Source organism: Oncorhynchus keta, unplaced genomic scaffold (genome assembly GCF_023373465.1).
Source record: "Oncorhynchus keta strain PuntledgeMale-10-30-2019 unplaced genomic scaffold, Oket_V2 Un_contig_6237_pilon_pilon, whole genome shotgun sequence".
In the NCBI taxonomy this organism is placed as follows: Eukaryota; Metazoa; Chordata; class Actinopteri; order Salmoniformes; family Salmonidae; genus Oncorhynchus; species Oncorhynchus keta.
In genome coordinates, this window is record NW_026288746.1 from 1 (window position 1) to 67,500 (window position 67,500).

A 67,500-nucleotide genomic window follows, 5' to 3' on the forward strand; every position below is an offset into this window, starting at 1 on the left:
TACCTGAACATAGTACTACATCCATAACATCTATAACACAACTACCTGAACATAGAGACTACATCCATAAGCATCCATAACTACCTGGACATAGTACTACATCCATAACATAACTACCTGGACATAGTACTACATCCATAACATAACTACCTGAACATAGAACTACATCCATAACATCCATAACACAACTACCTGAACATATTACTACATCCATAACATAACTACCTGAACATGGTACTACATCCATAACATAACTACCTGAACATAGTACTACATCCATAACATCCATAACATAACTACCTGAACATAGTACTACATCCATAACATAACTACCTGAACATAGTACTACATCCATAACATAACTACCTGGACATTTACTTACGTACAGTGCCTGGACATAGTGACACATACAAAAACATATACTAACTTATTGCATAACATAACATAGTAGCTAACATATATTAAGATGTTATCTTATCTTAACATGGTGCTGCATCCATAAAATAAAACTACATACCAAAGCCTATAACATAACACAAGCTGACATCTGACTACTGCCAAACTGTCTACACACACTAAACCTGTTTATACACTAAAACTGTCTATACACACTAAAAACTGTCTATACACACTAAAACTGTCTATACACACTAAACCTGTCTATACACTATAAAACTGTCTATACACACTAAACCCTGTCTATACACACTAAAACTGTCTATACACACTAAAACTGTCTATACACTACTAAACCTGTCTATACACACTAAGGCTGTCTATACACACTAAGACTGTCTATACACACTAAAACTGTCTATAACACACTAAACCTGTATAAACACTAAAACTGTCTATAAACACTAAAACTGTCTATACACACTAACACTGTCTATACACACTAAAACTGTCTATACACACTAAACTTGTCAATACACAATAAAACTGTCTATACACTCTAAACCTGTCTATACACACTAAACCTGTCTATACACACTAAACCTGTCTACACACTAAAACTGTCTATACACACTAAACCTGTCTATAAACACTAAAACTGTCTATACACACTAAAACTGTCTATACACACTAAACCTGTCTATACACACTAAAACTGTCTATACACACTAAACTTGTCAATACACAATAAAACTGTCTATAAACACTAAAACTGTCTATACACACTAAAACTGTCTATACACACTATAACTGTCTATACACAATAAACCTGTCTATAAACACTAAACCTGTCTATAAACACTAAAACTGTCTATACACACTAAAACTGTCTATAAACACTAAAACTGTCTATACACACTAAAAACTGTCTATAAACACTAAACCTGTCTATAAACAATAAAACTATCTATACACACTAAAACTGTCTACACACTAAAACTGTCTATGCACTAATCCTGTCTATAAACACTAAACCTGTCTGTACACACTAAACCTGTCTATAAACACTAAACCTGTCTATACACACCCAAACTGTCTATAAAACACTCAAACTATCATACACACTAAACCTGTCTATAAACACTAGGAGCTGTCTATACGCACTAAGGCTGTCTATAGAGCACTAGGCCTGTCTATAGGCACTAAGACTGTCTGTACGCACTAAGCCTCGATGTGCACTAAGACTGATCTATGCACTAGGCCTGATCGATGCACTAAGACTGATCTATAAGCACTAAGCCTGTCTATAAGCACTAAGACTGTCTATGCACGCTAGACCTGTAGTACGCACTAAGACTGTCTGTACACACTAAGACCTGTCTATAAGGCACTAAGACTGATCTATAGACACTAAGACTGTCTATAAGCACTAAAGCCTGTCTATAAAGCACGAGAGACTGTCTATACACTCTAAAGACTGTCTGCACACACCTAAACCTGTCTATACGCACTAAGACTAATCTATGCACACTAGGCCTGTCTATAGACACTAAGACTGTCTATGCACACTAAGACTGATCTATAAGCACTAAGGCTGTCTATGCACCTAGGCCTGTCTATAAAGCACTAAGACTGTCTATACACACTAAAACTGTCTATAAACACTAAACCTGTCTATAAACACTAAAACTGTCTATACACACTAAACCTGTCTATAAACACTAAAACTGTCTATAAGCACTAAAACTGTCTATACACACTAAAACTGTCTATAAACACTAAAACTGTCTATACACAATAAACCTGTATATAAACACGAAACTGTCTATACACACTAAACCTGTCTATACACACGAAAACTGTCTATACACAATAAACCTGTCTATAAACACGAAAACTGTCTATACACATTAAAACTGTCTATACACACTGAAACTGTCTATACACACTAAAACTGTCTATACACACTAAAACTGTCTATACACAATAACACTGTCTATACACACTAAACCTGTCTATAAACACGAAAACCTGTCTATACACACTAAAACTGTCTATACACACTAAACCTGTCTATAAACACGAAAACCTGTCTATACACTAAACCTGTCTATACACACTAAACCTGTCTATACACACTAAACCTGTCTATACACACTAAACCTGTCTATAAACACTAAAACTGTCTATACACACTAACACTGTCTATAAACACTAAACCTGTCTATACACACTAACACTGTCTATAAACACTAAACCTGTCTATAAACACTAAACCTGTCTATACACGTTACGGATACAAGTATCCTGTGTGTGTTTCTTTTCTCTCCTTCTCCTCACAGGTGAAAATCATCACTCCCCAATCAGTCAACAATCATCAATCAGAAGACACACCTCCTCCTGTTTCCTACCCCTCCTGTTTCCTACCCCTCCTGTTTCCTACCCCTCCTGTTTCCTACCCTACCTAGTCTAGCTTAGGGGTGTTTTTGGTTAGTTAGTTAGCTGTTGTAAAAGTAGGCTAGTCTAGCTTAGGGGTGTTTTTGGTTAGTTAGTTAGCTGTTGTTAAAGTAGGCTAGTCTAGCTTAGGGGTGTTTTTTTGGTTAGTTAGTTAGCTGTTGTTAAAGTAGGCTAGTCTAGCTTAGGGGTGTTTTTGGTTAGTTAGTTAGCTGTTGTTAAAGTAGGCTAGTCTAGCTTAGGGTGTTTTTGGTTAGTTAGTTAGTTAGTTAGCTGTTGTTAAAGTAGGCTAGTCTAGCTTAGGGGTGTTTTTGGTTAGTTAGTTAGCTGTTGTTAAAGTAGGCTAGTCTAGCTTAGGGGTGTTTTTGGTTAGTTAGTTAGCTGTTGTTAAAGTAGGCTAGTCTAGCTTAGGGGTGTTTTTGGTTAGTTAGTTAGCTGTTGTTAAAGTAGGCTAGTCTAGCTTAGGAGTGTTTTTGGTTAGTTAGTTAGCTGTTGTTAAAGTAGGCTAGTCTAGCTTAGGGGTGTTTTTGGTTAGTTAGTTAGTTAGCTGTTGTTAAAGTAGGCTAGTCTAGCTTAGGGGTGTTTTGGTTAGTTAGTTAGCTGTTGTTAAAGTAGGCTAGTCTACCTTAGGGGTGTTTTTGGTTAGTTAGTTAGCTGTTGTTAAAGTAGGCTAGTCTAGCTTAGGGGTGTTTTTGGTTAGTTAGTTAGCTGTTGTTAAAGTAGGCTAGTCTAGCTTAGGGGTGTTTTGGTTAGTTAGTTAGCTGTTGTTAAAGTAGGCTAGTCTAGCTTAGGGGTGTTTTTGGTTAGTTAGTTAGCTGTTGTTAAAGTAGGCTAGTCTAGCTTAGGGGTGTTTTTGGTTAGTTAGTTAGCTGTTGTTAAAGTAGGCTAGTCTAGCTTAGGGGTGTTTTTGGTTAGTTAGTTAGCTGTTGTTAAAGTAGGCTAGTCTAGCTTAGGGGTGTTTTTGGTTAGTTAGTTAGCTGTTGTTAAAGTAGGCTAGTCTAGCTTAGGGGTGTTTTTGGTTAGTTAGTTAGCTGTTGTTAAAGTAGGCTAGTCTAGCTTAGGGGTGTTTTTGGTTAGTTAGTTAGCTGTTGTTAAAGTAGGCTAGTCTAGCTTAGGGGTGTTTTTGGTTAGTTAGTTAGTTAGTTAGCTGTTGTTAAAGTAGGCTAGTCTAGCTTAGGGGTGTTTTTGGTTAGTTAGTTAGCTGTTGTTAAAGTAGGCTAGTCTAGCTTAGGGGTGTTTTGGTTAGTTAGTTAGCTGTTGTTAAAGTAGGCTAGTCTAGCTTAGGGGTGTTTTTGGTTAGTTAGTTAGCTGTTGTTAAAGTAGGCTAGTCTAGCTTAGGAGTGTTTTTGGTTAGTTAGTTAGCTGTTGTTAAAGTAGGCTAGTCTAGCTTAGGGGTGTTTTGGTTAGTTAGTTAGTTAGCTGTTGTTAAAGTAGGCTAGTCTAGCTTAGGGGTGTTTTTGGTTAGTTAGTTAGCTGTTGTTAAAGTAGGCTAGTCTACCTTAGGGGTGTTTTGGTTAGTTAGTTAGCTGTTGTTAAAGTAGGCTAGTCTAGCTTAGGGGTGTTTTTGGTTAGTTAGTTAGCTGTTGTTAAAGTAGGCTAGTCTAGCTTAGGGGTGTTTTTGGTTAGTTAGTTAGCTGTTGTTAAAGTAGGCTAGTCTAGCTTAGGGGTGTTTTTGGTTAGTTAGTTAGCTGTTGTTAAAGTAGGCTAGTCTAGCTTAGGGGTGTTTTTGGTTAGTTAGTTAGCTGTTGTTAAAGTAGGCTAGTCTAGCTTAGGGGTGTTTTGGTTAGTTAGTTAGCTGTTGTTAAAGTAGGCTAGTCTAGCTTAGGGGTGTTTTTGGTTAGTTAGTTAGCTGTTGTTAAAGTAGGCTAGTCTAGCTTAGGGGTGTTTTTTTATACTTATAGTTTCTTTCCTTGGGTCCAGCTCAGCCTCTTTTCCTGCTCCCTCCATTATGGGTCCTACTGTAGCTCAGTTGGTAGAGCATGGCGCTTGTAACGCCAGGGTAGTGGGTTCGATTCCCGGGACCACCCATACGTAAAATGTATGCACACATGACTGTAAGTCGCTTTGGATAAAAGCGTCTGCTAAATGGCATATATATTACCGTGTGTTTATTAATAAACCTAGAGTTTGCCGGTAGATTTCAGTTGTCGTGGTTATTTCGTTCACACTTTTACTTTGTCACTATTATAAATTGCATGAGTCTCATTACCATCCCCCCTAGACTGTCGGGCCAAAGGGATTCGTAACACACACTAAACCTGTCTATACACACTAAAACTGTCTGTACACACTAAAACTGTCTGTACACACTAAACCTGTCGATACACACTAAACCTGTCTATACACACTAAAACTGTCTGTACACACTAAAACTGTCTGTACACACTAAACCTGTCTATACACACTAAACCTGTCTATACACACAAACTGTCTATACACACTAAACCTGTCTATACACACTAAACCTGTCTATACACACTAAAACTGTCTGTACACACTAAAACTGTCTATACACACAAACTGTCTATACACACTAAAACTGTCTGTACACACTAAAACTGTCTGTACACACAAACTGTCTATACACACTTAACCTGTCTATACACACTAAAACTGTCTATACACACTTAACCTGTCTATAAACACTAAACCTGTCTATACACACTAAGCCTGTCTATAAACACTAAAACTGTCTGTACACACTAAAACTGTCTATACACACTAAAACTGTCTATACACACTTAACCTGTCTATAAACACTAAACCTGTCTATACACACTAAGCCTGTCTATACACACTAAAACTGTCTATACACACTAAACCTGTCTATAAACACTAAACCTGTCTATACACACTAAGCCTGTCTATACACACTAAACCTGTCTATACACACTAAAACTGTCTATACACACTAAAACTGTCTGTACACACAAGCTGTCTATACACACTAAACCTGTCTATACACACTAAACCTGTCTATACACTAAAACTGTCTGTACACACTAAAACTGTCTGTACACACAAACTGTCTATACACACTAAACCTGTCTATACACACTAAACCTGTCTATACACACTAAACCTGTCTATACACACTAAAACTGTCTATACACACTAAACCTGTCTATACACACTAAACCTGTCTATACACACTAAACCTGTCTATACACACTAAAACTGTCTATACACACTAAAACTGTCTATACACACTAAACCTGTCTATACACACTAAACCTGTCGATACACACTAAACCTGTCGATACACACTAAACCTGTCTATACACACTAAAACTGTCTATACACACTAAACCTGTCTATACACACTAAAACTGTCTATACACTAAAACTGTCTGTACACACTAAAACTGTCTATACACACAAACTGTCTATACACACTAAAACTGTCTGTACACACTAAAACTGTCTGTACACACAAACTGTCTATACACACTAAACCTGTCTATACACACTAAAACTGTCTGTACACACTAAAACTGTCTATACACACAAACTGTCTATACACACTAAAACTGTCTGTACACACTAAAACTGTCTGTACACACAAACTGTCTATACACACTAAACCTGTCTATACACACTAAAACTGTCTGTACACACTAAAACTGTCTGTACACACAAACTGTCTATACACACTAAACCTGTCTATACACACTAAAACTGTCTATACACACTAAACCTGTCTATACACACTAAAACTGTCTGTACACACTAAAACTGTCTATACACACAAACTGTCTATACACTAAAACTGTCTGTACACACTAAAACTGTCTGTACACACAAACTGTCTATACACACTAAACCTGTCTATACACACTAAACCTGTCTATACACACTAAACCTGTCTATACACACTAAACCTGTCTATACACACTAAACCTGTCTATACACACTAAACCTGTCTATACACTAAAACTGTCTATACACACTAAAACTGTCTATACACACTAAAACTGTCTATACACACTAAACCTGTCTATACACACTAAACCTGTCGATACACACTAAACCTGTCTATACACACTAAAACTGTCTATACACACTAAACCTGTCTATACACACTAAACCTGTCTATACCCACTAAAACTGTCTATACACACTAAACCTGTCTATACACACTAAACCTGTCTATACACACTAAAACTGTCTGTACACACAAACTGTCTATACACACTAAACCTGTCTATACACACTAAACCTGTCTATACACACTAAAACTGTCTGTACACACTAAAACTGTCTGTACACAAAACTGTCTATACACACTAAACCTGTCTATACACACTAAACCTGTCTATACACACTAAACCTGTCTATACACACTAAAACTGTCTATACACACTAAACCTGTCTATACACACTAAACCTGTCTATAAACACTAAACCTGTCTATACACACTAAAACTGTCTATACACACTAAAACTGTCTATACACACTTAACCTGTCTATAAACACTAAACCTGTCTATACACACTAAACCTGTCTATAAACACTAAACCTGTCTATACACACTAAAACTGTCTATAAACACTAAAACTGTCTATACACACTAAACCTGTCTATACACACTAAAACTGTCTATAAACAATTAACCTGTCTATACACACTAAAACTGTCTATACACACTTAACCTGTCTATAAACACTAAACCTGTCTATACACACTAAGCCTGTCTATAAACACTAAAACTGTCTATACACACTAAACCTGTCTATACACACTAAACCTGTCTATACACACTAAAACTGTCTGTACACACAAACTGTCTATACACACTAAACCTGTCTATACACACTAAACCTGTCTATACACACTAAAACTGTCTGTACACACTAAAACTGTCTGTACACACAAACTGTCTATACACACTAAAACTGTCTGTACACACTAAACCTGTCTATACACACTAAACCTGTCTATACACACTAAACCTGTCTATACACACTAAAACTGTCTATACACACTAAACCTGTCTATACACACTAAACCTGTCTATACACACTAAAACTGTCTGTACACACAAACTGTCTATACACACTAAACCTGTCTATACACACTAAACCTGTCTATACACACTAAAACTGTCTGTACACACTAAAACTGTCTGTACACACAAACTGTCTATACACACTAAAACTGTCTGTACACACTAAAACTGTCTGTACACACAACCTGTCTATACACACTAAACCTGTCTATACACACTAAAACTGTCTATACACACTAAAACTGTCTATACACACTAAACCTGTCTATACACACTAAACCTGTCGATACACACTAAACCTGTCTATACACACTAAAACTGTCTATACACACTAAACCTGTCTATACACACTAAACCTGTCTATACACACTAAAACTGTCTATACACACTAAACCTGTCTATACACACTAAACCTGTCTATACACACTAAACCTGTCTATACACACTAAGCCTGTCTATACACACTAAACCTGTCTATACACACTAAAACTGTCTATACACACTAAACCTGTCTATACACACTAAAACTGTCTATACACACTAAAACTGTCTATACACACTATAACTGTCTATACACAATAAACCTGTCTATAAACACTAAACCTGTCTATAAACACTAAAACTGTCTATACACACTAAAACTGTCTATAAACACTAAAACTGTCTATACACACTAAAACTGTCTATAAACACTAAACCTGTCTATACACACTAAAACTGTCTATACACACTAAACCTGTCTGTACAGTGTATTCGGAAAGTATTCAGACCTCTTGACATTTTCTATATTTTGTTACATTACAGCCTTATTCTACAGTGGATTAAATATATATTTTTCTCATCAATCTACCCACAATACCCCATTATGACAAAGCAAAAAACAGGTCTCTAGAATGTTATAGCATTTATTTACAACAACAAAAATATATCACATTATCATAAGTATTCAGACCCTTTACTCAGTAATGTGTTCAAGAACCTTTGGTAGTGATTACAGCCTTGAGTCTTCTTGGGTATGATGCTACAAACTTGGCACACCTGTATTTGGGGGTTTCTCCCATTCTTCTCTGCAGACTCTCTCAAGATATTTCGGGTTTGATTGGAAGCGTTGCTGCACAGCTGTTTTCAGTTCTCTCCAGAGATGTTCTATCGAGTTTAAGTCCAGGCTCTGACTGGGCCACTCAAGGACATTCAGAGGCTTGTTCGAAGCCACTCCTGCATTGTCTTGGCTGTGTGCTTAGTGTTGTTGTCCTGTTGGAAGGTGAATCTTTTGCCCCAGTCTGAGATTCTATGCACTCTGGAGCAGGTTTTCATCAAGGATCTATCTGTACTTTGCTCCATTCATCTTTTCCTCGATCCTGACTAGTCTCCCAGTCCCTGACGCTGAAAAACATCCCCACAGCATGATGCTGCCCCACCATGCTTCACCTTAGGGATGGTGCCAGGTTTCCTCCGGACGTGATGCTTGGCATTCAGGCCAAAGAGTCCAAGCTTGGTTTCACCAGACCAGAGAATCTTGTTCCTCAATATGGGGCGGCAGGGTAGCCTAGTGGTTAGAGCATTGGACTTGCAACCGGAAGGTTGCAAGTTCAAATCCCGAGCTGACAAGGTACAAGTCTGTCGTTCTGCTCCTGAACAGGAAGGTAACCCACTGTTCCTGGGCTGTCATTGAAAATAAGAATTTGTTTTAACTGACTTGCCTCGTAAAGGTAAGGTAAAAAAAAATATATATATATATCTTAAGAGTCTTAAGGTGCATTTTGGCAAACTCCAATGGGCTGTCATGTGCCTTTTGCTCAGGAGTGGCTTCCATCTGGCCACTCTACCATGAAGTCCCGATTGGTGGAGTGCTGCAGAGATATTTGTCCTTCTGGAAGGTTCTCCCATTTCCACAGAGGAACTCTGGAGCTCTGTCAGAGTGACCATCGTGTTCATGGTCACCTCCCTTACCAAGGCCCTTTTTCCCCGATTGCTCAGTTTGGCAGGGCGCCCAGCTCTAGGAAGAGTCTTGGTGATTCCAAACTTCTTCCATTTAAGAATGATGGAGGCCACTGTGTTCTTGAGGACCTTCAATGCTCCAGACATGCTTTGGTACCCTTCCCCAGATCTGTGCCTTGACACAATCCTGTCTCAGAGCTCTACAGACAATTCCTTCGACCTCATGGCCTGGTTTTTGCTCAGCAGTGGGACCTTATGTAGACAGGTGTGTGCCTTTCAAATCATGTCCAATCAAATGAATTCACCACAGGTGGACTCCAATCAAGTTGTAGAAACACCTCAAGGATGATCAATGGAAACAGGATGCACCTGAGCTCAATTTCGAGTCTCATAGCAAAGGGTCTGAATACTTATTTAAATAAGGTATTTCAGTGTTGCACTTTTAATGCATTTGCAAAACAACAACCTTTTAGACTTGTCGTTATGGGGTATTGTGTGTAGATTGACAAGGGGAAACAAATGATTCATTCCATTTTATAGTTAGGCTGTAATAAAACAAATGATGGAAAAAGTCAAGGGGTCTGAATACTTCCCGAATGCACTACAGTAAAATACACACTACACAATATACACACTACAGTATAAACACAGTCAAGAAACTACACTGAACAAAAAAATAAATGCAACATGTAAAGTGTTGGTCCCAAGATTCATGAAATTAAATAAAATATCAAAGAAATGTCTGTCAAATATTTTTCACAAATTTGTTTACATCCCTGTTAGTGAGCGTTTCTCATTTGCCCTGATAATCTATCTACCTGACAGGTGTGGCATGTTAAGAAGTGAATTAAACAGCATGATAATTACACAGGTGCACCTTGTGCAGGTGACAATAAAAGGCCACCCTAAAATGTTTTGTCACACAACACAATGTCACGGAATTCTCAAGTTGATTGGCATGCTGACTTGAGGAATGTCCACCAGAGCTGTTGCCAGAGAATTAAGAATTGTCACACACACACACACACACACACACACACACACACACACACACACACACACACACACACACACACACACACACACACACACACACACACACACACACACACACACACACACACACACACACACACACACACACACACACACACACACACACACACACAAGATAGTCAAGTTCCAAAGATAGAAGGCTAGACTCACCCAGAACAAGTAGAAGAGTTCTGGACTCCATCTCAGAGACAGACTGGTATTATATCCACACCAGACAACTAGTAGGATCCTAATAAAACTAGTCCCACAAGAAGAATCAGTCTGAGGTTAAATCTGTTTTACAGTTGAGTTCAGATTGAAGAAAATCCCAGTTTAACAAGGTTTTTATTCTGCATGAGCAGTGGTGATAACATGAACAGAAGAAAAAAATAAAAATATTCCCTCTCTTTTGGTGAGACAACTCTCAGTGTGAGCCACACGGAGATAGAAAACAACTATTTTGCTCTCCTCTCCTCTACCTCTTTCTGTTAGAGAACGCCTCTTCTCTCTCTTGTTCACACTCTTCCCCCTTTCTCTCTGTTTCACCCTTATCTCTCCCTCTCTCCCTCTCTATCCTTCCTCTCCCTCTCTCTTTCTTTCTTTCTTTCTTTCTTTCTTTCTTTCTTTCTTTCTTTCTTTCTTTCTTTCTTTCTTTCTTTCTTTCTTTCTTTCTTCTCTCTCTCTCTCTCTCTCTCTCTCTCTCTCTCTCTCTCTCTCTCTATCCTCTCTCTCTCTCTCTCTTCCTTCTTCCTCTCTCTCTCCCTACATTCTTAATAACAGCACTGTCAACATGCAGGTCCTACAGGCCCTAGTTTCTACCTTTAAAAAATATATATATTTTTTGTAATAGTATTTTTATTGGAATATCACAGTTTTCACCCATATTAAGAGATACAACAACAGAGACAAGGCACACAGAACAAAAACAAGAAAAACAGCACCCACTTACACATATCTACGCGCATATATATACACATACAGATACATGGTCCTTCTGTAGCTCAGTTGGTAGAGCATGGCGCTTGTAACGCCAGGGTAGTGGGTTCGATCCCCGGGACCACCCATACGGGACCACCCATACGTAGAATGTATGCACACATGACTGTAAGTCGCTTTGGATAAAAGCGTCTGCTAAATGGCATATATTATTATTATTATACATACATACACAACCATACACATACATACGCGCACGCACACACACACATACATACCCATACATACGTACATCATTTTCCTCTTCCCGCTCGGTGCTTCTCTCACCCCATCACCATCATTGCCTCTCTCAATACATACATTTTAAACAAACTTACAAACAGAAATTAAACAAAAAAGCTCAGTTTAAACCAAGGGGTTAGGTTCCACACTTGGAACGTACAGTGTAGTTCTGAAATACATAGATCCCCGCCATTCTAAGTGAATCCTTGCAGCATAATAGCTGATACATCAGGTTCTAGGTAATTTAGATAGGGTTCCCATACTTTGTAGAAATGGTCTGTTTTAGAATGCAATGTACATGTCAGATATTCCAGAGGCACCCATTCAAATAGTATCTTATGCCAGTCTTTAATAGAAGGAACCTTATCACTAATCCACTGTAAAATGATGTTTTACCTCGCTGCGAAGGTAAGGATGTTGTAAAGCCTCCTTTTACAGACAGAAGTAACATGCCTAGTAGGGAGACCTGACAGTAAAGAAACTGGGTCCAGTTCTAGATCAACCCCTAGGATCTTTTCAATTTCTTGCAGAACACCAGACCAGTATCTTTGTATTTTGGTACATGACCGTAAACAATGTGTTAGGGTGCCTGTATCAGTTTTGCATTTAAGACACTGAGGGGAAGAGGAAGTGGGGCTAAAAGCATGTCTGCGATTTGGGGATATATGCAATCTGAGTATTATTCTTAATTGGATTGCTCTAGTACGGTTACATATAGGTATTGTTTTTGCATATCTCCAAATGTCCTCCCACGTCTCTTCGTCAATAGTAACAGACAATTCTTTCTCCCACTTGTTTCACCCTCTGTGTGTTGACAGCAGAAAATGACCTTAAAGTATCATAAAACAGACTTACAGACATTTTCCTTTGTGGGAGAAAAAGCTTTTTTTCAATGACAGACATATCAGGGTTAGCAATTAAGGTGGTGCTCTTCAGAATATAATGTCTTACTTGTAGGAAGCGGAAAAAGTCCTGCTTTGGGAGTCGATATTTCTCGACCATCTGCTCAAATGACAACCAAATCTTATCAGCAAATAAGTCATTTAGCCTGCGTATGCCCTTATTAAGCCATAAGTTAAAACCAGCATCCAGCAATCCTGGACTGAAATCTGTGTTGTTAAGAATTGGGGTAAGAGCAGAGGTTAGTTTGGACCTTCCCAGGAAGCGTTGAACTGACCTCCATACTTTGAGTGTGTTAAGTGTAATGGGATTATTGCAGTGATCTTTTACAGACTTGAAACTTCTGAAGAATAAAAGATCCTGTAAGGGGTATTTTGACAGAGAAGTCTCAATGTCTAACCAAATAGAGGAGTCATCATTTGTGATCCAGTCAGAAATATAACAAAGGTGGGCACACCATTGATAGAACCTGATATTGGGCAGGTCCAAGCCGCCCATAGAACTTGGCAGCTGCAATATTGCCATCTTATGTCTTGGCTTGCGTTTACTCCATATAAAGGAACTTAGCCATCCATTTACATCCTTTATTACTGTATTGGAGAGTAATACCGGGATCATTTGGATTGGGTAAAGTAGTCTAGGTAAAATGTTAATTTTCAAGAGGGATATTCTACCCAACCAAGAAATCGGGAGAGAATTCCAGCGCTCCAGATCCTGTCTTATTGTATCAAACAAGGGAACAAAATTGGCTTTGTACATTTGCTGGAATTTTGGAGTTACAAATATACCCAGATACATGAAACCTGAGGGAGACCATTTAAAAGAGAAGGGGGGAGAAGTATTAGGTACAGAATGCAGGCTACCAAGTGGCATAGCCTCTGACTTAGTTAGGTTAATATTATAGCCTGAGAATTCGCTGAATAATTCAATAATATTAATAAGAGATGTAATTGAAGTCTCGGGACTAGAGATGAATATCAGGACATCATCAGCATAAAGCTTATTTTATGGTGAACATCACCAATGAGCAGCCCTGTATAGCCCCTGTATAGCCCCTGTATAGCCCCTGTATAGCCCCTGTATAGCCCCTGTATAGCCCCTGTATAGCCCCTGTATAGCCCCTGTATAGGCCCTGTATAGCCCCTGTATAGGCCCTGTATAGCCCCTGTATAGCCCCTGTATAGCCCCTGTATAGCCCTGTATAGCCCCTGTATAGGCCCTGTATAGCCCCTGTATAGGCCCTGTATAGCCCCTGTATAGCCCCTGTATAGGCCCTGTATAGCCCCTGTATAGCCCCTGTATAGCCCCTGTATAGCCCCTGTATAGGCCCTGTATAGCCCCTGTATAGCCCCTGTATAGCAGGCGTTACCCTGATGGCCTCGGCCAGTGGTTCCATAACGATTGCAAAGAGGAGGGGGGATAAAGGACAGCCCTGTCAGGTACCTCTGTGTATAGAGAAGTTATTTGACCTTAGCCCATTAGTAAGGACAGCAGCCTGAGGATCATCATATAAAACTTTCACCAATTTTATAAAGTTGTCCCCCAGACCAAATTTATTTAGAGCAAATAATAGGTAAGACCACTCCACATGATCAAATGCTTTCTCAGCATCTAGGGAGAGCACAAGACCATCCACAGCACTTAGTTGGTAGGCTTGAATTAAATTAAGAAGCCGCCTGACGTTGTTGCATGACTTACGGCCCCTAATGAAGCCAGTTTGGTCTCCTTTCACAATTAGTGGCAGTGAGTCCTCTAATCTTGTGGCTAGAATTTTAGAAAGCAATTTTCTATCCACATTCAGAAGGGAAATTGGTCTGTACGAAGAACAAGACTCTGGACATTTTCCCTTTTTGAGAATAAGTGAAATGTTGGCTTCTCTCAGCGTTTGAGGAAGTTGGTCATTTGAAAATGAGTGGTTAAACATATCACGCAATGGCTCAAGGATCAGGCCATGGAACTCTTTATAGAACTCACTACAAAACCCGTCTGGTCCTGGGGCCTTACCATTTTGCAGATTCTTAATTGCGAACATTATCTCTTCCTTAGTAATAGGGGCATTAAGGAGGGACCTCTGCTCTTCGGAGATAGTAGGGAGCTCAATCTTACAAAAGAAGTTCTCCATTAATTTGGGTGCATCCTTTGGCAGTTCTGAGGCATAAAGGTTTGTATAAAATTTCTTAAATGAGTCACTTATCAATTTATTTTCATATAAATGATTACCATCAGGGTCAGTAATAGTAGCAATTGACTGAGAGTCAGCTCTCTTTCTAGCTAGATATGCCAAGTACTTTCCTGGCTTATCGCCATGTTCATATAGCTTTTGCCTGACAAATCTAATTTTCTTTTCAGCGTCCTGTGTTAGGAGAGAGTCTAACGTTGATCTAATGACTGATATTTCCTTTAATAGGGCAGGAGTGGGCGTTCTAATGTAGTCCTTCTCTTTAGTTCCTAATTCACACTCTAACATGTTTTGCTTTTCCCGCTTTTTCCGTCTCTTAGTAGCTGTGTGACATAATCAGACCCCTGGCATACGCTTTACAGGTCTCTTAGTAGCTGTGTGACATAATCAGACCCCTGGCATACGCTTTACAGGTCTCTTAGTAGCTGTGTATGACATAATCAGACCCCTGGCATACGCTTTACAGGTCTCTTAGTAGCTGTGTATGACATAATCAGACCCCTGGCATACGCTTTACAGGTCTCTTAGTAGCTGTGTATGACATAATCAGACCCCTGGCATACGCTTTACAGGTCTCTTAGTAGCTGTGTATGACATAATCAGACCCCTGGCATACGCTTTACAGGTCTCTTAGTAGCTGTGTATGACATAATCAGACCCCTGGCATACGCTTTACAGGTCTCTTAGTAGCTGTGTGACATAATCAGACCCTGGCATACGCTTTACAGGTCTCTTAGTAGCTGTGTATGACATAATCAGACCCCTGGCATACGCTTTATAGGTCTCTTAGTAGCTGTGTATGACATAATCAGACCCCTGGCATACGCTTTACAGGTCTCTTAGTAGCTGTGTATGACATAATCAGACCCCTGGCATACGCTTTACAGGTCTCTTAGTAGCTGTGTATGACATAATCAGACCCCTGGCATACGCTTTACAGGTCTCTTAGTAGCTGTGTATGACATAATCAGACCCCTGGCATACGCTTTACAGGTCTCTTAGTAGCTGTGTGACATAATCAGACCCCTGGCATACGCTTTACAGGTCTCTTAGTAGCTGTGTGACATAATCAGACCCCTGGCATACGCTTTACAGGTCTCTTAGTAGCTGTGTATGACATAATCAGACCCCTGGCATACGCTTTACAGGTCTCTTAGTAGCTGTGTGACATAATCAGACCCCTGGCATACGCTTTATAGGTCTCTTAGTAGCTGTGTATGACATAATCAGACCCCCCTTTACAGGTCTCATACCTGTGTGACATAATCAGACCCCTGGCATACAGGTCTCTTAGTAGCTGTGTATGACATAATCAGACCCCTGGCATACGCTTTACAGGTCTCTTAGTAGCTGTGTATGACATAATCAGACCCCTGGCATACGCTTTACAGGTCTCTTAGTAGCTGTGTATGACATAATCAGACCCCTGGCATACGCTTTACAGGTCTCTTAGTAGCTGTGTGACATAATCAGACCCCTGGCATACGCTTTACAGGTCTCTTAGTAGCTGTGTGACATAATCAGACCCCTGGCATACGCTTTACAGGTCTCTTAGTAGCTGTGTGACATAATCAGACCCCTGGCATACGCTTTATAGGTCTCTTAGTAGCTGTGTATGACATAATCAGACCCCTGGCATACGCTTTACAGGTCTCTTAGTACCTGTGTGACATAATCAGACCCCTGGCATACGCTTTATAGGTCTCTTAGTAGCTGTGTATGACATAATCAGACCCCTGGCATACGCTTTACAGGTCTCTTAGTAGCTGTGTATGACATAATCAGACCCCTGGCATACGCTTTACAGGTCTCTTAGTAGCTGTGTATGACATAATCAGACCCCTGGCATACGCTTTACAGGTCTCTTAGTAGCTGTGTATGACATAATCAGACCCCTGGCATACGCTTTACAGGTCTCTTAGTAGCTGTGTGACATAATCAGACCCCTGGCATACGCTTTACAGGTCTCTTAGTAGCTGTGTATGACATAATCAGACCCCTGGCATACGCTTTACAGGTCTCTTAGTAGCTGTGTATGACATAATCAGACCCCTGGCATACGCTTTACAGGTCTCTTAGTAGCTGTGTGACATAATCAGACCCCTGGCATACGCTTTACAGGTCTCTTAGTAGCTGTGTGACATAATCAGACCCCTGGCATACGCTTTACAGGTCTCTTAGTAGCTGTGTGACATAATCAGACCCCTGGCATACGCTTTACAGGTCTCTTAGTAGCTGTGTATGACATAATCAGACCCCTGGCATACGCTTTACAGGTCTCTTAGTAGCTGTGTATGACATAATCAGACCCCTGGCATACGCTTTACAGGTCTCTTAGTAGCTGTGTATGACATAATCAGACCCCTGGCATACGCTTTACAGGTCTCTTAGTAGCTGTGTGATATAATCAGACCCCTGGCATACGCTTTACAGGTCTCTTAGTAGCTGTGTATGACATAATCAGACCCCTGGCATACGCTTTACAGGTCTCTTAGTAGCTGTGTATGACATAATCAGACCCCTGGCATACGCTTTACAGGTCTCTTAGTAGCTGTGTATGACATAATCAGACCCCTGGCATACGCTTTACAGGTCTCTTAGTAGCTGTGTATGACATAATCAGACCCCTGGCATACGCTTTACAGGTCTCTTAGTAGCTGTGTATGACATAATCAGACCCCTGGCATACGCTTTACAGGTCTCTTAGTAGCTGTGTATGACATAATCAGACCCCTGGCATACGCTTTACAGGTCTCTTAGTAGCTGTGTATGACATAATCAGACCCCTGGCATACGCTTTACAGGTCTCTTAGTAGCTGTGTATGACATAATCAGACCCCTGGCATACGCTTTACAGGTCTCTTAGTAGCTGTGTGACATAATCAGACCCCTGGCATACGCTTTACAGGTCTCCCAAAGGAGCGAGGGGTTATCTGTTGATTGAGAGTTAATAAAGAAAACGCTTTAAACTCTGTAATAAAATATGATGTGAATGTATGGTCTTTAAGAATGGTTGTGTTCAACCTCCAATGTCTTGACCGATTGAATGCCCGTTGAGTTTTATGTCCAGGATCACCTCAGCATGATCAGACATGACTATGCTTCCTATCCTAGTGGATAAAACAGACTGCAAAGACGTCCTGGGCATAAAAAAATAATCTATTCTAGTCTGACATCCATGAGGTGCAGAGAAAAAAAGTGAACTCTCTATTGGAGGGATGAAAGGCTCTCCAGACATCCGCATACCCCAGATCATCACAAATAGCTTTAAGTGACTTAGCTTGAGGAGAGAGTGAAACTATACCGCTGGGAAACCTATCAATAAGGGGGTTCAGCAAGCAGTTAAAATCTCCTCCAACAACTGCATTGTCCGAGTTTAATTCTGAAAAATCTAGGAACGCCTTAGTGAGGAAATCAGGGGGGTGAGCAGGGGGAAAGTAAATATTAATTATGGAAATGTTCTGCCCTTGTAAAGTACCATTAATTATAACAAAGCGACCAAATGTATCTTTCACACAATTCAAGACCTTAATTGGTAAGTTATTTTTCACCAGAATTGCTACACCTCTACTTCTGGATGTAAATGATGAGAAAAACACTTGACCAAACCCCCCTTGTTGTAATTTCAGGTGCTCCTTATCATCCAAATGAGTTTCTTGCAACAGGGCAATATCAATATTTTCTTTTTTCAAAAAAGACAGAACCTTCTTCCTTTAATGGGGTTATGGCTCCCTCTAATGTTCCATGTACATACACGCAGTCTGTTACCTGCCATTGTGTCTTCCTTTTAATGGGGTTATGGCTCCCTCTAATGTTCCATGTACATACACGCAGTCTGTTACCTGCCATTGTGTCTTCCTTTTAATGGAGTTATGGCTTCCTCTAATGTTCCATGTACATACACACAGTCTGTTACCTGCCATTGTGTCTTCCTTTTAATGGGGTTATGGCTCCCTCTAATGTTCCATGTACATACACACAGTCTGTTACCTGCCATTGTGTCTTCCTTTTAATGGGGTTATGGCTCCCTCTAATGTTCCATGTACATACACACAGTCTGTTACCTGCCATTGTGTCTTCCTTTTAATGGGGTTATGGCTCCCTCTAATGTTCCATGTACATACACACAGTCTGTTATCTGCCATTGTGTCTTCCTTTTAATGGGGTTATGGCTTCCTCTAATGTTCCATGTACATACACACAGTCTGTTACCTGCCATTGTGTCTTCCTTTTAATGGGGTTATGGCTCCCTCTAATGTTCCATGTACATACACACAGTCTGTTACCTGCCATTGTGTCTTCCTTTTAATGGGGTTATGGCTTCCTCTAATGTTCCATGTACATACACACAGTCTGTTACCTGCCATTGTGTCTTGACCATTCAATATCCAGACTGGATCCTCCTGTAAAAGTGGAGTGGTACCTTTTTCCATGTGTTGAACTCTCCTCTATCTCACTGAGCATAAACAAACTATATGAACCCTGAACTCGAACTATACTAAACCTAAAAATTAAACATGTAAAGATCCAAAAGGGGGTTTTCCCACTAGCTAACATGCATTTCAACTCTCCAATGTAGACTCTTAAGTCCGCATTGCCGCTCAATAGCCTCATCCTTTATATGTATGGATAAGAAAATCAATAAAAGAACATTCAGGCTCTTCCACCTAAAACCAAGCCTGGGCACCAATATGGATTCACACATATCTCAGCCTGAGCTATAGCGGCTATCACTTTAGCAAGAAAAATAATAAAGATACGAATATTACTGATCCGGAGTACGTGAGGACTCACACCACTGTTTCATGATCAGATTCAACCAAAAATAAACAAAGTTATTCAATGCTGTGGAGGTGCAGCTTAAAGTTATTTACTCGACAGAGTCAATAAACGCAGCAGCCTCTTCAGGTGAGTAGAGCTTTTTAGGAGATCCGTTGACCATAATCTTCAATGTGGCCGGGTACAACAGTGCGTAGTCCATCTTCATTCTCCTGAGTCGAGCCTTCGCCCCATCAAACGCTTTGCGTCTTCGTACAACCGCTGTGGAGTAATCATTGAAGAATGAGACCTTTGGACCTTCATGTTGACTACCATCAGAGCCGATGTTTCTAGCCGCATCCATGACGCGCTGCTTGTCGGTGAAGTTGTGGAACTTTATAACCACCGGCCGTGGGCGCCGATTGGGACCGGGTATCGGTGCTTGAGAGCGATGGGCTCTGTCCAGCTTCACCTGACCAGCCTGAGTGTCCATTTGTAGGTAGTCAGGGATCCATTCCTCAAAGAATTTTACTGAACGTGTCCCTTCAGATTTTCCCGGGAGTCCCACAACACAAATATTGCATCTGCGTCCTCGATTATCCAAGTCGTCAATGTGCTCCGCAATTTCACGCACCTGTTTCTCAAGTGCTTTTATTTATCTTAGCGTCCATAGATGTAGTTGAATTTTCCACTGCAGCAACTCTTCCCTCCGCCTCAACAACACATTCCACAACCCTCTGTATTTCAGCTGAATGGCCTGCTATTGCTTCCAAAACCGTTCTTATCTTAGCATCGATCACTTTAGTAACGTTATCAGTCATCTTTTGAATAATCAAGTCCATTGTGCCAGGATCCGCAATGGTGTTAGCTTCGCTAACGTTAGCTAGCTCCTCATGCACATCCACAGGGGTGGTGGTTTTGGTCGACTTCTTAGTAGTTCTATTGGGCATGTTGTCGGAGATTTTTGCGAAATAGTCGTCAAGACTCATTATATGGTAACTTATTTAGCCAATTCTACCACTTTTTCAAGCTAGGAGATTAATGTAAGAATATAAATTTACGAATGCCACGAGAGCTCGCTGAAACACCGTGTTCTCTCTACGGCGCCATTTTGTCCCCCAGTTTCTACCTTCTTAACAACACTGTCAACAAGGCAGGTCCTACAGGCCCTAGTTTCTACCTTCTTAACAGCACTGTCAACAAGGCAGGTCCTACAGGCCCTAGTTTCTACCTTCTTAACAACGCTGTCAACAAGGCAGGTCCTACAGGCCCTAGTTTCTACCTTCTTAACAGCACTATCAACAAGGCAGGTCCTACAGGCCCTAGTTTCTACCTTCTTAACAGCACTGTCAACAAGGCAGGTCCTACAGGCCCTAGTTTCTACCTTCTTAACAGCACTGTCAACAAGGCAGGTCCTGCAGGCCCTAGTTTCTACATTCTTAACAGCACTGTCAACAAGGCAGGTTTTACAGGCCCTGGTTTCTACCTTCTTAACAACACTGTCAACAAGGCAAGTCCTGCAGGCCCTAATCTCTACCTTCTTAACAACATTGTCAACAAGCCAGGTCCTACAGGCCCTAGTTTCTACCTTCTTAACAGCACTGTCAACAAGGAAGGTCCTACAGGCCCTAGTTTCTACCTTCTTAACAGCACTGTCAACAAGGCAGGTCCTACAGGCCCTAGTTTCTACCTTCTTAACAGCACTGTCAACAAGGCAGGTCCTACAGGCCCTAGTTTCTACCTTCTTAACAACACTGTCAACAAGGCAGGTCCTACAGGCCCTAGTTTCTACCTTCTTAACAGCACTGTCAACAAGGCAGGTCCTACAGGCCCTAGTTTCTACCTTCTTAACAACACTGTCAACAAGGCAGGTCCTACAGGCCCTAGTTTCTACCTTCTTAACAACACTGTCAACAAGGCAGGTCCTACAGGCCCTAGTTTCTACCTTCTTAACAGCACTGTCAACAAGGCAGGTTTTACAGGCCCTAATTTCTACCTTCTTAACAACACTGTCAACAAGGCAGGTCCTACAGGCCCTAGTTTCTACCTTCTTAACAGCACTGTCAACAAGGCAGGTTTTACAGGCCCTAATTTTGACGCAGCTTGACTACTGTTACGCACAGACATGCATACACACACAATAACATACACACTATACACACACGTACACACACAATAACATACACACTATACACACACGTACACATTCATTTTGTGTTGTAGACATGTGGTAGTGGAGTAGGGGTCTGAGGGGACACACTTAGTGTGTTGTAGACATGTGGTAGTGGAGTAGGGGTCTGAGGGCACACACTTAGTGTGTTGTAGACATGTGGTAGTGGAGTAGGGGTCTGAGGGGACACACTTAGTGTGTTGTAGACATGTGGTAGTGGAGTAGGGGTCTGAGGGGACACACTTAGTGTGTTGTAGACATGTGGTAGTGGAGTAGGGGTCTGAGGGGACACACTTAGTGTGTTGTAGACATGTGGTAGTGGAGTAGGGGTCTGAGGGGACACACTTAGTGTGTTGTAGATATGTGGTAGTGGAGTAGGGGTCTGAGGGGACACACTTAGTGTGTTGTAGACATGTGGTAGTGGAGTAGGGGTCTGAGGGGACACACTTAGTGTGTTGTAGACATGTGGTAGTGGAGTAGGGGTCTGAGGGGACACACTTAGTGTGTTGTGAAATCTGTTGTGAATGTTTTGTAATGTTTTTAAACTTCTTCAATGTTGCTGGACCCCAGGAAGAGTAGCTGCTGCCTTGGCTGGAACTAATGGGCATCCTTAATAAATACAAATACAACAACACACACCACAACACACCACGATACAACAACACTACACACCACACCACACCAACACGCAAATGAAAACTGTCACATCCTTATCATGCTCATAGTAGATCCAAGTTGTTGCCATGGGTAACCAAGTTTACCATCAGATACCAACTAACTAAGTTATAAATGAAGACATGAGACAGAGAGGAAGTCGAGGTGGAGATTAAAACACCCAGAAACCCACAGCACACCAGTGATGAAAATGTTACCATGGTAACCATCCAAGCACGCATCCCAAATGACAACCTATTATACAGTGCACTATGGGCCCTGGTCTAATGTAATGCACTATATAGGGAATATGGCCATGGTCTAATGTAGTGCACTATACAGGGAATAGGGCCCTGGTCTAATGTAATGCACTATACAGGGAATATGGCCATGGTCTAATGTAGTGCACTATACAGGGAATAGGGCCCTGGTCTAATGTAATGCACTATACAGGGAATAGGGCCCTGGTCTAATGTAGTGCACTATATAGGGAATAGGGTGTCATTTGGGCCTCAACACTACAAAGAGGAAGCTGCCAGTGGAATAACGGTATCTACAGCAACAGAGGAAAGTCCCTACTGTAATATAAGCACCACACTCAGATCAGTTTACATAGTCCCTTACTGATCATCATTATCCAGGCTTACACAGTAACTGAACCTAGACCTGTCCTTATGGGGCGGTTTGCAGTGGCACAACAGTAACCTCTGTTTGAGGAAGTAGTATTGGGAACAGTGAGGGTAGTGACCTCTCTAACTGTCTAGTTCAGGGGGGTAACACTCATTTTGCCAAGTGGGCTGCATTTGATCTTCAACCTGGTCCGGAGGACTGCACTTAAAATGTCATATATTTCCTCCGCATCGTTTTTTAGGAGAGATCCATCGCTATTTGACTGTCTAAATATGAGACACCTGTACCATGTCAGATATAGAATTGTATACAATTTTGAGTTTGCATTCCAACATTATATTTATTTACATAACATTAGAGTGTAATATAACAAAAACGTTTAAAATAGAAACACTGGACTTTTTACATTAAAAATTATAAAAATGTGTTTAATTAATTATGAAATTATGAAAAATATTAAGAAACATTCCACTCATGAGGCCGCTACTCTCTCCTTTCTTCTGAAGTGTACACTCGTTCACTACTTCAAATCTAAAAGCATTGGATTGGCGGGGGCATGCTAGTGTGAGATCAGTGAAGGAAAGTGAACAAGTGTACACTTCACGAGAGAGGAGGGATTATTGGGACGCAAACCGAGTCTTAGTTCTGCCTCCTACAAGACGATGTGTTGGGGTCACGTTCCAACTGGTTTAGGGTACGGGGTCACGTTCAGACTGGTTTAGGGTACGGGGTCACGTTCCAACTGGTTTAGGGTACGGGGTCACGTCCCAACTGGTTTAGGGTACGGGGTCACGTTCCAACTGGTTTAGGGTACGGGGTCACGTCCCAACTGGTTTAGGGTATGGGGTCACGTTCCAACTGGTTTAGGGTACGGGGTCACGTCCCAACTGGTGCAGTACGGGTTCACGTTTCAACTGGTTTGTGTGCTACCTAGGGTCACGTTGTATTTATTCTGGTTTAGGTCAAGGCAGGGTCTTCCTCTTCCAGCAAAATTACTGGTTTGAAAAACATTGCAATACGGGTCACAGATTTCCAACATATTAACTGGTTTAGGCCTCTACGGGTTCACGTTTCAACACTGGTTTGTGTACATGGGTATACTGTTCCAGTTATCTGCAATGCAGCTGTTGTATTACTTCAACCAATGGCTGTGTGCTTCCTAGCTGTAGTTTATTTTTTTATTCTGGATCCCCATTAGTTCCTGTCAAGGCTCTATGCAGCTACTCTTCCTCTTCCAGCAAAATTAATGCAGTTTGAAAACATTGCAATACATTGATAACAGATTTCACAACATATTAAGTGTGTTCCCTCAGGCCTCTACTCTTCTAGTCATGGCTTATCTACAACACAAAAGTTCCTTGTGTACATGTGTGTGTATACTGTGTATGTTATCTTGTGTTTATATGCACTTGTCTATGTTTGTGTTGCTTCACAGTCCCCGCTGTTCCATAAGGTGTATTTATTTTTTAATCAAATGTTACTGTTGGCGTGAGTTACTTGATGTGGAATAGAGTTCCATGTAGTCATGGCTCTATGTAGTACTGTGGAATAGAGTTCCATGTAGTCATGGCTCTATGTAGTACTGTGGAATAGAGTTCCATGTAGTCATGGCTCTATGTAGTACTGTGGAATAGAGTTCCATGTAGTCATGGCTCTATGTAGTACTGTGGAATAGAGTTCCATGTAGTCATGGCTCTATGTAGTACTGTGGAATAGAGTTCCATGTAGTCATGGCTCTATGTAGTACTGTGGAATAGAGTTCCATGTAGTCATGGCTCTATGTAGTACTGTGCTCCTCACTCAGTCTGTTCTGGACTTACAGCTCAGTCAGGCATCAGATTGCTGCTATATCACGTGACGGGTACAGCTGTGAGTTCAGGCAGATGTCTGGATTGGAATGTGGCCAAAAGACAGGGGTCGGGGGGTTAGAGGTCGGGGGTCAGAGGTCAGGGCAGGCATCAGGGGTCAGGGCTAGCATGGCCTCAGCCGTCTCATCTGTGCCGGGCGCAGTGTTGTAACTGTTGTTACTAAGCCCTGACAGACAGGTGTATAGACCAGGTGTGTTTGTGCACATGCCCAGAGGGCTGCGCACCGAGGGAACCCACACACACTCATCCTCATCTCTAGTGGACACACACACACAAGCTAAGCTGAGATGCTCGCATCACACACACACACACACACACACACACACACACACACACACACACACACACACACACACACACACACACACACACACACACACACACACACACACACACACACACACACACACACACACACACGGATGCACAAATACACACACACATCCTCATCTGTAGTGGACACACACAAAGCATGTTGAGCCCTTGCCACACACACAGACACACAGACACACAAACACACACACACGGACACACAAACATGCCGTTCTCACCTATCAATCACACTTGCACAAACCAAACAGGGTATCCATTACAACCATCGCCGTGCTGATGTGACAACATAATATTATTTGCGTTGTCGTGGAAATTACCACCAGGGACTCAAAGTCAAACTTAAATGAATCATTCTTTATTATCAGCAAGCTGGAGAGGTTCCAGAGCCTGAAACCAGACAAACTATTTAAATGAAAAACAGCCACATGAAAACAATTCCACTTCCTGGATGGATTTTTCTCAGGTTTTCACCTGGCATATCAGTTCTGTTATACTCACAGGCATATTATTTTAACAGTTTTGGAAACCTTAGAGTGTTTTCTATCCAAATCTACTAATTATATGCATATCCTAAATTCTGGGATTAAGAAACAGGCAATTTACTTTGGGCATGCTTTTCATCAGGAGGTGAAAATACTACCCCTACCCAAGAGAGGAGATTGGTATCCTAGTGGCAGGTAGCCTAGTGGTTAGAGCATTGTGACAATAACCGAATGGTTGCTAGATCGAATCTCTGGAGCTGATAGAAAATATATATGTTGTTCTGCCCCTGAACAGGGCAGTTAACCCACTGTTCCTAGGGCATCATTGTAAGTAACATTTTGTTTTTAACTGACTTGTCTAGTCAAATAAAGGTTCAATTTAAATAAAAATAAACTGAAAAACAGCCGGATCCAGGTATCTTTATACTGTATATTACTACAGTGTCACTAACTGTTAAATGCCTCAGCAAGTCTTTAAAAAGGAAATGTACACAATCTGAAATGGCTCTGTGATGCCAGACGCTGGGAGACGAGAAGTAAGTACAGGGAATGAATATTTAATGGATTAACAGACAGCATCAATGCAGATGTGTAAAATGAACTGGATGGGTGACAGATATAGGATAGATAATCAATGACGTGATGGAGTCCAGGTGAGTCCGATGAAGTGCTGGGGCGCGTAACGATGGGGAGAGGTGTGAGTAATGATGAGTCGCCTGGCAACCTCGAGCGTCAGAGAGGGGGAGGAGGAGCAGACGTGACAAAATCATTGGGAAACTCATCAGATAACTTGATATTGGACTTTCCATCAGTCCTGGAAGAAAGAAAATTAACATGTACTTAGTTTTCACTATGCTATCTTAATCAGTCCTAAAAGTCTTCATCTTAATCGAGCTTATTGCATCTTGGCCAAGAAGTCTTGATAAAACCATGTGTAAACAGAATCATACTTCAGATGATACAGTGTCCCATTAAGCAGAATAGGCAACTTCTAAAGTAAACAATCCCAAAGTCCCTTTCTTGTAATCTAATCATTTTGAACCAGTCCAAAGTTTAGATACCCCTACTCATTCAAGGGTTTCTCTTTATTTTTTACTATTTTCTACATTGTAAAATAATAGTGAAGACATCAAAATAGTATCACTTCCGGGTTGGAGCGAGCGGTCGCATTCGCACTTCGGTCCGCAGGTAGTATTACTTTTCATTACATTTCATTATAGTACAACGGTTTGATTTGTCTAATCTTAGCAATTTCTTCTTAGCTAGCTACATAGCCGTCTTTGTATCAAAGATAATTGCGTAATTATCGTATTTCGTCGTCCTAACGTAGTCTACTGCAGCTAGCCACATAGCTAACGTCCACCGTCTATCGTATAGCAGCACCGTAGAAAATATTTACACTCAACTGAACGACTTGATTAGTGTAGTGTTAGCTAGCTACATAGTTGTCTTTGCTGTCTTCGTATCCAAGATAATTGTGTAGTTTAGAGTGTGTAGTCTTAGAGTGATTATCTTAATTTACCGAGGTTAGCTAGCCAGCTATTTGTCGTCCTTAACGTAGGAGACACTGCTAGCTAGCCAACAGCTAACAGCTAACAACAACCCGGTCGCATTCCGCTTCGCTCCACAGGTAGTATCACATTTTCATTTCATTACAGCACAACGGTTTGATTTGCTTGATCGTAGCTTGCTACATAGCTAGCTACATAGCCGTCCTTGTATCAAAGATAATTGTGTAGTCTAGAGCGATTTTCTAGGTCAGCTAGCCAGCTATTGTCGTTCTTTTAACGCAACATAACGTAATCAACACTGCTAGCTAGCCAGCTAGCCCCCGAATAGTAGCACTGTAGAAACTATTACACTCAACGGAACGACTTGATTAGTGTAGTGTCAACAACGCAGCCACTGCCAGCTAGCCTACTTCAGCAGTACTGTATCATTTTAATCTTTTTAGTCAACAAGATTCTTGCTACGTAAGCTTAACTTTCTGAACATTCGAGACGTGTAGTCCACTTGCCGTACCAATCTCCTTGCATTAGCGTAGCCTCTTCTGTAGCCTGTCAACTATGTGTCTGTCTATCCCTGTTCTCTCCTCTCTGCACAGACCATACAAACGCTCCACACCGCGTGGCCGCGGCCACCCTAATCTGGTGGTCCCAGCGCGCACGACCCACGTGGAGTTCCAGGTCTCCGGTAGCCTCTGGAACTGCCGATCTGCGGCCAACAAGGCAGAGTTCATCTCAGCCTATGGCTCCCTCCAGTCCCTCAACTTCTTGGCACTGACGGAAACATGGATCACCACAGATAACACTGCTACTCCTACTGCTCTCTCCTCGTCCGCCCACGTGTTCTCGCACACCCCGAGAGCTTCTGGTCAGCGGGGTGGTGGCACCGGGATCCTCATCTCTCCCAAGTGGTCATTCTCTCTTTCTCCCCTTACCCATCTGTCTATCGCCTCCTTTGAATTCCATGCTGTCACAGTTACCAGCCCTTTCAAGCTTAACATCCTTATCATTTATCGCCCTCCAGGTTCCCTCGGAGAGTTCATCAATGAGCTTGATGCCTTGATAAGCTCCTTTCCTGAGGACGGCTCACCTCTCACAGTTCTGGGCGACTTTAACCTCCCCACGTCTACCTTTGACTCATTCCTCTCTGCCTCCTTCTTTCCACTCCTCTCCTCTTTTGACCTCACCCTCTCACCTTCCCCCTACTCACAAGGCAGGCAATACGCTCGACCTCATCTTTACTAGATGCTGTTCTTCCACTAACCCCATTGCAACTCCCCTCCAAGTCTCCGACCACTACCTTGTATCCTTTTCCCTCTCGCTCTCATCCAACACTTCCCACACTGCCCCTACTCGGATGGTATCGCGCCGTCCCAACCTTCGCTCTCTCTCCCCCGCTACTCTCTCCTCTTCCATCCTATCATCTCTTCCCTCTGCTCAAACCTTCTCCAACCTATCTCCTGACTCTGCCTCCTCAACCCTCCTCTCCTCCCTTTCTGCATCCTTTGACTCTCTATGTCCCCTATCCTCCAGGCCGGCTCGGTCCTCCCCTCCCGCTCCGTGGCTCGACGACTCATTGCGAGCTCACAGAACAGGGCTCCGGGCAGCCGAGCGGAAATGGAGGAAAACTCGCCTCCCTGCGGACCTGGCATCCTTTCACTCCCTCCTCTCTACATTTTCCTCCTCTGTCTCTGCTGCTAAAGCCACTTTCTACCACTCTAAATTCCAAGCATCTGCCTCTAACCCTAGGAAGCTCTTTGCCACCTTCTCCTCCCTCCTGAATCCTCCTACCCCTCCCCCCCTCATCCCTCTCTGCAGATGACTTCGTCAACCATTTTGAAAAGAAGGTCGACGACATCCGATCCTCGTTTGCTAAGTCAAACGACACCGCTGGTTCTGCTCACACTGCCCTACCCTGTCCTCTGACCTCTTTCTCCCCTCTCTCTCCAGATGAAATCTCGCGTCTTGTGACGGCCGGCCGCCCAACAACCTGCCCGCTTGACCCTATCCCCTCCTCTCTTCTCCAGACCATTTCCGGAGACCTTCTCCCTTACCTCACCTCGCTCATCAACTCATCCCTGACCGCTGGCTACGTCCCTTCCGTCCTCAAGAGAGCGAGAGTTGCACCCCTTCTGAAAAAATCTACACTCGATCCCTCCGATGTCAACAACTACAGACCAGTATCCCTTCTTTCTTTTCTCTCCAAAACTCTTGAACGTGCCGTCCTTGGCCAGCTCTACCGCTATCTCTCTCAGAATGACCTTCTTGATCCAAATCAGTCAGGTTTCAAGACTAGTCATTCAACTGAGACTGCTCTTCTCTGCATCACGGAGGCGCTCTGCACTGCTAAAGCTAACTCTCTCTCCTCTGCTCTCATCCTTCTAGACCTACCGGCTGCCTTCGATACTGTGAACCATCAGATCCTCCTCTCCACCCTCTCCGAGTTGGGCATCTCCGGGGCGGCCCACGCTTGGATTGCGTCCTACCTGACAGGTCGCTCCTACCAGGTGGCGTGGTGAGAATCTGTCTCCTCACCACGCGCTCTCACCACTGGTGTCCCCCAGGGCTCTGTTCTAGGCCCTCTCCTATTCTCGCTATACACCAAGTCACTTGGCTCTGTCATAACCTCACATGGTCTCTCCTATCATTGCTATGCAGACGACACACAATTAATCTTCTCCTTTCCCCTTCTGATGACCAGGTGGCGAATCGCATCTCTGCATGTCTGGCAGACATATCAGTGTGGATGACGGATCACCACCTCAAGCTGAACCTCGGCAAGACGGAGCTGCTCTTCCTCCCGGGAAGGACTGCCCGTTCCATGATCTCGCCATCACGGTTGACAACTCCATTGTGTCCTCCTCCCAGAGCGCTAAGAACCTTGGCGTGATCCTGGACAACACCCTGTCGTTCTCAACTAACATCAAGGCGGTGGCCCGTTCCTGTAGGTTCATGCTCTACAACATCCGCAGAGTACGACCCTGCCTCACACAGGAAGCGGCGCAGGTCCTAATCCAGGCACTTGTCATCTCCCGTCTGGATTACTGCAACTCGCTGTTGGCTGGGCTCCCTGCCTGTGCCATTAAACCCCTACAACTCATCCAGAACGCCGCAGCCCATCTGGTGTTCAACCTTCCCAAGTTATCTCACGTCACCCCGCTCCTCCGCTCTCTCCACTGGCTTCCAGTTGAAGCTTGCATCCGCTACAAGACCATGGTGCTTGCCTACGGAGCTGTGAGGGGAACGGCACCTCAGTACCTCCAGGCTCTGATCAGGCCCTACACCCAAACAAGGGCACTGCGTTCATCCACCTCTGGCCTGCTCGCCTCCCTACCTCTGAGGAAGTACAGTTCCCGCTCAGCCCAGTCAAAACTGTTCGCTGCTCTGGCCCCCCAATGGTGGAACAAACTCCCTCACGACGCCAGGACAGCGGAGTCAATCACCACCTTCCGGAGACACCTGAAACCCCACCTCTTTAAGGAATACCTAGGATAGGATAAGTAATCCTTCTCACCCCCTAAAACCAGATTGGATGGCATATCGCTGCAGAATGCTGTGGTAGCCATGCTGGTTAAGTGTGCCTTGAATTCTAAATAAATCACTGGCCGTGTCACCAGCAAAGCACCCCACACCATTACACCTCCTCCTCCATGCTTCACGGTAGGAACCACACATGCGGAGATCATCCGTTAAACTACTCTGTGTCTCACAACGACACGGCGGTTGGAACCAAAAAAGTCAAATTTGGACTCATCAGGCCAAAGGACACATTTTCATCAGTTTAATGTCTATTTCTTGTGTTTCTTGGTGCAAGCAAATCTCTTCTTATTATTGGAGTCATTTAGTAGTGGTTTCTTTGCAGTAATTTGACCATGAAGGCCTGAATCACGCAGTCTCCTCAGAACAGTTGATGTTGAGATGTGTCTGTTATTTGAACTCTGTGAAGCATTTATTTGGGCTGCAATCGCTGAGGCTGGTAACTATAATACTTATCCTCTGCAGCAGAGTTAACTCTGGGTTTTCCTTTTCCTGTGGCAGTCCTCATGAGAGACACTTTCATCATAGTGCTTGTTGTTTGTTGCGACTGCACTTAATGAAACTTTCAAAGTTCTTGAAATGTTCCACATTGACTGACCTTCACAGCTTAAAGTAATGATGGACTGACGTTTCTCTTTGCTTATATGAGCTGTTCTTGCCATAATGTGGACTTGGTCTTTTACCAAATAGGGCTATATTTTGTATACCACCCCTGCCTCCTCAAATGAACTTTTAACAAAGCAAACCTGTTAATTGAAATGCATTCCAGGTGACTATCTCCTGAACCTGTTTGAGAGAATGTCAAGAGTATGCAAAGCTGTCATCAACGCAAGTGTGGCTAATTAGATTATTTAAAATGTGTTTTACACTTTTTTGTTTACTACATGATTCCATATGTGTTATTTGATAGTAGAACATAGTTCAAATAAAAAAAAATCTGGAATGAGGAGGCGTGGCCTAACTTTTGACTTGTACTGTCTACTCTTTCTGTCCCAAATGTCCCTTACAGCCGGTTTGAGTCCAGTGAGTTCTGTTCATTTTCACTGGCAGCTTATCTATTTGTCCACAGGAAGCTTATCTTTAACCCAAACAACATATTACATTAACAAATCTCCACTAACAACATATTACATTAATTGTTAAAGATAGGGCTGACTACTGCCCCCTTTGGAGGAATTGCGTGCCCATAGTAAACAGAAACAAAATCTGTCAAAAATTGCTAATATATGCATATAATAGAAAACACTCTAAAGCTTCTAAAACCGTTTAAATTATGTCTGTATGTAAAGCAGAACTCTCAGGGCAGCCATTCTCCCAAACTCTCTCTTGTCATCCGAAAAGTTGGCCCAACTTTGACGTCATCGCCCCCACCCTTCCCAAGCAGCTACAGACCCAGGAACAGTTTCTCTGTCTTCAGCGCGATTGTCTGCTTTCAATGGGGCTTCTCATTGTGAGAATCTCACGCTCACGAGACTTGGCGGGCTGAAACCTTCCGGTCACGCGAAAAAACAGGTTACTCTCATGCGCGCCTCGGCTCCAGTGCTCTCTTTCTTCCAGGATTGACTAAACGATGTGTGTGTTTCTGTTCGTGCTTAGGATTGTTATCCACCTTTATAACATGCTAAAGCTTGATTCTGAACTAAGTTTGACCAGTTTAGTCGACATATAATATGTAATTTTGACGTTTTGGTGCGCATCCACTTGAATTTTGGCTGCATTTCAACCGAAATATGTGGCGTTTGATAACCTAAAGACACAGACTTCAAAACGAAACGCTGTTTTTGGTAAGTATAATTCCTTCCAGGTCTTCTGATGGAAGAATATCAAAGGTAAGGGAATATTTATGTGGTAAATTTGGGTTTCTGTGGACTCCAAGATAGAGGAGACATAATGCTAATTTCTGAGGGCCGTCTCATGTTATAGCCTAGTGAACGAATTCTGTAACGTTAAAAATAAATGTAACACAGCGATTGCATTAAGAAGAAGTGTATCTTTCTATATATATGTTGAACATGTATATTTAGTCAAAGTTTATGATGTGTATTGCTTGTTATCTGACGTTATCTGCCGGAGCTATCGTCATTTCTCCGGACATTTGAGTGGCATTTTTTGAACAATGCATCATTGTAAACAGAGATTTATGGATATAAATGGCAGATTATTGAACAAAACATAAATGTACTGTGTAACGTGTTCTATTACTGTCATCTGATGAAGATTTTCAAAATAGATGAACAAGGTGTTTATCTTTCATATGAGCTATTGGACTTGTTAATGTGTGGAGGTTAAATATTTCTAAGAATATTTTTGCGTTCCATGCGCCACCTTCCAGCTGAACGTGGGGGGGGGTCGTTCCCAAATGGGAACCCTAACCCGTCAACAGGTTAATGTAATATGTTGTTAGTAGAGATTTGTTAATGTAATATGTTGTTAGTAGAGATTTGTTAATGTAATATGTTGTTAGTAGAGATTTGTTAATGTAATATGTTGTTAGTAGAGATTTGTTAATGTAATATGTTGTTAGTAGAGATTTGTTAATGTAATATGTTGTTAGTAGAGATTTGTTAATGTAATATGTTGTTAGTAGAGATTTGTTAATGTAATATGTTGTTAGTAGAGATTTGTTAATGTAATATGTATGTAGAGTATAATGTTAATGTAATATGTTGTTAGTAGAGATTTGTTAATGTAATATGTATGTAGAGTATAATGTTAATGTAATATGTTGTTAGTAGAGATTTGTTAATGTAATATGTATGTAGAGTATAATGTTAATGTAATATGTTGTTAGTAGAGATTTGTTAATGTAATATGTATGTAGAGTATAATGTTAATGTAATATGTTGTTAGTAGAGATTTGTTAATGTAATATGTATGTAGAGTATAATGTTAATGTAATATGTTGTTAGTAGAGATTTGTTAATGTAATATGTATGTAGAGTATAATGATAATGTAATGTGTTGTTAGTAGAGATTTGTTAATGTAATATGTATGTAGAGTATAATGTTAATGTAATGTGTTGTTAGTAGAGATTTGTTAATGTAATATGTATATAGAGTATAATGTTAATGTAATGTGTTGTTAGTAGAGAATTGTTAACAAATCTCTAGTAACTCAGTATAATATTCATACATTGTTCCATCATCACATCTCTAGTAACACATTATACTCTACATACATTGTTACATCATCACATCTCTAGTAACACATTATATTCTACATACATTGTTACATCATCACATCTCTAGTAACCCATTATACTCTACATACATTGTTACATCATCACATCTCTAGTAACACATTATATTCTACATACATTGTTACATCATCACATCTCTAGTAACCCATTATACTCTACATACATTGTTACATCATCACATCTCTAGTAACACATTATATTCTACATACATTGTTACATCATCACATCTCTAGTAACCCATTATATTCTACATACATTGTTACATCATCACATCTCTAGTAACCCATTATACTCTACATACATTGTTACATCATCACATCTCTAGTAACACATTATATTCTACATACATTGTTACATCATCACATCTCTAGTAACCCATTATATTCTACATACATTGTTACATCATCACATCTCTAGTAACCCATTATACTCTACATACATTGTTACATCATCACATCTCTAGTAACACATTATATTCTACATACATTGTTACATCATCACATCTCTAGTAACCCATTATACTCTACATACATTGTTACATCATCACATCTCTAGTAACCCATTATATTCTACATACATTGTTACATCATCACATCTCTAGTAACCCATTATATTCTACATACATTGTTACATCATCACATCTCTAGTAACCCATTATACTCTACATACATTGTTACATCATCACATCTCTAGTAACCCATTATATTCTACATACATTGTTACATCATCACATCTCTAGTAACCCATTATATTCTACATACATTGTTACATCATCACATCTCTAGTAACCCATTATACTCTACATACATTGTTACATCATCACATCTCTAGTAACCCATTATACTCTACATACATTGTTCCATCATCACATATCTAGTAACCCATTATATTCTATATACATTGTTACATCATCACATCTCTAGTAACCCATTATACTCTACATACATTGTTACATCATCACATCTCTAGTAACCCATTATATTCTACATACATTGTTACATCATCACATCTCTAGTAACCCATTATATTCTACATACATTGTTCCATCATCACATCTCTAGTAACCCATTATACTCTACATACATTGTTACATCATCACATCTCTAGTAACCCATTATATTCTACATACATTGTTACATCATCACATCTCTAGTAACCCATTATATTCTACATACATTGTTCCATCATCACATCTCTAGTAACCCATTATACTCTACATACATTGTTACATCATCACATCTCTAGTAACCCATTATACTCTACATACATTGTTACATCATCACATCTCTAGTAACACATTATATTCTACATACATTGTTCCATCATCACATCTCTAGTAACCCATTATACTCTACATACATTGTTCCATCATCACATCTCTAGTAACACATTATACTCTACATACATTGTTACATCATCACATCTCTAGTAACACATTATATTCTACATACATTGTTCCATCATCACATCTCTAGTAACACATTATACTCTACATACATTGTTACATCATCACATCTCTAGTAACACATTATACTCTACATACATTGTTACATCATCACATCTCTAGTAACCCATTATACTCTACATACATTGTTACATCATCACATCTCTAGTAACCCATTATATTCTATATACATTGTTACATCATCACATCTCTAGTAACCCATTATACTCTACATACATTGTTACATCATCACATCTCTAGTAACCCATTATATTCTACATACATTGTTCCATCATCACATCTCTAGTAACCCATTATATTCTACATACATTGTTACATCATCACATCTCTAGTAACCCATTATATTCTACATACATTGTTCCATCATCACATCTCTAGTAACACATTATACTCTACATACATTGTTACATCATCACATCTCTAGTAACACATTATACTCTACATACATTGTTACATCATCACATCTCTAGTAACCCATTATATTCTACATACATTGTTACATCATCACATCTCTAGTAACACATTATACTCTACATACATTGTTACATCATCACATCTCTAGTAACACATTATACTCTACATACATTGTTACATCATCACATCTCTAGTAACCCATTATACTCTACATACATTGTTACATCATCACATCTCTAGTAACACATTATACTCTACATACATTGTTACATCACATCTCTAGTAACCCATTATACTCTACATACATTGTTACATCATCACATCTCTAGTAACCCATTATACTCTACATACATTGTTACATCATCACATCTCTAGTAACCCATTATACTCTACATACATTGTTACATCATCACATCTCTAGTAACACATTATACTCTACATACATTGTTACATCACATCTCTAGTAACCCATTATACTCTACATACATTGTTACATCATCACATCTCTAGTAACCCATTATACTCTACATACATTGTTACATCATCACATCTCTAGTACCTCAGTATAATATTCATACAGTATATTTGGTAATAGTACTCTCTCCTTTCATATCTTCACATCACACAGAATCCCTATATAATGTTAAAAACTCAGCTCACAGAATTGGTTGGGGTATTCATTCAGACACACACCTCTTTCAAACCACTGGTTGGGGTATTCATTCATACACACACCTCTTTCAAACCAGTGGACAGAACTGGTTGGGGTATTCATTCAGACACACACCTCTGTCAAACCAGTGGACAGAACTGGTTGGGGTATTCGATCAGACACACACCTCTGTCAAACCAGTGGACAGAACTGGTTGGGGTATTCGATCAGACACACACCTCTTTCAAACCAGTGGACAGAATTGGTTGGGGTATTCATTCATACACACACCTCTTTCAAACCAGTGGACAGAATTGGTTGGGGTATTCATTCATACACACACCTCTTTCAAACCACTGGTTGGGGTATTCATTCAGACACACACCTCTTTCAAACCAGTGGACAGAACAGGTTGGGGTATTCATTCAGACACACACCTCTTTCAAACCAGTGGACAGAACTGGTTGGGGTATTCATTCAGACACACACCTCTTTCAAACCACTGGTTGGGGTATTCATTCAGACACACACCTCTTTCAAACCAGTGGACAGAACTGGTTGGGGTATTCATTCAGACACACACCTCTTTCAAACCACTGGTTGGGGTATTCATTCAGACACACACCTCTTTCAAACCAGTGGACAGAACAGGTTGGGGTATTCATTCAGACACACACCTCTTTCAAACCAGTGGACAGAACAGGTTGGGGTATTCATTCAGACACACACCTCTTTCAAACCAGTGGACAGAACTGGTTGGGGTATTCATTCAGACACACACCTCTTTCAAACCAGTGGACAGAACTGGTTGGGGTATTCATTCAGACACACACCTCTTTCAAACCACTGGTTGGGATATTCATTCAGACACACACCTCTTTCAAACCAGTGGACAGAACTGGTTGGGATATTCATTCAGACACACACCTCTTTCAAACCACTGGTTGGGGTATTCATTCAGACACACACCTCTTTCAAACCAGTGGTTGATACATATGTACAGTATGTAGTGATGTTTCCAACTAAAGCACTGCATACTGTACATATGTATTTATGGGCAGATTTTCTAGAGTCCATAGAGTCTATAGCATTTATGTTTATATAGACTATTGAGAATATGGATTCAAAGGGACTGAAGATGCCTTAGTGACAATAGATACTACAGAGACTATAGGGACAATAGATACTACAGAGACTATATGGACAATAGATACTACAGAGACTATATGGACAATAGATACTACAGAGACTATATGGACAATAGATACTACAGAGACTATATGGACAATAGATACTACAGAGACTATATGGACAATAGATACTACAGAGACTATATGGACAATAGATACTACAGAGACTATATGGACAATAGATACTACAGAGACTATATGGACAATAGATACTACAGAGACTATAGGGACAATAGATACTACAGAGACTATAGGGACAATAGATACTATAGAGACTATAGGGACAATAGATACTATAGAGACTATAGGGACAATAGATACTACAGAGACTATAGGGACAATAGATACTACAGAGACTATAGTGACAATAGATACTACAGAGACTATAGGGACAATAGATACTATAGAGACTATAGGGACAATAGATACTATAGAGACTATAGGGACAATCAATCAATCAAGACAAAACACACACACAATGATGCCATGTTGTGGGACTCACCTTCACAGTGTGATTAGAGAATCTGAACCCAGGTTGACACTGGCAGTGGAAGCTCCCAATGGTGTTGAGGCAACTAGCGTTGCTGCCACAACTGTGTGTTTTCTCCAGGCACTCATCGATGTCTGAAGAGAGAAGGAAACATGTTGACATGGCAGTGACTCCATAACCTCTCCTCCAGTGACTCCCTAACCTCTCCTCCAGTGACTCCCTAACCTCTCCTCCAGTGACTCCATAACCTCTCCTCCAGTGATCCTTTAACCTCTCCTCCAGTGACTCCCGAACCTCTCCTCCAGTGACTCCCTAACCTCTCCTCCAGTGACTCCCTAACCTCTCCTCCAGTGACTCCATAACCTCTCCTCCAGTGATCCTTTAACCTCTCCTCCAGTGACTCCCGAACCTCTCCTCCAGTGACTCCCTAACCTCTCCTCCAGTGACTCCATAACCTCTCCTCCAGTGATCCTTTAACCTCTCCTCCAGTGACTCCCTAACCTCTCCTCCAGTGACTCCCTAACCTCTCCTCCAGTGACTCCCTAACCTCTCCTCCAGTGACTCCCTAACCTCTCCTCCAGTGACTCCATAACCTCTCCTCCAGTGACTCCTCCAGTGACTCCCGAACCTCTCCTCCAGTGACTCCCTAACCTCTCCTCCAGTGACTCCCGAACCTCTCCTCCAGTGATTCCCTAACCTCTCTTCCAGTGATTCCCTAACCTCTCCTCCAGTGATCCTTTAACCTCTCCTCCAGTGACTCCCGAACCTCTCCTCCAGTGACTCCCTAACCTCTCCTCCAGTGACTCCCGAACCTCTCCTCCAGTGACTCCCTAACCTCTCCTCCAGTGACTCCTAACCTCTCCAGTGATTCCCTAACCTCCTTCCAGTGATTCCCTAGTGATCCTTTAACCTCTCCTCCAGTGACTCCCGAACCTCTCCTCCAGTGACTCCCTAACCTCTCCTCCAGTGACTCCCGAACCTCTCCTCCAGTGACTCCCTAACCTCTCCTCCAGTGACTCCCTAACCTCTCCTCCAGTGACTCCATAACCTCTCCTCCAGTGACTCCATAACCTCTCCTCTAGTGATCCTTTAACCTCTCCTCCAGTGACTCCATAACCTCTCCTCCAGTGATTCCCTAAACTCTCCTCCAGTGACTCCATAACCTCTCCTCCAGTGATCCTATAACCTCTCCTCCAGTGACTCCATAACCTCTCCTCCAGTGACTCCCTAACCTCTCCTCCAGTGACTCTCCTAACCTCTCCTCCAGTGATTCCCTAACCTCTCCTCCAGTGACTCCCTAACCTCTCCTCCAGTGACTCCCTAACCTCTCCTCCAGTGATTCCCTAACCTCTCCTCCAGTGACTCCCTAACCTCTTCTCCAGTGATTCCCTAACCTCTCCTCCAGTGACTCCCTAACCTCTCCACAAGTGATTCCCTAACCTCTCCACAAGTGATTCCCTAACCTCTCCACAAGTGATTCCCTAACCTCTGTCTGTGGTTCTAGAGGAGAAGTTGGGTAATCACTGCTCTGCAAATATGGCACAGAACATAGAAGATAATTCAAAGTAATGTTTTGTTTCCTTGACATGTAAGATTCACACATACAGACACGCACACAAACACGCACACTCACACACACACACACATTATTATATTGCACCAATGGCTGTGTACCGTGTCATCAACTGTGCAGTCAGTGGTTCTCAAACCTCTCCTCTGGGACACCCAGACATTTCACCACTTTGTTGTATTCCTGAACTCACCTGATTCACCTCGTCAAGGTCTTTAGGATTAGTTGACAAGTTGAATCAGGTGAACTAGCTGTGGAATAGCTACAATACATGGAAGGCTTTGTGTCCCGGAGGAGAGTTTTGGAATCCCCTGATTTACGTGGTCACATTCCAGCCTGACTCAATTGTAATTATTACATTGCACCAATGGCTGCGTGCCATGTCATCAACTGTGCAGTCGGGCATCAAATTGCTGCTATATCCTGTGACGGGGTTAACTGATGTTTTAAACATGTTTTCCAGGCGTTGTGAGATCTGACAGGTGTCTTCAAAGGGTGAGGGTCACGGGGTCGAAGGTCAGACGTTAGATTTCATGGGTAAGAGGTCAGAGCTAGCGTGACCTCGGCCACTTCACCTGTGCAGGGGTCAGTGTTGTTGCCGTGGTTACTGAGCCCTGGCGGACAGGTGCAGGTGTATCGGCCAGGTGTGTTTGTGCATATCCCCAGAGCGCCACACACCGGGGGAACCCACACACACTCATCCTCATCTGTAGTTGACACACACACACACACAAGCTAAGCTGAGATCCTCACATCACACACACACGCACACACACACACGCACACACACACACACACACACAGAATGATTCTCCCTTGCTGGACTCACCTGTACAGCGTCCAGTGTAAGTAGAGACTCTGAAGCCAGGTTGGCACTGGCAGTTGAAGCTCCCAATGGTGTTGAGGCAAATGGTGTTGCTGCCACAAACCTGTGTTATCAGGCACTCATCAATGTCTGAAGAGAGAAGGAAATATAGGGTGTCAAAGCATTTTGCAACAAAAACACTTTTCTATTGGACAACATCCTGAACAGAGGAAATAAGGAGATAGGAGCCAAAGCAATGTTTAATTCCCTTGACAGGTAGCATTCACACTCACACACACACACACACACACACACACACACATTGAATACTCACCCTTACATTTCCCTGTGAGAGGAGTAAAGTAGTCAGTCGTTGTGGATATGAACCCAGGTAGACAGTGACAGTAGAAGCTCCCTGTGTGTTGAAACATGCAGCTTTACTTCCACAGGGTGGGGTACTGTCCCACTCTTTACACTCATCTATATCATCACATTTTTGACTCCCTTTGGCTATGAAGCCAGGGTCACAACCTTTGGCCACTAGGTTCACCAGTAGAATGAAATCAAGACCTGTGAGGAGAGACAGAGAGACAGAGAGACAGGGAGAGAGACAGAGAGAGAGAGATAGAGAGACAGAGAGAGAGAGACAGAAAGAGGGACAGAGAGGCAGAGAAAGAGACAGAGAGAGAGACAGAGAGAGAGAAGAGAGACAGAGAAAGAGAGAGAGAGAGAGAGACAGAGAGACAGAGAGAGAGAGAGACAGAGAGACAGAGAGAGAGACAGAGAGAGAGAGAAAGAGACAGAGAGACAGAGAAAGAGAGAGAGACAGAGAGAGAGACAGAGAGACAGGGAGACAGAGAAAGAGAGAGAGAGACAGAGAGACAGAGAAAGAGAGAGAGAGACAGAGAGACAGAGAGACAGAGAGACAGAGAGACAGAGAGACAGAGAGACAGATAGAGTTATTCAACCAGTTTCATACTAGCCCAGCCTCGGGCTTCATTCTCATCACTGTCAACACCACAGCACTCTGGACCTCGTTGGGATGCAATTATTATTATTTATTTTTTTACAATTTGTTCATCCCAAATGACACTCTGTGCCAGAGGCTAGTCCATTATAAACACATGGGTGTAATTAGTAGGAAAATACTTATTCTGCACATTGCAACTTTAGCTAGGTTACTAAACTGAAGAATAGTAGAGAAGACAGATATTATAACTAGATTACTAAACTGAAGAATAGTAGAGAAGACAGAGATATTATAACTAGGTTACTAAACTGAAGTATAGTAGAGAAGACAGAGATATTATAACTAGGTTACTAAACTGAAGTATAGTAGAGAAGACAGAGATATTATAACTAGGTTACTAAACTGAAGTATAGTAGAGAAGACAGAGATATTATAACTAGGTTACTAAACTGAAGTATAGTAGAGAAGACAGAGATATTATAACTAGGTTACTAAACTGAAGTATAGTAGAGAAGACAGAGATATTATAACTAGGTTACTAAACTGAAGTATAGTAGAGAAGACAGAGATATTATAACTAGGTTACTAAACTGAAGTATAGTAGAGAAGACATAGAGATATTATAGCTAGGTTACTAAACTGAAGTATAGTAGAGAAGACAGAGATATTATAACTAGGTTACTAAACTGAAGTATAGTAGAGAAGACAGAGATATTATAGCTAGGTTACTAAACTGATGTATAGTAGAGAAGACAGAGATATTATAACTAGGTTACTAAACTGATGTATAGTAGAGAAGACAGAGATATTATAACTAGGTTACTAAACGTAAAGGAGAATATCACTCAAAAACTATCTTTTGGTGTTTGTTTCATTATGTTTTGCATGTCAGCAGTAAAGTTGTCAATATAATGGACTTTTATGAAGAAAATTGTCTCCATCCACATAATCATGATAATGTACAGTTGAAGTCGGAAGTTTACATACACCTTAGCCAAGTACAATTAAACTCAGTTTTTCACAATTCCTAACATGTAATCCTAGTAAAAATTCCTTGTTTTAGGTCAGTTAGGATCACCACTTTATTTTAAGAATGTGAAAATGTCAGAATAATAGTAGAGAGAATGATATATTTCAGCTTTTATTTCTTTCATCACATTCCCAGTGGATCAGAAGTTTACATACACTAAATTAGTATTTGGTAGCATTGCCTTTAAATTGTTTAATTTGGGTCAAACGTTTTGGGTAGCCTTCCACAAGCTTCCCACCATAAGGTGGGTGAATTTTGGCCCATTCTTCCTGACAGAGCTGGTGTAACTGAGTCAGGTTTGTAGGCCTCCTTGCTCGCACACACTTTTTCAGTTCTGCCCACAACTTTTCTGTAGGATTGAGGTCAGGGCTTTGTGATGGCCACTCCAATACCTTGACTTTGTTGTCCTGAAGCCATTTTGCCACAACTTTGGAAGTATGCTTGGGGTCATTGTCCATTTGGAAGACACATTTGCAAACAAGCGTTAACTTCCTGACTGACGTCTTGAGATGTTGCTTCAATATATCTACATAATATTCCTACCTCATGATGCCATCTATTTTGTGAAGTGCACCAGTCCCTCTTGCAGCAAAGCACCCCCACAACATGAAGCTGCCACCCCGTGCTTCACGGTTGGGATGGTGTTCTTCAGGTTTACAAGCTCCCCCTTTTTCCTCCAAACATAACTATGGTCGTTATGGCCAAACAGTTATATTTCTGTTTCATCAGACCAGAGGACATTTCTCCAAAAAGTACCATCTTTGTCCCCATGTGCAGTTGCAAACCGTTGTCTGGCTTTTTTTACAGCGGTTTTGGAGCAGTGGCTTCTGTCTTGCTGAGCGGCCTTTCAGGTTATGTCGATATAGGACTCACTTTACTGTGGATATGGATACTTTTGTACCCGTTTCCTCCAGCATATTCACAATGTCCTTTGCTGTTGTTCTGGGATTGATTTGCACTTTTTGCACCAAAGTACGTTTATCTCTAGGAGACAGAACGCATCTCCTTCCTGAGCAGTATAATAATAAATATATATAATATTTGCCATTTAGCTGACGCTTTTATCCAAAGCGACTTACAGTCATGTGTGCATACATTCTACGTATGGGTGGTCCCGGGAATCGAACCCACTACCCTGGCGTTACAAGCGCCATGCTCTACCAACTGAGCCACAGAAGGCCTATGGTGTTTATATTTGCATACTATTGTTTGTACAGATGAACGTGTTACCTTCAGACGTTTGGAAATTGCACCCAAGGATGAACCAGACTTGTGGAGGTCTACAATTTGTTTTCTGAGGTCTTGGCTGATTTCTTTTCATTTTCTCATGATGTCAAGCAATGAGGCACTGAGTTTGATGGTAAGCCTTGAATTACATCCACATGTACACCTCCAATTGACTCAAAGTACGTCAATTAGCCTATCAGAAGTTTCTAAAGCCATGACATCATTTTCTGGAATTTTCCAAGCTGTTTAAAGGCACAGTCAACTTAGTGTATGTAAATATCTGACCCACTGGAATTGTGATACAGTGAATTAAAAGTGAAATAATCTGTCGGTAAACAATTGTTGGAAAAATAACTTGTGTCAAGCACAAAGTAGATGTTCTAACCAACTTGCCATAACTATAGCTTGTTAACAATACATTTATGGAGTGGTTGAAAAATGAATTTAAATGACTACAACATAAGTGTATGTAAACTTCTGACTTCAACTGTATACATATCACTGAACACAGAGTCCATGATACTTATTATGTGACTTGTTAAACCTCTTTGGTATCAGTGGGACAGTAGCGTCCCACCTCGACAGCAGCAAGTGAAATTGCAGGGCGCCAAATTCAAAACAACAGAAATCCCATTGTCACGTTCGTCGTATTGATGAGACCAAGGCGTGATATGAATACACACTTCCTTTAATAAAGAAAGAACACTAGACAACTAACAGAATAACAAAAATGACCGTGAAGCTATATAAACCGAGTGCTGACAGGCAACTACACCTAGACAATAACCCACAAACCAAAATGGAAGATGGCAACCTAAATAGGATCCCCAATCAGAGACAAAGATAAACAGCTGCCTCTGACTGGGAACCAATTCAGACCACCAAAGACCTACATTTACCTAGACATACCAAAATCCCATAGATATACAAAAACACACACACACCACCCTCGTCACACCCTGACCTAACCAGAATAATAAAGAAAACAAAGATAACTAAGGTCAGGGAGTGACAGTATCCCCCCCCCCCCCCAAAGGTGCGGACTCCCGGCCGCAAACCTAAACCTATATGGGAGGGTCTGGGTGGGAATCTAACTTTGGTGGCGGCTCTGGTTCTGGACGCTGCTCCACTTCTTTACACTGAGTAGCACTGACCCGTGGATCATCGTCGGAGGCTCTGGACTGCGGATCTTTGCCGTAGGCCCCGGGCTGGGGACCCTCCTGGCGTGACCCCTGGCTGGGGACCGTCGCTGGAGACCCTGGGCTGGGGCCCTTCGTTGGTGGACCCGGACTGTGGCCCGTCGTTGGAAGCTCCGGACTGTGGCCCGTCGTTGGAGGTTACGGACTGTGGCCCGTCGTTGGAGGTTACGGACTGTGGCCCGTCGTTGGAGGTTCCGGTCTGTGAACTGTCGCCGGACGCTCTGGACTGGGTACTGTCGCAGGACGCTCTGGACTCGGTACTGTCGCAGGACGCTCTGGACTGGGTACTGTCGCTGGAAGCTCTGGACTGGGTACTATCGCTGGACGCTCTGGACTGCCGAGGCGCACTGTAGGCCTGGTGCGTGGTGCTGGCACTGGTGGTACCGTGCTGGGGACACGCACCTCAGGGCAAGTGTGAGGAGCAGGAACAGGGCATACTAGCCTGCCGAGACGCACTCTAGGCCTGGTGCGTGGTGTCGGTACTGGTGGTACTGGGCTGGTGATACACACCTCAGGGTGAGTGCGAGGATCAGGCACAGGACATACTGGACTGTGGAGGCGCACTGGAGGTCTGGAGTGTAGGGCTGACACAACCTGTCCTGGCTGGATGTTTATTTTCGCCCTGCAAATGCAGGGTGCTGGCACAGGATATCCTGGTCCAAGGAGGTATACTGGAAACACGGAGCGCTGAGAAGGCACCCTCTTTCCTGGCTGGATGCCCATTCTGGATGCCCAGACACCACATAACATGGTGCCTGAACAGTAACACGCTCCCCACAGTAAGCACGAGGAGTAGGCTAAGGTCTCTTGTGACCCCCAAAAAAATGTCTCATCATAAACATTGATGAAAAATACAAGTGTTATACATAGGATTAAAGATAAACTTCTCCTTAATGCAACCGCTGTGTCAGATTTCAAAAAGGCTTTACGGTGAAAGCACACCACACGATTGTGTTAGGTCAGTGCCGAGCCACAGAAAACCATACAGCCATTTTCCAAACAAGGAGAGGTGTCACAAAAGTCAGAAATATCATTAAAATTAATCACTTACCTATGATGATCTTCTTCTGGTGGCACTCCCAGGTCTCCTTGTTAAACAATAAATGTTTGTTTTGTTCGATAATGTCCCTCTTTATGACCAAAAACCTCCTTTTTGTTTGCGCGTTTTGTCCAGTAATCCGAATGCAGAAGGCGTGTGCACTAATTCCAGACGAAAAGTTTTAAAAAGTACAATAAAATTTAGTATAAACACTCCGATTGTTTTTGTCATAAATAATCAATAATATTTCAACTGGACAAAAGCTTTGTCAATAGGAAAGGAGAAACAAGAAAGGCGCATTCTCGGTCAGACGCATGGCTGCTGAATGGAAATTTCCACTGACCACTGAATGAAAGTGCTGTATCTCCTTCATTTTTCAGAGTAAAAGCCTGAAACAATGCCTAAAGACTGATCACATGTTGAGGAAGCCATAGAGCTCATGAACGGGGTCCGAATTCTAATATGGTGTATAGGCTTTCAATGGAAAAACAGCCTTTCAAAATAATAGTACACTAATTATATGCATATCCTGGCTTCTGGGCCTGAATAGCAGGCAGTTTAACATGGTTTTCATCCAAAATTCCGAATGCTGCCCCTTAGTGAAGATAAGCACATTCTTAGTCCTGAACTTATTTAGGCTTGACCTAACAAAGGGGTTGAGTACTTATTGACTCAAGACATTTCAGCTTTTCATGTTTTATTAATTTCGAGAAAAATTTTCACTTTGACATAATGGGGTATTGTTTGTAGATAAGTAACACAAAATCTACATGAATCAATCTTAATTTCAGGCTGAAACACAACAAAATGTGGAAAAAGTCAAGGGTTGTGACTACGTTGTGAAGCCTCTGTATGTCTTTACAAAAAGCAAAAGCAATATTTATCGACGAACTACATTTCCTGTGAAGTATGTGAGTGTCTGTGTTCTTGCGTGCGTGCCTGCGTGCGTGCGTCCGTGTGTGTGTGTGTGTGTGTGTGTGTGTGTGTGTGTGTGTGTGTGTGTGTGTGTGTGTGTGTGTGTGTGTGTGTGTGTGTGTGTGTGTGTGTGTGTGTGTGTGTGTGTGTGTGTGTGTATCATATATACCCTCAGTGTGTGTGAGGCCTGATGTCTAACTGAAAGACGCAATAGCACACACACGCACACACTCCACAGGAGACGAAGTTGGTAGATGACAAAATCAGTTTTTGTAAAGACACACAGAGCCTTCAGTATTCACAACCCTTTACCTTTTCTACATCTTGTTGTGTTACAGCCTGAATTTAAAATGGATTAAAACTAAACCTGTCAATACACCATTGTGTATATAGTCTTGTAGTTTGTACATGTACTAGGGTTGTAATATTCACACGATATCCATGGGTGGTACATGGTTGGTACATGGTTGGTAAATGGTTGGAATATTCTGTCGCCCTTCAACTGTAACTGACTATGAATTATGAAATACCACTTTTCTTTCTATGTTTCACTCTCACACACACACACACACACACACACACACACACACACACACACACACACACACACACACACACACACACACACACACACACACACACACACACACACACACACACACACACACACACACACACACACACACACACACACACACCCAAACACAAGATAGTCAAGTATAGAATATAGAAGGTTGGACTCACCCAGAACAAGTAGAAGAGTTCTGGACTCCATCTCAGAGACAGACTGGTATTATATCCTCACCAGACAACTAGTAGGATCCTAATAAAACTAGTCCCACAAGAAGAATCAGTCTGTGATTATATCTCAGATTGAAGAAAATCCCAGTTTAATAACAAGTATTTTATTCAATATGTTCCACGATGATAAAATGAACAATGGAAAAATAAATAAATAACCCCCTCTCTTTTGATGAGACAACTTTCTGTGAGAGCCACAGACAACCACTATTTTTCTCTCCACTCCCTCTTTCTGTCAGAGCCTCCTACCTCTCTTTTTAACACTCTCCCCCTCTCTGTTTCACCTTATCTCTCTCCTCCCCCTCTCTCGTTCTCTCACAGAGAGAGAGAGAGAGAGAGAGAGAGAGAGAGAGAGAGAGAGAGAGAGACAGAGAGACAGAGAGAGAGAGAGAGAGAGAGAGAGAGAGAGAGAGACAGAGAGAAAGAGAGAGAGACAGAGAGAGACAGAGAGACAGAGAGACAGAGAGAGAGAGAAGAGAGAGAGAGAGAGAGAGAGACAGAGAGAGACAGAGAGAGAGAGAGAGACAGAGAGAGAGAGACAGAGAGAGACAGAGACAGAGAGAGACAGAGAGACAGAGAGAGAGACAGAGAGAAAGAGAGAGAGAGACAGAGAGAGAGAGACAGAGAGAGAGAGAGAGAGAGACAGAGAGAGACAGAGAGAGAGAGACAGAGAGAGAGAGAGAGAGAGAGAGAGAGAGAGACAGAGAGACAGAGAGAGAGAGAGAGAGAGAGAGAAGAATTAACAAAAAAACAGAGCAAACTAGAATGCTATTTGGCCCTACACAGAGAGTAACACAGAGAGTACACAGTGGCAGAATACCTGACCACTGTGACTGACCCAAAATTAAGGAAAGCTTTGACTATGTACAGACTCAGTGAGCATAGCCTTGCTATTGAGAAAGGCCACCGTAGGCAGACATGGCTCTCAATGTGAGAAGACAGGCTAACCTCTTGCCCAATGTATGACCATATTCATATTTCCCTCAGATTACACAGATCCACAAAGAATTCCCATATCTACTGGGTGAAATACCACAGTGTGCCATCACAGCAGCAAGATTTGTGACCTGTTGCCACGAGAAAAGGGCAACCAGTGAAGAACAAACACCATTGTAAATACAACCCATATTTATGCTTATTTTATTTTATCTTGTGTCCTTTAACCATTTGTACATTGTTAAAACACTATATATATATATATATATATATATATGACATTTGTAATGTCTTTATTGTTTTGAAACTTCTGTATGTGTAATGTTTACTGTTAATTTTTATTGTTTATTTCACTTTATATATTCACTTTATATATTATCTACCTCACTTGCTTTGGCAATGTTAACACGTTTCCCATACCAATAAAGCCCTTGAATTTAATTTTATTTAATTTAATTGAATTGAGAGAGAGAGAGAGACAGAGAGAGACAGAGAGACAGAGAGAGACAGAGAGAGAGAGAGAGAGAGAGAGAGAGAGAGAGAGAGAGAGAGAGAGAGAGAGAGACAGAGAGAGAGAGAGAGAGAGAGAGAGAGAGAGAGAGAGAGAGAGAGAGAGAGAGAGAGAGAGAGAGAGAGAGAGAGAGACAGAGACAGAGAGACAGAGAGAGAGAGAGAGAGAGAGAGAGAGAGAGAGAGAGAGAGAGAGAGAGAGATCTACAAAGACATGAGGATGAAATAAACAGAGAATGAGGGGAAGGGAAAGGTAGTACCTTGACTCTTAGAAAAAATGCATCAGAAGGGTTATCTGACTCATAGAATATATTTTTAATTTAATGTAGAACTCTTTGTCTCCGACAATGATCCACGAGTCAGTGCTACAAGAGCGGAATCGGTGTAAAGAAGTGGGGCGGCGTCCAGAACCAGAGCCGCCACCGAGGTTAGTGTAGAACCCTCTGTGGAAAGGGTTCTACATGGAACCCAAAATCTTTCTACCTGGAACCAAAAAGGGTTCTTCAAACTGTTCTCCTATGGGGACAGTTAAGGGAGGCTTTTTGGTTCTAGATTGCACCTTTGTTTCTAAGTGTACAACTGAATGTATTCAACAGAAATGTGTCTTCCGTGTTTAACTCAACCCCTATGAATCAGAGAGGTGCGGGGAGCTGCCTTAATCTACATCCACGTCTCGGGGAGGGACTGAGAGGGGGAGAGAGAGAGGAGGTCAAGAGAGTGTGTGTGTCTGTCTGTGTGTGTGTGTGTGTGTGTGTGTGTGTGTGTGTGTGTGTGTGTGTGTGTGTGTGTGTGTGTGTGTGTGTGTGTGTGTGTGTGTGTGTGTGTGTGTGTGTGTGTGTGTGTGTGTGTGTGCGTGTGTGTGTGTGTGTGTGTGTGTGTGTGTGTGTGTGTGTGTGTGTGTGTGTGTGTGTGTGTGTGTGTGTGTGTGTGTGTGTGTGTGTGTGTGTGTGTGTGTGTGTGTGTGTGTGTGTGTGTGTGTGTGTGGTAAGAAGACATCTACAGTAGGTTATTGTCGCAACGATTTATTGTGTCAAAAAAATGTGAAACACATCCTTCCTCTCTCTCTCTCTCTCTCTCTCTCTCTCTCTCTCTCTCTCTCTCTCTCTCTCTCTCTCTCTCTCTCTCTCTCTCTCTCTCTCTCTCTCTCTCTCACACACACACACACACACTCCAGAGTACACAGTCAAGTACAACACTAAGTGCTTACATTCAGAATGCTTGATAAAATGTCTTGGAAATGGTACATTCTTTAAAAGTATAAAATACACAACTTGTCAAAGTGCAACAGAATAGAATATAAAACACACAACATTGAATGAAGAAGTTGTTTAGATTGTTTTCAGACTGAACTGAATCTCCATGGTTACTCTGAGACCAAGTTCTAGGATGGAACCTTAAAGTGGCAGTCTGGGATTTATAAAGCAACTAACAGGTCATCTTGTTGTGGTTAACAGCTGAGGGACGGGCCTGGATAGATTGAACCACATCACAGATGGATCTCTGGATGTAAGGACTGACCATCCATGAGATCAACATGATACTTTTAACCAGGTTTTAAACCTTTACATCGTGGACAAACAATGGAGTGAAAACAAGCTTATAGTTGGGGTACTGATGGGGAACGACTGCTGACCTGGTCACAAGGCAGTTTTAAGTTATATTCTACAATGTTCTGATGGGGAACGACTGTTGACCTGGTCACAAGGCAGTTTTAAGTTATATTCTACAATGTTCTGATGGGGAACGACTGTTGACCTGGTCACAAGGCAGTTTTAAGTTATATTCTACAATGTTCTGATGGGGAACGACTGTTGACCTGGTCACAAGGCAGTTTTAAGTTATATTCTACAATGTTCTGATGGGGAACGACTGTTGACCTGGTCACAAGGCAGTTTTAAGTTATATTCTACAATGTTCTGATGGGGAACGACTGTTGACCTGGTCACAAGGCCGTTTTAAGTTATATTCTACAATGTTCTGATGGGGAACGACAGCTGACCTGGTCACAAGGCAGTTTTAAGTTATATTCTACAATGTTCTAATGGGGAACGACAGCTGACCTGGTCACAAGGCAGTTTTAAGTTATATTCTACAATGTTCTGATGGGGAACGACAGCTGACCTGGTCACAAGGCAGTTTTAAGTTATATTCTACAATGTTCTGATGGGGAACGACAGCTGACCTGGTCACAAGGCAGTTTTAACTTCTTATGGCTGCAGGGGCAGTATTGAGTAGCTTGTATGAAAGGTGCACAGGTGCCCATATTCAACGGCCTGCTCCTCAGTCATAGTTGCTAATATTTGCATATTATTATTAGTATTGGATAGAAAACACTCTGAAGTTTCTAAAACTGTTTGAATTATGTCTGTGAGTATAACAGAACTCATATAGCAGGCAAAAACCTGAGCAATTCCACATCCTGTTTTTTTTCTGGGGGGGCAGATTTTCAACCAAGCTCTCATTGAAATTACAGCGAGACATGGATGAGTTTTCACTTCCTACGCCTTCCACTAGATGTCAACAGTCAATAGAATTTTGTCTGATGACTCTATTTTGAAGGGGGGGGGGGTCGATTGAGACAGGAAATAGTCACCACTGCCATGAGTTGACCATGCATTCACTATGCGCTTTCACAGGGGAAGGACCTGCGTACCACCGGTCATCTGAAGTCATTCTAATTCTCCGGTTGGAACGTTATTCAAGATATATGTAACAACATTCTAAAGATTGATTCAGTACATCGTTTGACATGTTTCTACTGACTGTTATGGAACTTTTGGACATTTCGTCACGTTATAGTGGACACGCTTTGTGACTTTGGAATTGTTAACCAAACGCGCTAAACCAAAGTAGGTAATTGGACATAAATAAGGGACATTTTCAAACGAATCAAGCATTTATTGTGGACCTGGGATTCCTAGGACTGCATTCTGATGAAGTTCATCAAAGGTAAGGAAACATTTATCATGTATTTTCTGGTTTCTGTTGACTACAACATGGCGGCTAATTTGGCTTCTGTTCTGAGCTCCGTCTCAGATTATTGCATGTTTTGCTTTTTCCCTCAACTTTTTTTAGAAATCTGACACAGCGTTTGCATTAAGGAGAGGTATATCTATAATTCCATGTGTTTAATTTGTATTATCATCTACATTTATGATGAGTATTTCTGTTGAAACGATGTGGCTATGCAAAATCACTTGATGTTTTTGGAACTATTTAATCTAATCTAAGATGATCCTAGATCTGTGACAACCTCTACACTGTCTGAACTGTACAGTAATTTACTGTATTCTGATCCTAGATGTGTTCCTAAGGACCTCTATATTTCGTTGGCCAGTAATAAACTAACCAAGAGTTTTAAGATGGAGCCATGAGTGACAATCTTGTAGGAGAATCCAGATTCCCTGTTGATTCCCTCCTCATTCCGAGAATCTTTCCACAAGGATTTCTAAAAAAAACCTGGTGATAAAGGCTATATTTGGACAAAAGCACTGCAAGTGTTCACAACAAATCTTTAACATTCTTATGATATAAAGTCCTGGCAAAAAAAAACGAGAATGACACAAAAATACATTTTCACAAAATTTCCTGCTTCGGTGTCTTTAGATATTTTTGTCAGATGTTACTATGGAATACTGAAGTATAATTACAAGCATTTCATAAGTGTCAAAGGCTTTTATTGACAATTACATGAAGTTGATGCAAAGTGTCAATATTTGCAGTGTTGACCCTTCTTTTTCAAGACCTTTACAATCCGCCCTGGCATGCTGTCAATTCCCTTCTGGGCCACATCCTGACTGATGGCAGCCCATTCTTGCATAATCAATGCTTGGATTTTGTCAGAATGTGTGGGTTTTTGTTTGTCCACCCACCTCTTGAGGATTGACCACAAGTTCTCAGTGGGATTAAGGTCTGGGGAGTTTCCTGGTCTTGGACCCAAAATATCAATGTTTTTTTCCCCGACCCACTTAGTTATCACTTTTGCCTCATGGCAAGGTGCTCCATCGTACTGGAAAAGGCATTGTTCGTCATCAAACTTTTCCTGGATGGTTGGGAGAAGTTGCTCTCGGAGGATGTGTTGGTACCATTCTTCATTCATGGCTGTGTTCTTTGGCATAATTGTGAGTGAGCCCACTCCCTTGGCTGAGAAGCAACCCCACACATGAATGATCTCAGGATGCTTTACTGTTGGCATGACACAGAACTGATGGATGCCCCAAACAATCGGAAAGGAGATTCATCAGAGAAAATGACTTCACCCCAGTCCTCAGCAGTCCAATCCCTGTACCTTTTGCAGACTATCAGTCTGTCCCTGATGTTTTTCCTGGAGAGAAGTAGCTTCTTTGCTGCCCTTCTTGACACCAGGTCATCCTCCAAAAGACTTGACCTCACTGTGTGCAGTGCTCACACCTGCCTGCTGCCATTCCTGAGCAAGCTCTGTACTGGTGGTGCCCCGATCCTGCAGCTAAATCAACTTGAGGAGACGGTCCGGGCGCTTGCTGGACATTATTGGGCACCCTGAAGCCTTCTTCACAACAATTGAACAGCTCTCCTTGAAGTTCTTGATGATCTGATAAATGGTTGATTTAGGTGCAATCTTACTGGCAGCAATATCCTTTTTTTAACTAGACAGGTCAGTTAAGAAAAATATCTTATTTTCAATGACAGCCTAGGAACAGTGTGTTAACTACCTTGTTCAGGGGCAGAAAATCAGATGAGGGATTTGAACTTGCAACCTTTCGGTTACTAGTCGAACGGTCTAACCACTAGGCTACCCTTCCGCAGTGGGTAGCAGTTGAAATGTTTTTGGGGGATTCCGTTCATTTGCATGGCAAAGAGGGACTTTGCAATTAATGGCAATTCATCTGATCACACTTCATAACATTCCGGAGTATATGCAAATTGCCATCATACAAACTGAGGCAGCAGACTTTGTGAAAATATATATTTGTGTCATTCTCAAAACTTTTGGCCACGACAGTACACTACTGTTCAAAAGTTTGGGGTCACTTAGAAATGTCCTTGTTTTTGAAAGAAAAGCAAATGTTTTGTCCATTAAAGTAACATCAAATTGATCAGAAAGTTCCTCTGCCTGTAATTGTTTACTTTTGTCTATCTTAATAGATTTTATTGGCCAGTCTGAGATATAGGTTTTTCTCAGCAACTCTTCCTAGAAGGAATACATCCGCAGTCACCTCTCCTCTGTTGACGTTGAGACTAGTGTTTTGCGGGTACTATTTAACTAAATCGGAGGTTTGCAGTTTTTGATCTCAGCCGCTATTGAATACACAGTGGGATGTGGGTCATTTTGCACTTCCTAAGGCTTCCACTAGATGTCAACCGTCTTTAGAACGTTGTTTCAGGCTTCTACTATAAAGGAGGGAGGAATGGGAGCTCTTTGAGTCAGTGGTCTGCCACAGTGTCACAGGCTTGTGGCGCGCTGTCACGAGAGAGTTAGCTCCTCTCTTTGGCTGGAAAAATGGCTGAGTTTTTCTGTGACTAGGTGGTGACCTAACATAATCGTTTGGGGAGCTTTCGCTGTAAAGCATTTTTGAAATCAGACACTGTGGCTGGATTAACAAGAATTGTTTCTTTAAAATGGTGCCTAATAATTGTATGTTTGAGAAATTTGATTTATGAGATTTCTGTTGATTTGTATTTGGCGCCCTGCAATTTCATTGGCTTTTGGCGAGGGTTCCGCTAGCGGAACGGGGTTCCACAGGTTAATGAAGCTGCCAGTTGAGGACTTGTGAGGCACCTTTTTCTCAAACTAGACACTCTAATGTACTTGTCCGCTTGCTCAGTTGTTCACCGGGGCCTCCCACTCCTCTTTCTATTCTGGTTAGAGCCAGTTTGCGTTGTTCTGTGAAGTGACTAGTACACAGCGTTGTACGAGATCTTCAGTTTCTTGGCAATTTCACGCATGGAATAGCCTTCATTTATCAGAACAAGAACAGACTGACGAGTTTCAGAAGAAAGTTATTTGTTTCTAGCCATTTTGAGCCTGTAATCGAACCCACAAATGCTGAATCCTCAACTAGTCTAAAGAAGGCCAGTTTTATTGCTCCTTTTATCATCACAGTTTTCAGCTGTGCTAACATAATTGAAAAAGGTTTTACTAATGATCAATTAGCATTTTAAAATGATACACTTGGATTAGCTAATGAAATGAGCCATTGGAAAACAGGAGTGATGGTTTCTGATAATGGGCCTCTGTACGCCTAGATATTCTATAACAGAATCAGTAGTTTCCAGGAGTGATGGTTTCTGATAATGGGCCTCTGTACGCCTAGATATTCTATAACAGAATCAGTAGTTTCCAGCTACAATAGTCATTTACAATATTAATAATGTCTACACTGTATTTCTGATCAATTTTATGTTATTTTAATGGACAAATTCTGTGCTTTTCTTTCATAAACAAGGACATTTCTAAGTGACCCCAATATTTTTAATGGTAGTAGAGGTACATAGAGGTGTCCATGGTAACACTTGATAATAACTATCATGAATAAACCTTTTAACAATTTATAAACTATTTACAATTATTTTTGTAAACATTTATAAGAATGTGTAAACATTACTAGCCTGAATGTATAAACATGCATATTATTCTTAAATGTTATTAATAAAGTGTTAAAGATCAATAACACATTAACAGTATAACAGTATAACAGTCCAGTAGGTCACAACTAACACATATCTTCACTTAATGTTTTTCTAAATCCCTTTGGATTTATTTGTGTAGAACAGTCACCCTATCTTGTGCTCTTGGTAATAAATATTACTATGAATCTATCACATTCATGTAAAGGAAGAAAGCTTCTGTTTATCACGTTTATGATTTCATAAAAGTGGTGGAAAATAGTACCTTTCTTTTGTGGTTGTGAAAATTACATAAATATCATATCGGATGACATAAACATCATATAGATTCCTGTTGGATGACATAAAGAGGATTTTCGTTTCTATTGGATGACATGAAGACCATATGGATTCCTATTGGATGACATTAAGATCATGTAACTTCTGATTGGATGACATAAAGACCATATGGATTCCTATTGGATGACATGAAGATCATGTAACTTCTGATTGAATGACATAAAGACCATATGGATTCCAATTGGATGACATGAAGATCACATAACTTCTGATTGGATAACCTAATGCTTGATAAGACAGTGGTTAATTAACATCAAGTTTGATATGAAGTGTCTAATCAGGGATGGAACTGAAGGTTCTGGCCAACCTGGCTAGTGGACCATGTTTACTATCCGGGGGGATAGTTGGACACATTTTCTACTAACCTGGTCTGAACAGTACTATCCTCGGGCTGAGTGTTTCTGGTGTGTCACTATCTGGCCAAGATACTAAATCAGAAACACTTCACATTTCTACAATATATCTTAACCACACCGCTAAACACAAATATTTGTTTTCATAAATGTTTACGATAGTGACCATTTTGACTTTACAGTTTGAACATCTAGTGGGAACCTTTGTCATGGGAGGAGGGGTAAAGAGGTGCATTATGGGGGTTTGGTGACGTCAGATCTGCGACTCCCCCGTGGTCTCTGCGCTCCTTGACCCCTAGGACAGACAAATGTCAAAGGACAGAGGTTAACTTAGTGAAAATTGTGTGTGTGTGTGTGTGTGTGTGTGTGTGTGTGTGTGTGTGTGTGTGTGTGTGTGTGTGTGTGTGTGTGTGTGTGTGTGTGTGTGTGTGTGTGTGTGTGTGTGTGTGTGTGTGTGTGTGTGTGTGTGTGTGTGTGTGTGTGTGTGTGTGTGTGTGTGTCTGTTTGTGTGTGTGTGTGTGTGTGTGTGTGTGTACCTGGGAGTGGCTGGAAGAAGGGTTGGTAGTGCTGACCTCTGAGTATCTCTTCTTCAGTGGTGTGCAGATACAGGACAGGAGCTTGCCATACTCCTCTCTCACCTGATGGGGGAAGCAGAGCACAGTGTTACACACACACACACACACACACACACACACACACACACACACACACACACACACACACACACACACACACACACACACACACACACACACACACACACACACACACACACACACACACACACACACACCCCCATACCGTTTTGTTCAGTAGGCAGTGCATGATGAACAGCAGTGCTCCCTGTAGAGAGTTGAGGATAGTGAAGAGATATGTCATGACCACTGTCCCCTCCTCTTGGAACTGGAACACTCCAAATATCCACATAGTACCCAACACACACAGCTGGGCCACTGCTGTCACTGTGAACACCCTGGAGAGAGAGAGGGGAGGAGGAGGAGGGGGGGGGGGAGGAGGGGGAGGAGAGGGAGGAGGAGGGAAGGAGGGGGGAGGGAGGGGGAGAGAGGAGAGGAGGAGGGAGGGGGTGGGAGGGAGGGAGGGTAGGGGGATGGGAGGGGGGATGAGGGGCGAGGGGGGGAGGAGGGGGAGGGGAGGAGGAGGGGGAAGGGGGAGGGGTGAGGGGGGGGGGGAGTGGGAGGGGGAGGAGGGGGAGCGGGGAGGGGTGAGGGGGGTGAGGGGGAGGGGAGGAGGAGGGAGGAGAGGGGTGGAAGGAGGGAAGAGGGAAACGTTTTAGTACAGATTTATTTAATGTACTATCACAGCTAAAAACTGAATTGCATAAATTAATTTATTCACACCAAGGATTTGTCACTGTCCATACATTCACTACATTTCTACATTCACCTATCTCTCCGCTTCTCTTTTTGTCTCTCTACATCACTGTCTCTGTCTCTTCCCCTCTCTTCCCCTGTCACACCTGTTACACCTGTGTTCCATTCACTGTCTCTGTCTCTTCCCCTCTCTTCCCCTGTTACACCTGAGTTCCATTCACTGTCTCTGTCTCTTCCCCTGTTACACCTGTTACACCTGTGTTCCATTCACTGTCTCTGTCTCTTCCCCTCTCTTCCCCTGTCACACCTGTTACACCTGTGTTCCATTCACTGTCTCTGTCTCTTCTCCTGTCACACCTGTTACACCTGAGTTCCATTCACTGTCTCTGTCTCTTCCCCTCTCTTCCCCTGTCACACCTGTTACACCTGTGTTCCATTCACTGTCTCTGTCTCTTCCCCTGTCACACCTGTTACACCTGTGTTCCATTCACTGTCTCTGTCTCTTCCCCTGTCACACCTGTTACACCTGTGTTCCATTCACTGTCTCTGTCTCTTCCCTGTCTCTTCCCCTGTTACACCTGTTACACCTGTGTTCCATTCACTGTCTCTGTCTCTTCCCCTGTCACACCTGTTACACCTGTGTTCCATTCACTGTCTCTGTCTCTTCCCCTGTTACACCTGTTACACCTGTTACACCTGTGTTCCATTCACTGTCTCTGTCTCTTCTCCTGTTACACCTGTTACACCTGTGTTCCATTCACTGTCTCTGTCTCTTCTCCTGTCACACCTGTTACACCTGTGTTCCATTCACTGTCTCTGTCTCTTCCCCTGTCACACCTGTTACACCTGTGTTCCATTCACTGTCTCTGTCTCTTCCCCTGTCACACCTGTTACACCTGTTACACCTGTGTTCCATTCACTGTCTCTGTCTCTTCTCCTGTTACACCTGTTACACCTGTGTTCCATTCACTGTCTCTGTCTCTTCTCCTGTCACACCTGTTACACCTGTTACACCTGTTACACCTGTGTTCCATTCACTGTCTCTGTCTCTTCCCCTGTTACACCTGTTACACCTGTGTTCCATTCACTGTCTCTGTCTCTTCCCCTGTCACACCTGTTACACCTGAGTTCCATTCACTGTCTCTGTCTCTTCCCCTGTTACACCTGTTGTGTTCCATTCACTGTCTCTGTCTCTTCCCCTGTTAACCTACACCTGTGTTCCATTCCTGCTGTCTCTTCCCCTGTTACATAATTACCTGCACACCTTTCCATTCACTGTCTCTGTCTCTTCCCCCACCTTGACACCTGAGTTCCATTCACTGTCTCCAGCGCTGCGTCGGTCTACTAACCTCGGTCCTGGCAACCATGCACCTGGCAACCCACATTATGCACACCTGGCAACCCACATTATGCACACCTGCTCCCTCTCGGTACTTGGACTCCATCATTACCTTGATTACTTCCCCTTTATTTAGCCCTCAGTAGCCTGTCTTCGGGCAGTATTGGTTCCGTTCACATTCAGTACGCTGCTCCTGTTGAGTTTATCTACTTGTTCTCATAAATAAACTCTCCTTCTGCACCTGCTTCCTGACTCCTAGTGTATAGGTTACGCTCTCGCTCTCTCTCTCTCCCTCCATCCCTCTTTCTGTCTCTCAGTTTCACACTCTCTCTCTCTCTCCCTCCATCCCTCTTTCTGTCTCTCAGTTTCACACACTCTCTCTCTCTCTCTCTCTCTCTCTCTCTCTCTCTCTCTCTCTCTCTCTCTCTCTCTCTCTCTCTCTCTCTCTCTCTCTCTTTCTCTCCCCATCTCTCTCTCTCCATTTCTCTCTCTCTTTTTCTCTCCCCATCTCTCTCTCTCTCCCCCATCTCTCTCTCTCTCTCTCTCCTTACTTGATCTTGCGTAGGTTGGAGAGGTCAGGGTTGAGACTAGAGAACTTCTGGGCCAGCCTCCAGACAGTGATGATGAAGAAGAAAGCGTTGAGGAAGATGATGGTGCACACTGGGCCGAAGAAACTCCAGATGAATCCTCTCTCCAGAGACAGCCAACAGCTGACACACAGAGAGGATAACGTTAGAATTAGGTTATCTGGTATTATTTACATGTTATATTTATGTTATATTTACGTTTTATAAAACCTCTCTCCAGAGACAACCATCAGCTGGATAATGTTAGAGGTTATCTGGTATTATTTACATGTTATATTTATGTTTAATAACACCTCTCTCCAGAGAATTAACCAACAGCTGACAGAGACAGGATAACGTTAGAATAATGTTAATATATACCATCTACTAATAATGTTATATATTGTTATTTATATGGGACAGATTTGCTACACAGTCTCACACACACCCACACCCACACCCACACACCCACACACCCACACACACACACACACACCCACACACACACCCACACACAGACTCAGACTCACTGTTGTGTGGTACCATATCCATCTGGGTATGTGATAGCAGAGATGATGACTATAGTCAGTGGCAGTCCATATCCCACAGCATGCAGGTACAGAGGTCTACAGTAAGAGGAAGAATCACAGAGCTTCATAAAATACAGGTACAGAGGATTACAGTAAGACGAAGAATCACAGAGCTTCATTAAATACAGGTACAGAGGTTTACAATAAGAAGAAGAATCCCAGAGATTCATAAAATACAGGTACAGAGGATTACAGTAAGAAGATGAATCCCAGAGCTTCATAGAATACAGGTACAGAGGATTACAGTAAGAAGATGAATCCCAGAGCTTCATAGAATAGCAGTTAAATGAAAAGGTAACAAACCAAGGTAGATAATAGAGAGATAATATAACGTTGTAAGAAATAAAATAAAGTTGTAAGAAATAAATATAATGAAAATATATAATAGATTAGGAAATAATATAAATACAGACATTACATGTCTAAATTAATATAACATAAATGTATAATACAAATAAATACAAATATATACTCTAAATACGCTTTTATACTAACAGTCATGTGTGCATAATCATTTATAACCACTAGGTAAATGCTCTACCAACTGAGCCACAGAAGGACCACAATAAATAATACTAACGCATAATCATTTATAACCATAGAGTAAATATATCCAATACCTTATGGTAGTGTTGAAGACCAGGACCACCATGAGGTAGAGCTGAACCCCTCTAACAACATCCAACTGAAGGATCCTAGGAAGAACAGGTGGAGGAGACCTGCTACAAACCCACATCCTCCCTTAGAGGAGAGGAGAGGAGAGGAGAGGAGAGGAGAGGAGAGGAGAGGAGAGGAGAGGAGAGGAGAGGAGAGGAGAGGAGGAGAAATGAATAGGATAAAAGTCAAATTTAGCTTAAATTCAGATCTGACTGTATGTAAAAATGTTATGTTCATTTTTTGTCATCCTGGGCACAGAAGGGGGTACAAGATCCTAGGGGGGAGCAACACCAAATTTCAAAGTGACAAGGAAAATATTAAAAAGAGATATTGCTATATATACCTTGATCCCTCACACACACAAACTCACACACACACTCCCCAAATCCCTAAACCCACCTTGTTCTGTGTGTGAGAGGTTCCGGTGAGGAAGACGAGGTCAGCGATGAAGAGGCAGACACAGAGGTGGAGGTGGATGGTGGTGCGTGTCTCCTGGATGGACCGACACAGCCAGAATGTCAGGATGCACAGCAACAGACACACCACAGACACCGACAGACCCAGCCACGTCAACAGACGCAGCTCAAAGGTGTTCTAGAGAGAGAGAGTGAGGAAGAGAGAGAGAGAGAGAGAGAGAGAGAGAGAGAGAGAGAGAGAGAGAGAGAGAGAGAGAGAGAGAGAGAGAGAGAGAGAGAGAGAGAGAGTGAGCAAGAGAGAGAGAGAGTGAGCAAGAGAGAGCTGAAGATGCATAACATTAACTGAGGATAGCTGAGGATGCTTAACATTAACTGAGGATGGCTGAAGATGCTGAGGATAGCTAACATTAACTGAGGATAGCTGAAGATGCTTAACATTAACTGAGGATAGCTGAAGATGCTTAACATTAATTGAGGATAGCTGAAGATGCTTAACATTAACTGAGGATAGCTGAAGATGCTTAACATTAACTGAGGGTTGGAGCGAGCGGTCGCATCGGCACTTCGCTCCGCAGGTAGTATAACTTTTTCATTACATTTCATTACATTTCATTATAGTACAACGGTTTGATTTGTCTAATCTTAGCAATTGCTTCTTAGCTAGCTACATAGCCGTCTTTGTATCTAAGATAATTGCATAATTATCGTATTTCGTCGTCCTAACGTAGTCTTCACTGCTATTTGCCCAGCAGCTAGCCAGCTAGCAAACGCCCACCGATTAGCAGCACTGTAGTAACTATTACACTCAACTGAACGACTTGATTAGTGTAGTGTTAGCTAGCTACATAGCTGTCTTTGCTGTCTTCGTATCCAAGATAATTGTGTAGTTTAGAATGTGTAGTCTTAGAGTGATTATCTTAATTTACCGAGGTTAGCTAGCCAGCTATTTGTCGTCCTTAACGTAGGAGACTATGCTAGCTAGCCAACAACTAGCCAACAGCTAGCCGACAGCTAGCCAACAGCTAGCCGACAGCTAGCCAACAGCTAGCCGACAGCTAGCCAACGTCTACCGAATAGGACTCAACAACCCGGTCGCATTCACAGGTAGTATCACATTTTCATTTCATTTCATTACAGTACAACGGTTTGATTTGTTTGATCGTAGCTAGCTACACAGCTAGCTACATAGCCGTCTTTGTATCAAAGATAATTGTGTAGTCTAGAGCGATTTTCTAGGTTAGCTAGCCAGCTATTGTCGTTCTTTTAACGCAACGTAACGTAAACAACACTGCTAGCTAGCCAGCTAGCCCCCGAATAGTAGCACTGCAGAAACTATTACACTCAACGGAACGACTTGATTAGTGTAGTGTCAACAACACAGCCACTGCCAGCTAGCCTACTTCAGCAGTACTCTATCATTTTAATCATTTTAGTCAATAAGATTCTTGCTACGTAAGCTTAACTTTCTGAACATTCGAGACGTGTAGTCCACTTGTCATTCCAATCTCTTTTGCATTAGCGTAGCCTCTTCTGTAGCCTGTCAACTATGTGTCTGTCTATCCCTGTTCTCTCCTCTCTGCACAGACCATACAAACGCTCCACATCGCGTGGCCGCGGCCACCCTAATCTGGTGGTCCCAGCGCGCACGACCCACGTGGAGTTCCAGGTCTCCGGTAGCCTCTGGAACTGCCGATCTGCGGCCAACAAGGCAGAGTTCATCTCAGCCTATGCCTCCCTCCAGTCCCTCGACTTCTTGGCACTGACGGAAACATGGATCACCACAGACAACACTGCTACTCCTACTGCTCTCTCTTCGTCCGCCCACGTGTTCTCGCACACCCCGAGAGCTTCTGGTCAGCGGGGTGGTGGCACCGGGATCCTCATCTCTCCCAAGTGGTCATTCTCTCTTTCTCCCCTTACCCATCTGTCTATCGCCTCCTTTGAATTCCATGCTGTCACAGTTACCAGCCCTTTCAAGCTTAACATCCTTATCATTTATCGCCCTCCAGGTTCCCTCGGAGAGTTCATCAATGAGCTTGATACCTTGATAAGCTCCTTTCCTGAGGACGGCTCACCTCTCACAGTGCTGGGCGACTTTAACCTCCCCACGTCTACCTTTGACTCATTCCTCTCTGCCTCCTTCTTTCCACTCCTCTCCTCTTTTGACCTCACCCTCTCACCTTCCCCCCCTACTCACAAGGCAGGCAATACGCTCGACCTCATCTTTACTAGATGCTGTTCTTCCACTAACCTCATTGCAACTCCCCTCCAAGTCTCCGACCACTACCTTGTATCCTTTTCCCTCTCGCTCTCATCCAACACCTCCCACACTGCCCCTACTCGGATGGTATCGCGTCGTCCCAACCTTCGCTCTCTCTCCCCCGCTACTCTCTCCTCTTCCATCCTATCATCTCTTCACTCTGCTCAAACCTTCTCCAACCTATCTCCTGATTCTGCCTCCTCAACCCTCCTCTCCTCCCTTTCTGCATCCTTTGACTCTCTATGTCCCCTATCCTCCAGGCCGGCTCGGTCCTCCCCTCCTGCCCCGTGGCTCGACGACTCATTGCGAGCTCACAGAACAGGGCTCCGGGCAGCCGAGCGGAAATGGAGGAAAACTCGCCTCCCTGCGGACCTGGCATCCTTTCACTCCCTCCTCTCTACATTTTCCTCCTCTGTCTCTGCTGCTAAAGCCATTTTCTACCACTCTAAATTCCAAGCATCTGCCTCTAACCCTAGGAAGCTCTTTGCCACCTTCTCCTCCCTCCTGAATCCTCCTCCCCCTCCCCCTCCTCCCTCTCCGCAGATGACTTCGTCAAACATTTTGAAAAGAAGGTCGACGACATCCGATCCTCGTTTGCTAAGTCAAACGGCACCGCTGGTTCTGCTCACACTGCCCTACTCTGTGCTCTGACCTCTTTCTCCCCTCTCTCTCCAGATTAAATCTCGCATCTTGTGACGGCCGGCCGCCCAACAACCTGCCCGCTTGACCCTATCCCCTCCTCTCTTCTCCAGACCATTTCCGGAGACCTTCTCCCTTACCTCACCTCGCTCATCAACTCATCCCTGACCGCTGGCTACGTCCCTTCCGTCTTCAAGAGAGCGAGAGTTGCACCCCTTCTGAAAAAACCTACACTCGATCCCTCCGATGTCAACAACTACAGACCAGTATCCCTTCTTTATTTTCTCTCCAAAACTCTTGAACGTGCCGTCCTTGGCCAGCTCTCCCGCTATATCTCTCTGAATGACCTTCTTGATCCAAATCAGTCAGGTTTCAAGACTAGTCATTCAACTGAGACTGCTCTTCTCTGTATCACGGAGGCGCTCCGCACTGCTAAAGCTAACTCTCTCTCCTCTGCTCTTATCCTTCTAGACCTATCGGCTGCCTTCGATACTGTGAACCATCAGATCCTCCTCTCCACCCTCTCCGAGTTGGGCATCTCCGGCGCGGCCCACGCTTGGATTGCGTCCTACCTGACAGGTCGCTCCTACCAGGTGGCGTGGCGAGAATCTGTCTCCTCACCACGCGCTCTCACCACTGGTGTCCCCCAGGGCTCTGTTCTAGGCCCTCTCCTATTCTCGCTATACACCAAGTCACTTGGCTCTGTCATAACCTCACATGGTCTCTCCTATCATTGCTATGCAGACGACACACAATTAATCTTCTCCTTTCCCCCTTCTGATGACCAGGTGGCGAATCGCATCTCTGCATGTCTGGCAGACATATCAGTGTGGATGACGGATCACCACCTCAAGCTGAACCTCGGCAAGACGGAGCTGCTCTTCCTCCCAGGGAAGGACTGCCCGTTCCATGATCTCGCCATCACGGTTGACAACTCCATTGTGTCCTCCTCCCAGAGCGCTAAGAACCTTGGCGTGATCCTGGACAACACCCTGTCGTTCTCAACTAACATCAAGGCGGTGGCCCGTTCCTGTAGGTTCATGCTCTACAACATCCGCAGAGTACGACCCTGCCTCACACAGGAAGCGGCGCAGGTCCTAATCCAGGCACTTGTCATCTCCCGTCTGGATTACTGCAACTCGCTGTTGGCTGGGCTCCCTGCCTGTGCCATTAAACCCCTACAACTCATCCAGAACGCCGCAGCCCGTCTGGTGTTCAACCTTCCCAAGTTCTCTCACGTCACCCCGCTCCTCCGCTCTCTCCACTGGCTTCCAGTTGAAGCTCGCATCCACTACAAGACCATGGTGCTTGCCTACGGAGCTGTGAGGGGAACGGCACCTCAGTACCTCCAGGCTCTGATCAGGCCCTACACCCAAACAAGGGCACTGCGTTCATCCACCTCTGGCCTGCTCGCCTCCTTACCACTGAGGAAGTACAGTTCCCGCTCAGCCCAGTCAAAACTTTTCGCTGCTCTGGCCCCAATGGTGGAATAAACTCCCTCACGACGCCAGGACAGCGGAGTCAATCACCACCTTCCGGAGACACCTGAAACCCCACCTCTTTAAGGAATACCTAGGATAGGATAAGTAATCCTTCTCACCCCCCCCCCCCCTTTAAGATTTAGATGCACTATTGTAAAGTGACTGTTCTACTGGATGTCATAAGGTGAATGCACCAATTTGTAAGTCGCTCTGGATAAGAGCGTCTGCTAAATGACTTAAATGTAAATGTAAATGTAGGATAGCTGAAGATGCTTAACATTAACTGAGGATAGCTGAAGATGCTTAACATTAACTGAGGATAGCTGAAGATGCTTAACATTAACTGAGGATAGCTGAAGATGCTTAATATTAACTGAGGATAGCTGAAGATGCTTAACATTAACTGAGGATAGCTGAAGATGCTTAACATTAACTGAGGATAGCTGAAGATGCTTAACATTAACTGAGGATGGCTGAAGATGCTTAACATTAACTGAGGATGGCTGAAGATGCTTAACATTAACTGAGGATAGCTGAAGAGGTTAAAACCTGTTACGGCTCGACGTTTGATTCAGAAAAACACCGGTTCCAACTCGCCCAACATGACGACAAATTATCTAATAAGTTACCTGTAAACTCTGTCCAAACATTTCAAACAACTTTCCTAAACCATCCTAAAACATCAATAATCGAGACAATTTAAGACGGAATATACTGTGTTCAATAGAGGATAAAATGAAAGTGGAGCGAGTTCCAGGTCGCGCACAACAAACAAAAAAGTACACTTGGCTTGACTCTCATCTAGTGGAAGCCATAGGAACTGCAAGCAAGTGCCTCATACATCTAGTTCCCCATAAGAAACTAATAGAAAACACAGTTAACTCAACAACAACAAAAAGTCCTGGATGGTTTGTCTTCGGGGTTTTGCCTGCCAAATAAGTTCTGTTATACTCACAGACATGAACAGTTTTAGAAACTTTATCCAAATCTACCAATTATATGCATATCCTAGCTTCTGGGCCTGAGTAGCAGGCAGTTTACTTTGGGCTTTTCATCCGGATGTGAAAATACCGCCCCCATCCCAAAGAGGTTAACGTTAAGCAAAGCTATCCTCAGATCAACAACACAGCCTTTAACTCATTACTCAACCTATTCAACTGACAACATGAGGTAAGGAGCATTATATCACCCAGTGTGTGTGTGTGTGTGTGTGTGTGTGTGTGTGTGTGTGTGTGTGTGTGTGTGTGTGTGTGTGTGTGTGTGTGTGTGTGTGTGTGTGTGTGTGTGTGTGTGTGTGTGTGTGTGTGTGTGTGTGTGTGTGTGTGTGTGTGTGTGTGTGTGTGTACCTGTACAGGGTAGAGGGCCATGAGAACAGCAAAGCTGCTAAGGTGGGAACAGGAACATACGGTGTGTGTAGCGTTTGATGTGACTTTGGTACAGCCAC

General features: G+C 42.6%; 1 protein-coding gene and 1 pseudogene across 1 annotated transcript; both read right to left on the reverse strand.

Annotated features, from left to right (window-relative positions):
* Nucleotides 1-26,187: 26,187 nt before the first annotated feature.
* Nucleotides 26,188-48,262, reverse strand: LOC127925766 (adhesion G protein-coupled receptor E2-like). The gene is made up of 5 exons (XM_052510948.1): nucleotides 47,977-48,262; nucleotides 41,187-41,422; nucleotides 40,877-41,002; nucleotides 38,490-38,611; nucleotides 26,188-26,838 (listed from the first exon to the last, which is right to left on the reverse strand). The coding sequence occupies exons 2-5, from the start codon at nucleotides 41,281-41,283 to the stop codon at nucleotides 26,833-26,835; spliced, it is 351 nt and encodes a 116-aa protein (XP_052366908.1). The 5' UTR covers nucleotides 41,284-41,422; nucleotides 47,977-48,262; the 3' UTR covers nucleotides 26,188-26,832.
* Nucleotides 48,263-56,215: 7,953 nt separating this feature from the next.
* The window catches only part of LOC127925763 (adhesion G protein-coupled receptor E5-like), a 36,976-nt pseudogene continuing 25,691 nt past the window's right edge, over nucleotides 56,216-67,500 (reverse strand).

Excerpts from the sequence above, each read along its gene's own strand:
- LOC127925766 (XM_052510948.1), bottom strand. The coding sequence starts at position 41,283 with ATGTTTCAACACACAGGGAGCTTCTACTGTCACTGTCTACCTGGGTTC. Across the intron at positions 41,003-41,186 it reads TCTCACAGGGAAATGTAAGG|ACATTGATGAGTGCCTGATA; the intron begins GTGAGTATTCAA and ends TTCTCTCTTCAG. Across the intron at positions 38,612-40,876 it reads TTACACTGGACGCTGTACAG|ACATCGATGAGTGCCTGGAG; the intron begins GTGAGTCCAGCA and ends TTCTCTCTTCAG.